A 72,089-nucleotide genomic window follows, 5' to 3' on the forward strand; every position below is an offset into this window, starting at 1 on the left:
CAGATACACTGGGAAAATCAGGTTGGTACTGGACCCCAAGAAAGGGACTTTGTAGAGTACCTTTGTGATGGATTCTTTGAACAGCTTGTATTGGAGCCTACCAGGGAGAAGGCAATTCTGGATTTAGTGTTATGTAATGAACCGGATTTGATAAAGGACCTCGAGGTTAATGAGCCATTAGGAGGCAGTGACCATAACATGGTCAGGTTTAATCTACAATTGGAGAGGGAGGAGAGTAGATTGGAGGTGTCAGTGTTGCAGTTGAATAAAGGAGACTATGGGGCCATGAGGAAGGAGCTGGCCAAAGTTGACTGGAAAGATACACTAGCAGGGATGACAGTGGAATATAAATGGCAGGTGTTTCTAGGAACAATACAGAAGGTGCTGGATCAGTTCATTCCGAGGAGGAAGAAAGATTCCAAGGGGAGAAAGCAACGACCATGGCTGACAAGGGACGTCAGGGACAGTATAAAAATTAAAGTGAAGAAGTACAACGTAGCAAAGATGAGTGGGAAGCAAGAGGATTGGATAATGTTTAAAGAACAACAGAAGATAACCAAAAAGACAATAAGGGGAGAAAATATGAGGTACGAAGGTAAGCTTGCCAAGAATATAAAGCAGGATAGTAAAAGCTTCTTTAGGTATGTGAAGAGGAAATAATTAGTTAAGACCAAAGTTGGACCCTTGAAGACCGAAAAAGGTGAATTTATTATGGGGAACAAGTTAAAATGGCAGATGAGTTGAACAGGTACTTTGGATCTGTCTTCACTAAGGAGGACACAAACAATCTTCCTGATATAGTAGTGGCCAGAGGATCTGGGGTGACAGAGGAACTGAAGGGAATCCACATTAGGCAGGAAATGGTGTTGGATAGACTGATGGGATTGAAGGCTGATAAATCCCCAGGGCCTGATGATCTGCATCCCAGGGTACTTAAGGAAGTGGCTCTAGAAATCGTGGATGCATTGATGATAATTTTCCAATGTTCTATAGACTCAGGATCAGTTCCTGTGGATTGGAGGGTAGCTAATGTTATCCCACTTTTTAAGAAAGGCGGGAGAGAGAAAACGGAAGTATAGACCAGTTAGCCTGACATCGGTGGTGGGGAAGATGCTGGAGTCAATTATAAAAGATGAGATAGCCGCACATTTGGATAGCAGTAACAGGATCTGTCTGAGTCATGCTTGACTAATCTTCTGGAATTTTTTGAAGATGTAACTAGGAAAATGGACAATAGCGAGCCAGTGGATGTAGTGTACCTGGACTTTCAGAAAGCATTTGATAAGGTCCCACATAGCAGATTGGTGGGCAAAATTAGGGCACATGGTATTGGGGTTAGAGTGCTGACATGGATAGAGAAGTGGTTGGCAGATAGGAAACAAAGAGTAGGGATTAACGGGTCCCTTTCAGAATGGCAGACAGTGACGAGTGGGCTTGGTGCTGGGACCACAGCTATTTACAATATACATCAATGATTTTGATGAAGGGGTTCAAAGTAACATTAGCAAATTTGCAGATGACACAATGCTGGGTGGCAGTGTGAACTGTGAAGAGGATGCTATGAGAATGCAGGGTGACTTGGACAGGTTGGGGAAGTGGGCAGATGCATGGCAGATGAAGTTTAATGCGGATAAATGTGAGGTTATCCACTTTGGCAGCAAAAACAGGAAGGCAGATTACTATCTAAATGGCGTCAAGTTGGGAAAAGGGGAAGAACAACGGGATCTGGGGGTCCTTGTACATCAGTCTATGAAAGTAAGCATGCAGGTACAGCAGGCAGAGAAGAAAGCGAATGGCATGTTGGCCTTTATAACAAAATAATCGAATATAGGAGCAAAGAGGTCATAGAAACATAGAAACATAGAAATTAGGTGCAGGAGTAGGCCATTCGGCCCTTCGAGCCTGCACCGCCATTCAATATGATCATGGCTGATCATCCAACTCAGTATCCCGTACCTGCCTTCTCTCCATGCCCCCTGATCCCCTTAGCCACAAGGGCCACATCTAACTCCCTCTTAAATATAGCCAATGAACTGGCCTCAACTACCCTCTGTAGGTCCTTCTGCAGAAGGTCCTTCTGTAGTTGTACAGAGCCCTAGTGAGACCACACCTGGAATATTGTGTGCAGTTTTGGTCCCCTAATATGAGGAAGGCCATTCTTGCTATTGAGGGAGTGCAGCGTAGGTTTACAAGGTTAATTCCCGGGATGGCGGGACTGTCATATGCTGAGAGAATTGAGCAGCTGGGCTTGTACATTCTGGAGATTTGAAGGATAAGAGGGCATCTCATTGAAACATATAAGATTGTTAAGGGCTTGGACACGCTAGAGGCAGGAAACATGTTCCCGATGTTGGGGGAGTCCAGAACCAGGGGCCACAGTTTAAGAATAAGGAGTAAGCCATTTAGAACGGAGGCAAGGAAACACTTTTTCTCACAGGGAGTGGTGAGTCTGTGGAATTCTCTGCCTCAGAGGGCAGTGGAGGCGGGTTCTTTCAAGAGAGAGCTAAATAGGGCTCTTAAAAATAGCGGAGTCAGGGGATATGGGGAGAAGGCAGGATCGGGGTACTGATTGGGGATGATCAGCCATGAACACTTTGCATGGCGGTGCTGGCTCGAAGGGCCGAATGGCCTACTCCTGCATCTATTGTCTATTGTCTATTATCTGACCAATGATCCTCGTATACTAGCACCATCCTACCATTTTACGGAAACCAATTAAGCTACAAACCTGGCTGTTTCCCCAAGCCACGATGTAATGTAGATAGAGTTAATGGTGGGGCTAGTCGGTGTGATGGACTGGGCTATGTCCATAACTCTGCAATTTCTTGGTTTAGTTTAGTTAGTATTTACTTTAGAGATACAGCGTAAAAACAGGCCCATCGGCCCACTCAGTCCGCGCCGACAGGGTCACTGTACACTAACACTAACCTACATGCAGGGACCATTTACTAAATAATTTACCGAAGCCAATTAACCTACAAACTTGTACGTCTTTGTAGTGTGGGAGGAAACTGGAGCACCCGGGAAAATCCACGTGGTCACGGGAGAATGTTCAAACTCTGTACAGACATCACCCGTGGTCAGGATCAAACCTGCTGTCTGCCGCTCTAAGGCAACAATTCTACCGCTGCGCTCCATCATGCCATCTGAGCAGAGCTGTCCCAAACCAAACTGTGATTCAACCCAATTCAGTAGAAGTTAGTGAGAGTTGTTGGAGGCATGCATGCTGGCTGACTCAAAAAACTAGACCAGCGCACATGGAATGGGAACAAGCTGGAAACAATTATTTCACATAGTTGTTTCATTCCGAGACCGGCACTACTAGATGTAATGTATGCCCCAAATCAGAATCCATGTTGAAGGACAGTACCTGGAACCAATACAAACATTCATTCTATTTCTCTCGTGTCCTAAACCCAGTAAAACTGCTGAAAGATTCATTAGATTCTTAACAAACCTTCTATCCCACCCAGATACATCTTCCATTTACAATACAGATTACAGCACTGAATGATTAATTATTCAGGTCTTCCCTTCAGGTTTACTTATAGTCAAGAAACATTTAACAAATTCCAGAGTTCAGTATATTTAAAAAAAAACAAGAACAGGAAGTAGATGTTGAGTGTTTCATCCTGAAAAAAACACGAAACACACCCTTGTGAGTGTCAAATGCTATCTCAACTCTGGACAGTCAGAAATTATGTCTAATGTGATTTTCCTTATTTTTTAACCTGTGATGTTTAGTGAATGGAACCTATTTTATCTCATTGTTAAAAACATGAAGACATGGACATTTTCTTTGATTTTACATGATTTTTCCAAGGCTCCAGTGGAGCCAATGACCAAGCGGGAGAGCCAACGAGATCGAGGAAGGGACCCACGCCACCGAGAGCGAAGGCCCTTGAGAGCAACCCGACGGGGGGGCCGCCAGGAACGAAAGGGACCTGGGGGCTTGGATTGCTATTGTGAGAAGATAAGTCTGTTCATTAAATGTTTGTAACTTTGTTGGCACCAAAAACGCGGCGACTCGTGCGAAATGCCGAGGTGAGGTCTGCTGTATGATTTTACAGGGATATATTCAAAAACAAAGCATTTCACTGCATCTAGGGACATAGGGTTGCCAACTGTCCCATATTAGCCGGTACATCCCGTATATTGGGCTAAATTGGTTTGTCCCATACGGGAGAGCCCTTCTCCCGTATTTGACTGCTGCTACTCAGGTCGATGGGACTGTCGGGTCAGGGCATCGCGTCCGGCCCTGCCTCACCGTCCCAACATGGAGTGCAGCATCAGCGCTTTGCCCGTGGCCCCATCGGTCGGCAGCCCGGCCAGCTGTCCGACCTTTGGACCTTTGCTTACCGCCGACACCATCGGCAGATCATCGGTTCATGAGTTGGATGGGGTGCCAGACTTTGCGCACAACTCCTCAGCTGGCCCGCTGGCTGGGCTTTGTGTGCAGTCCAGCATCTGGGCCAACTCATCATTCATCCAGCCACGGTCGAGTCGGTCAACAAAATATTGTCGGGAATTTGTCCCGTATTTTGACCTTTTGTCCCTTATTTGGGAGTGTCCTGTAAATTAATGGTCATTTAAATCAGCTTGCGAGTGGGGTTTTCTGGAACGCGACCATTTGGAACGTTGAGGATGCGGTGATTTTAGTCCCCCATATCAGCAGCAAATACACTGCCGGTTCTTCGGGGAAAAAAATCACCGTTTCACAACTTAAAATGTGAATTAAATGCATCTTAAGAAACACTTTTATACATATAAATAAACTACTTTCTTATACCTGTCCCCTACATAAAATCCGGACCCGTTGTCGGCGTTGACGGCTTCAGAAGCTGATTTTAAAATCACTCCAGCGATTAACTTCGCGGGCGATTAAAAAAAAAAAAACACACAGAACATAATTTTGCATTCCAACAAAATATAACCCAGGACCAGGTCGGAAAAAGAACACGTTTTAACCCCGCCCCTCCTCAAACGCGCCAAAATCTCACACACGGCCAGTGGCAGAATTGCAGCGCCGCTGAAGGTAAGTATTGTAACATACCTACATTATGAGCTAGGCCCTAAATCCACTAAAATACTTGCCTGGAGGCTACACAAACAACAGGCTGACAACACCATATGTAGGGTTCTTCTAATACTGTCCTGTGTTTGTCTGCCTATTATAAAACCAGTCTGGTCTTCATCAATTAAATCTGGCATGAACCTTTTAAATCGTTTGGAGATAATTGAAGAATATAATTTATAGTCCACATTTAGAATTGATATCGGTCTGTAGTTGGGCCAATTTTCCTTGTTTTTGTTCTCTTTGGGGATTAATATTATAATTGCCTCTTTCCATGATGGGGGTGTATTGCCTTCTTTGATAATCCAATTTTGCCAAGGTTATTGTACTTGTTTCAATCTCAGCCAATAGTGGTACCATTAAAACAATTCACGGAATGGGATAAATTAATATCTAGATTTATTTGGGGGAAAGAAGACCAGAGTTCGATACACGACACTCCATTGGACAAATGTGGAACGGCACTTCCAAATTTTAGGATATATTTCTATGCAGCCCAACTTCGACCACTAGTTAATTGGTGTGAGGATAGTTATATAGTTAGGTGGAAAGAGATTGGGACATATGTCCCTGACTTCCACATCCAAACACTCTTGAAAGAAGATGGATAGCTTTGGATAGTGAATTTAAACCAGGGATGTATGACTCAACATTTAAAGAGTGGATGAAAAAAGGAATGACTGTATTTTGTACTGTTACTGAAAATGGAGACCTAAGAAGTTTTCAAGATTTGAAGGATAGATTTGCACTTCGGAACCAAGACTTGTTTAGATACCTCCAACTGAGAGATTATTACAATAAAAAAGTTAAAAGGGAGGCACTAGAAGAAAATAATTCAGTAGTAGAAGCGATAGTTAACGCGTATCATCAAAAATCATCAAGGATTATTTCTAAAAGTTACCATAGTTTAATGGAATATCAAGCTAAAACTACATTTTATGTAAAATTTAAGTGGGAAAAGGAATTGGACATCACAATCTCAGAAGAAGAATGGCATCATATGTGTGTAACATTACAGACATCCACTAATTTACAAAAATGGAGAGAATTTAATTGGAAAAATCTGATTTGTTTCTTTATTACGCCTAACATAAAAAGCAAGCAAATTCTAAGGCAGCAGACATGTTGGAGGCCAAACAGATGCAAATCATGTACATATCTTTTGGGGTGAATTCAGTATTAAAGGAGGTATTAGGATATATAGTCTCCAAGAAGTGTTCCATTTTATACCTTTGTGACATAACTACAGTGGTGCTGAAGGAAGATCATTACTTGGTTAAAATCCTACTCACAGCTGGCAGAAAGGCCATTACAAGGAACTGGTTTGCAGCTGACACACCCAGACTTAGACAATGGTTAGACATAGTACAGGAAATATTTGTGATGGAAAAAATGGCATATTCTCTAAGTGAAAGAAGACGAGTTTAACAGACAATGGGAAAAATGGATTAGGTATAGAAATAAAAACATTAACACTGTATAATTGTATTGCCAATAATGTAAGTTATTGGAACATGTTTTAATAAGAAAATAGTTCTGTATACTGCATCATTAATTGTAAACTGAACCCTGTAAACTGCACTGTTGAACGTTTCACTGCATTGTTGTATGTTTCGTTGTTATATTTGTGTTTTATCTGTGTATGCATAAAAGCAATAAAGTCTAAAGTGAAAAAAAAAGAACCAAGCCCTTCAGCCCACTGAGTCCGCGCCGATCAGCGATCACCCCGTACACTAGCTCTATCCTGCACACGAGGGCCAATTGACTATTTTTACCGAAGCCAATTAACCTACAAACCTGTACGTCTTTGGAGTGTGGGAGGAAACCAGAGAAGCCGGAGAAAACCCACGCAGTCGCAGGGAAACATCCAAACTCCGTACAGACAGCATCTGTAGTCCAGATTGAACCCGGGTTTCTGGCGCTGAAAGGCAGCAACATTACCGCTGAGCCACTGTGCCGCCCCACAGTTTTCTCTCCAGATGGTCATTGACTTGCTGAGTTCCTCGTGCATTCTGATTGTTTCTCGGGTTGCCGGCATCTGAGGTCTCTACTGCCTCCACCTAAAATTCTCACTCTTATTTTCAGATCCCTCCACAGCCATCCCTATCTGCAGCTAGTCCAACCCTGCCACTCTCTGAGACCAACTACTCTCTGAGACCAACTACTCTCTACTCTCTGAGACCCACTACTCTCTCCAATTCTGTCTGGATTTGAATCGCCATTGGCAGCTGCTACTTCAGGCTGGAATTTTAGTTTAGTTTGGTTTCCAGCAAGGAAACAGGCCCTTCGGCCCACTGAGTCCACACCGACCGGCGATCATTCCTTCACATTAGTTTCATGTTATCCAACATTCTCATCATTAGGTTCAATTAGAATTAGAATTAGAATTAGATTCCTTTATTGTCATTCAGACCTTTCGGTCTGAACAAAATTATGTTGCCTGCAGTCATACACAGAATCAATAATAACAAAACATGCAATAAACACAAATTAAACAACCACCACAGTGAGTTCACCAAGCACATCCTCACTGTGATGGAGGCAAAGTCTTAGTCTCCGTCTCTTCCCTCCTTGTTCTCCCTCTGCGCTGAGGCGATTGATCCAAGCTGAAGATGCCGTCCTCCAGTCCAGCGGACCGCCGTGGTGATGTCGCCGCCGCCAAATGCCTGAACGTCGTCTCCGCTCCGAGACGGCCCGCCGCAGCATCAGCTACAGGCCGCCGCCCCCGCTCCGGGCCCGCCGCCTCCGCTCCAGGCCGCCGCCCCCGCTCCGGGCCGCCGCCTCTGCTCCGGGTCCCGCAGTCGCCGCTCCGGGTCCAATCAATGTTACAGATGATAATTAAAATACCAACCTGCACATCTTTGGAATGTATGATGAAACCAGAGCACCCAGAGGAAACCCACGCAGTCACAAGAAGAACGTGCAAACTTCACGCAGACAGCACCGTAGGTCAGAATCGGACCTGGGTATCTGACGCGGTGAGGCAGCTAGCCACTCTACCAGCTGCAGAAGCACAGGTTTGAAAATTCAGGGTCTGAAGGAGGGTCCGACCCCGAAACGTCACCTATTCCTTTTACCCCAGAGATACTGCCTGACGCATTGAGTTACTCCAGCAGGGTTTAAGAGGGAACTGCAGATGCTGGAGAATCGAAGGTTACACAAAAAAAGCTGGAGAAACTCAGCGGGTGCAGCAGCATCTATGGAGCGAAGGAAATAGGCAACGTTTCGGGCCGAAACCCTTCTTCAGACTGATCGGGGGCGGGTGGGGACAAGAAAGGGAAAAGGAGGAGGAGCCCGAAGGCTGGGGGATGGGAGGAGACAGCAGGGGGGCTGAGGAAGGGGAGGAGACAGCAAGGACTAACAAAATTGGGAGAATTCGGAGAATTGGGAGAGTTACTCCATCAATCTTTTGATTGATACCTAGATGTAAATATTCCTTTTCGTTTAGATAAATGTCTGAGAGCGGTGCTTTCATTGTGATTTTGTACCTGTAAATAAACTTAATGATGTGTATATAATAAAATCAGATGGGCAGTGAACAACACATGTTCAAGTTGACGTGAGATGAGTAGTGCTGGTTGCTGGGACCGCGTTGACAGCGCCCTCTCTCTGCCGCACCCCATCCACCAGTCTAGCTCGGAACCCACTTAGCAAGTTTATAACCCGCTTAAATCATTGCAATATTCTTACGCTGCAAAATGCAGTTTTTAAATCTAAATTATAAAGGTTTAAGGCCAAATGGAATATAAATTCACAAGCACTACAACTAGGGTGGATCGGTGGTAAAGTTATGATACAGTGGAGTGGAGCTCCTTCTTACTTCATGATTGTCTAGGAAAATCTCCGAAGGAGTCTACAGCTGTTTTTTTTTTATATAGTGGAGAGTGGGTGGGGCTCCGGGGAGTGAGATGTGGAAGGTTTTGAGCAAAGATCCTATAGGATCTTTGGTTGTGAGCGCGGAAGCGAGGCGACGTCACGAGTTGGAAAACGCCACGAGTTGGGGGGAGGAGGGAGAGAGGGGAGGGAACAATGAGTTAGGGGGAATACACATAACACTTGGAGCCCTGCACACAGACTGCGTATCCAGCCCCCCGGTGCAACACACACAGACTCTGCTGCCAGACTATTAAATCAATCCGGAGTTTAACACTGTCACTACACAGATTATGCTAACCAGAAGACAAGTTATTGAGAGGGTAGAGTTTCAGTTCACGGAACTCTGCTACCGGAATCTCACATCTTCTGCTTTTATCTTTGCACTATATGTATTTGCACTGTTTTGTTTGTTTATTTAAACGTTTAAAATACCAACCTGTACATCTTTGGAATGTGGGACGAAACCAGAGCTGTATGTGCATGTCTGCGCGTGTATATTCATGTATATATGCATGTATGCATATATATTGTTCGTATATATATATATATATATATATATATATATATGCGTGTGGCTGTATGTGGCAGTGAATCTGTGAAATTCATTGCCACAGACCGCTGTGGAGGCCGTCAATGGATATTTTTAAGGCGCAGATTGATAGATTATTGATTAGTAAGGTGTCAGAGGTTATGGGGAGAAGGCAGGAGAATGGGGTTGAGAGGGAAAGGTAGATCAGCCACGATTGAATGGTGGAGTAGACGTGATGGGCCGAATGGCCTAATTCTGCACGAATAACGAATGAACTTACATATTCACTGAACTTTTGGTGTGTGTTTTTATGGTTTTTACAGAGTACTATGTTTACATATTTAATTGTTCCATTTCGCTGCAGATAAACACTCTTGACCGTTGACCCGCTGAGTTACTCCTGCACTTTGTGTCCTTTTCCCTAACCATTGAGATGACCCGCAGTTCAACACTATCAGTACACAGACACAAAGTTTATTCGGAATCAGTCTGAAGGATGTCCCCGACCCGCAACGTAGCTGGTCATTTCCCTCATAGATGCTGCGTGACCCGCTGAGTTATTCCAGCACTTTTTGTGATGTTCATAAATTCCAGCGTCTGCAGTTTCTTTGGGGCTGCGGGCTTTATCGAGCCTCTCTCCGGAGCCTCTCCAATTGCAGCACGGATTCCCCACAATAGGGATACCAGCCCCAGCGTTAACAACAGTCCATCTTCGACCTCTCTCGGCCGTTAACAACGTTTCCAATGGAAACGACACCCGAGGCATTGACACCGATCCTGGCGCTTCCCGCACAAGACGCTGTTCCCAGCAAAGATCCTATAGGATCTTTGGTTCCCAGCGGAGATAAACTGTCCTCGCTATAAAGGTGAACCCTCTCTGTCTTTCAGCTCACGCTTCGCACTCGTAGCTCCGGGACAGGATGTGCGCAGAGAGGGGTAAACAAACACACGAGGAATCATCTCACTGGGGAGCGTGAGGCAACTCACAGAGCGGAGAGCGAGAGGGAGAGGGTGGGAGGGAGGAAGGTAGAGGGAGCAGGCAGGGAGAGAGAGAGAGAGAGAGGGAAGAGAGGAAGCCGACAGGAGGAGGGAGAGAGAGGGAGGGGGAGGAGAGGGCGGGGAGAAAGAGGCAGGGAAGGTGAGAGGAGTGAGCGAGGAAGGGGAGAAAGGGTGGAAAGGAGAGAGGGGGACAGAGACGGGGAAGGAGAGAGGAGTGAGAAGGGGAGGGAGAGGAGAGAAGGGAGAGGGAGGGAAGAACGGACAATAGGAAGAGGCGAAGGCGGACACTGCGAGACAGAGGGGAGTGGAGAGAGGTCACGGAAGGAAAGAGTGGGGAGGAGAGCAAGGGAAAGGACGGGGTCAGAACGAGAGACAGCAAGAGAGAGGGTAGAGGGAGAGATCGGGGAGGAGAGATGGAGAGAACTGCGGGGACAAGCGGGTGAGAAGAGAGAGAGAGGGGGCCGGTGGGTCGGGAAGAGGTGGGCAGACGGAGAATGAAACAGGGAGAGATAAAGTAGCGAGAGAGAGAGAGAGAGAGGTTGTGGGGTTCCACACTAGAGGCCGAGAGGAGGGACCGTCAGAGAGGAGGGGTAGTCAGCCAGGAGGGGAGGAGACAGAGACGGGGGAGGAGAGAGCGAGAGCACACAGCTGGAGAAGGGTGGAGAACCAGGGGGAGTGGAGGAGGAGAGAAAGGGAGAGGGAGAGAGGAAGTGAAGAGGAGAGAGGCTGGAACAGAGAGAGGTAGGGGATCCGGAGCAGGGAACCAGGGCTCCGGGCGATGAGGAGAGGCTCCGGGGTTCTGCTGCCTAAGTTTACGAGCGTGGGACGGGGTGGACATTGAGAGTCCAGTGTCCGGCCACCTCCGGCGGGGCATGGCTTGCGTCGCCCCTCTTCTGCTCTTGGCCGTGTTCACCCCGAGCTGGGGCGCCGATCATGCTGTGTGGGACCGCAGCGGGGACGGCCAACCTACCGCCCACCCTCTGCTCTACTTCGAGCCGCGGGACGTGAAGAGCCTCCGGCAGAAAGCTCGGGGAAGCCACTCCTCTGTCAGCCGGGCCATCCGAGCGGCCGTGAAGACCATGTTGGCCAAGAACACCATCTACCTGCCTCCCGCCGACCACCAGGACTTCACGGCCAAGTGGAACGAGGTGTACGGCAACAATCTGGGAGTCCTGTCGCTCTACTGCCTGTTGTACCCCGAGGACGGCGACGCGCTAGAATTCGCCCTGACCTACTTGGACCGAATGGCCTCTTACCCTCGCTGGCAGGTGAGGACGGCCCCAAACGACGAGGTACCGGTGGCCCACTCTCTCAGCGGCTTCGCCACCGCTCTGGATTTTCTCTACCCCGTCCTGGACGAGGCCAGGAGAAAGACCTACCTCGAGAAGATCCACGCAGTTACCGTGGAACTCTACGAGTTCTCCAAGTACCGGGCTTGGGGCAAACACTTCCTCCACAACCATCAGGCCACCAATGTCCTAGCCCTGTTGATCGGAGCCTTGGTTCTCAGCCCTCACCAACCCCAGACCGCCTTGCTTTGCAAGCAATTCGCCATCGATATCATGGAGAAGACCATGTTCCTACTAGAACACGTCGTGGACGGCTCGCTGGACGAAGGGGTGGCTTACGGCAGCTACACTTCCAAGTCCATCACGCAGTACGTATTCCTGGCCCTTCGGCACTTCAACCTGAACCACACTGCTAGCCCGTGGTTGAGGCAACACTTCTGGTTCTACTATGCCACTCTGCTCCCCGGCTTCCAGCGTAGCGTTGGCATCGCCGACTCCAACTACAATTGGTTCTACGGGCCGGAGAGTCAGCTGGTCTTCCTGGACAGGTGAGTCAATGGTGGAGATCTTTTCTGGCCATTTCGCGGGGAGAAAGTACAGGAGCCTGAAAACTGTAACGTCCAGGTTCAGGAGCAGCTTCTTCCCTACACCTTCAGGCTATTAAACACTGCAACCTCCAAATAGATTCAGAATTATGTAGATCTGGGGGCATTATTGTTGACTTTGCGCTGCTACTGTCTATTTGTCTGTCTGTTTATATATATATATATATATATATTTAGAATATTTTAATATGTTGTATATATATATATACACAGACATATATAATATTAAAATATATTAAATGTTTATATATATAATTTATGTGGTATATTTATACACACACACACACACATACACATAAATACATGGTGGGTGAGCGGTGAGTTACTGCTCTACAGTGCCAGACACCCAGGTTCGATCCTGACTAGGGGTGCTGTCTGTACGGATTTATTCATTATGCCCATGACCTGTGTGTTTTCTCCGGGTGCTCCAGTTTCCTCCCACATTCTGAAGACGTACAGGTTTCTAGGTTGTGTACGAAGGAACTGCAGATGCTGGTTTACACCGAAGATGGACACAAAATACTGGAGTAACTCAGCAGACAATAGACAATAGGTGCAGGAGTAGGCCATTCGGCCCTTTGAGCCAGCACCGCCATTTACTGTGATCATGGGTGATCATCCACATTCAGTACCCCGATCCTGCCTTCACATCATTTCCCCTGACTCCAAAATCTTTAAGAGCTCTATCTAACTCTCTTTTGACAGCATCCAGAGAATTGGCCTCCACTGCCTTCTGAAGCAGAGAATTCCACAGATTCACAACTCTCTGGGTGAAAAAGTTTTTCCTCATCTCCGTTCTAAATGGTCTACCCCTTATTCTTAAATTGTGGCTGCTGGTTCTGGACTCCCTCATCACTGGGAACATGTTTCCTGCCTCGAGCATGTCCAATTCCTTAATAATCTTATATGGTTCAATAAGATGCCCTCTCATCTTTCTAAATTCCAGAGTATACAAGCCCAGCCGCGCAATTCTATCAACATATGACAGTCCCGCCATCCAGGGATTTAACCTTGAGAAACTACACTGCACTCCCTCAATAGCAAGAATGCCCTTCCTCAAATTTGGAGACCAAAACTGCACACAATATTCCAGGTGTGGTCTCACTAGGGCCCTGTACAATTGCAGAAATACCTCTTTGCTCCTATACTCAACTCCTCCTGTTATAAAGGCCAACATGCCATTAGCTAGTGATGCTGCCTGTCCCACTGAGTTACTCCAGCATTTTGAATCTATCTTCAGGTTTATAAGTTAATTAGCTTCAATAAAAATTGGAAGTTGTCCTTGGAATGTAGAATATTGCTGGTACATCATAAGCGATAGGAATAGAATTAGGCCATTCGGCCCATCAAGTCTACTCCATTCAATCACGGCTGATCTATCTCTCCCTCCTAACCCCCACTTTCTATGGTTTCACAACATTATTAGGCAGGACATCGGAAGGGTATATTGGGAGCAGCTGTTATTGGGCAAGTCCACATTTAACATGTGGGAGTCATTTAAAGGCCAGTTGATCAAAATTCAAGACTGGTATGTTCTAGCAAAGAGGAAGGGTAATGACGGCAAATAAAGAGAAACTTGGATGACCAAAGAGATGGTAAATTTGATCAAAATGAAAAAGGAAGTCATGCAAGGTTTAAGAGGATGAAGGGGCCTTTGAGAAATATAAAGTAAGGATGAAAAAACTCAATTGGGCAAAATTAGAAGGGCAAAATTGACATTCTTCACACATTAAATCTCTTCTCATACCAAGTGCTCACATACATCAGCGGTTTGCATTGTAAAGACAATGTGTAAATCTACAACAATCCCATAAACCAGAACCAGTTTATTTTAAGTGCTAACTACACAATGACATAAATCAAAGCCATTAATCAACACCTTTATCATATGGAGTAGAGGCTATTAAATAACACATTTTGGTTGCATAAATCGTTTAGCACAGACGGAAACATAATTAATATAGACTCGGGGATCGCTGGTCGGCGTGGCCTCGGTGGGCCAAAGGACCTAGTACTGCTCTGTATCTCTAAACCAAACTAAAACTATTTATTTACCTATCTACCTATCTACCTAACTACCTACCTACCTATTTATCTATCTTTATATATTTTTCTATCTATATTTCTATCTATCTAACATTTTTGTTGTTTATTATGGGTTTAATACAAAGTATTTTGTTTAAAAATCTGTTGTACTGCAGCAAGTAAGAATTTCATTGTTCTGTTTCGGGACATCTGACAATAAAACACTCTTGACTCTTGTCAGGGCTTGGGGAGTAATTCAGCCTTCAAGCTCAGTTTTATAGATGTTTAGCCTCCATCTAATCTTGGAGCTGGATGTGATCAATAAAGGACACAACGTGCTGGAGTAACTCAGCGGGTCACGCAGCATCACTGGAGAATATGAATAGGTGACGTTAGGGTTGGAACTCTCCTTGGATGTAATAATTATCAATGCCCAGCTCCACTGCGGTTGAGCAGAGAAAGTTGGGGTGGGGGGGGGGGGATATGAGGGGCGGTGCTTTAAGGGGGCATAGGTCAAGTTTACAGAGAGCTACTATATAGTGCCATTTTGAGAGGGTGAAGAAGAAGTTTACCAGCAGAAGGGTCCAGAATGAAACATCACCGATTCATATCCTCCAGAGATGCCGTCTGACCTACCATTGCTCCAGCATTTTTTGTTACCAGAATGCTGCCTGGATTAGAGGGTGTTTAGCTGCAGTAATTAGACACACTTGGTTTCTTATCTCTGGAGCATTAGAGGTTGAGGGGAAACCTGTTAGAAGTATATCAAAATTATGAGGCATGAATAGCAGAACCTGTATAGACAGTCAGAACCTTTTTCCCAGGGTGGAAATGTCAAAGACTAGAGGGCATATCTTTGTGCCAGAGGGGGGAAATTGAAAGGTTGTTTATACAGAGAGTGGTGGGTGCGTGGAATACTCTACTAGGTGTGGTAGTGAAGACATATACTATATACTATTCTGATCAGCACCACCGTTGTGTGTCCAAGAGCCTGTTCTTGCCTCTATGTTCCACATGCAGGTAGAGGAAATTAGTTTAACTTGCCACAATGCTCATAGGTTTGTGCATCGTAGGAGCAGAATTAAGCCATTTGGCCCATCAAGTCCACTCTGCCATTCAATCATGGCTGATCTATCTTTCCCTCTTAACCCCATTCTCCTGCCTTCTCTCCATAAACCTTGACACCCGTACTAATCAAGAATATGTCAACCTGCACTTTAGAAATATCCAACAACTTGGCCTCCACAGCCTTCTGTGGTAATGATTTCCGCAGATTCACCACCCTCTGGCTAAATAAATTCCTCCTCAGCACAGACATTGTGGGCTGAAGGGCCTGTTTCGGTCCTGTACTGTTCTGTGATCTATGTTTTGTTCAGGTTAGTTTAGTGAAAAAGCATGAAAACAGTCCGTTCGGCTCACCAAATCTTCACACCGTCCAGCGATCACCCCGTACACTAACACTATCCTACACACTAGGGACAATTTACAATTTTTAGCAAAGCCAATTAACCTGTAAAGCTTTGGAATGTGTGAGGAAACCAGAGCACCTGGGTTCGATCCTGAATAAGGGTGCTGTCTGCACGGAGTACGTACGTTCTCCCCATGACCACGTGGGTTTTCTCAGGGATCTTCGATTTTCTCCCACACTCCAAAGATGCAGATTAATTGGCAATGTATAATTGTAAATTGTCCCTCGTGTAAGTGTGCGGGGATCACTGGTCGGTGCAGACTTTCCGTGTTGTATCTCTAAACTAAACTGAACCTAAACTGTACCATTGCCCCACTGTGCTGCCCATGTACTGTATGTAGCGATTGAGGTACTCTCATTGCCACTGTTCCCTTCCTGTCTCCTTCATGATGAGACAGACCCTCTACTTCTCACCAGTCATGGGGTGAACTAAAATTAGTTGCGGATATCCCTTGAATCAAAATCTTTCTCAGCTAAAATCCAGCTGTTTGGAACATTTGCCGTTGAAGATTAATTGGTGCCTTTTTAAGATGTTTGTTAGCGTAACTTTATTGCGACTCTATAATGTGAACAGAGATGCGAAAGCACGCGCACCTGTAGGATGCGCTCATGTTGCGGAATATGAACAAAAAGATGTGTATTTTACTGGTGCCTTTCATTGGGGTTGGACAGGCTAGATGCAGGAAGATTGTTCCCGATGTTGGGGAAGTCCAGGACAAGGGGTCACAGCTTAAGGATAAGGGGGAAATCCTTTAAAACCGAGATGAGGAGAACTTTTTTTACACAGAGAGTGGTGAATCTCTGGAACTCTCTGCCACAGAGGGTAGTTGAGGCAAGTTCATTGGCTATATTTAAGAGGGAGTTAGATGTGGTCCTTCTGGCTAAGGGGATCAGAGGGTATGGAGAGAAGGCAGGTACGAGATACTGAGTTGGATGATCAGCCATGATCATATTGAATGGCGGTGCAGGCTCAAAAGGCCGAATGGCCTACTCCTGCACCTAATTTCTATGTTTCTATGTTTCTATTGTGCCTCAAAATGGTTCCAAATCAATGACATTCTGTACCATTGAGGGGAAACAAGCAAAACACCTTGACACACTGCAACCATGCAACTGTATCGGGCAGCACGGTGGTGCAGCGGTAGAGTTGCTGACCCTGACTACGGGGGCTGTCTGTATGGAGCCACAGAATATAAAGACGTACCATGAGAAAGGAGATGAGGAGGAATTTCTTCAGTCAGAGGGTGATGAATCGTTGGAATTCATGGCAGCAGGAGGCCAAGTCAATGGATATTTTTAATGCGGAGATTGATAGATTCCTGATTAGCATGGGTGGGACGAAAGCTGGAGAATGGGGTTGAGAGGGAAGGATAAATCAGTCATTATTGAATGGCAGAATGCTGAATGGCCTAATTATGCTCCTATAACTTATGAACTTAAGAACTGCAAGCTCTCACAAACAGCAATGTGGAATTGATCAGATTTGGATTACAGAGTCCTCAAGCATAGAAACATGTTCTTTGGCCCAGAAAGTCAGGACTCAGGGGCCTGAGCTATAGGGAGAGGTTGAGCAGGCTAGGACTATTCCTTGGAGTGCAGGAGGATGTGGGGTGATCTAAAAGAGATGTACAAAGTTATGAGAGGAACCGATTAAGTAGAGGCACAGAGTCTATTGCCCAGAGTAGGGGGATCGAGAACTAGAGGAGAAAGGTTTAAGGTGAAGGGGGAAAGGTTTAATAGAATCCTTAGGGGTAACGTTGTTGGGGCAGGTTCCATTGTACTATCACAATGTTTAAGTAACATTTAGACAGGTACATAGATAGGACAAATTTAGAGGGATATGGGCCAAACGCGGGTAGGTGGGACTAGTGTAGATGGGATATGTTGGTCAGTGTGGGCAGGTTGAGCTGAAGGGCCTATTTCCACACTGTATCACTCAATGACTATTATCGTACATCTTCTGGTCTGTCTCCATCTTCCTGTCACATTCCAGGAGATTTCCAGCTGCCATTGTTCCCCCACAGTTAACCTAATGTTCCTAATATTAAAAAAAGATGTGCTCATGTTTGATACCCAATTAACATCCCACACCAATTAACCCAAATAGAGTCATGGAGTCATACAGCATAAAAACAAGCCCTTCGGCCCAAATTGGCCATGTCAACCAGGATACCCCATCTATGCTAGTTCTACTTGCCTGTGTTTGGCCCATATCCCTCTAAACCTTTCCTATCCACGAAAGACATTTATTTTAAATATTGTTATAATACCTGCCCCAACTACCTCCTGTGGCAGCTCATTCCATATACCCACCACTACCTGCTGAAAAAATTGCTCCTCAGGGTTCTATTAAATCTTTCCCTCTCATCTTAAATCTATGTCCTCCGGTTCTTGATTCCTCTACTCTGGGTAAACGACTTTGTTCATTCACCCTATCTACTCCCCTCATGATTTTATATACTTCCATAAGATCACCTCACAGCCTTCTGCACTCCAAGGAATAAAGTCCTAGCCTGCCCAACCTTTCCCTGGAGCTTTGGCCCTCAAATCCTGGCAACATGCTCTCAAATTTTCTCTGCATTCCTTCCAGCTTAACAACTTATTTCTAACAGCAGAGTGACCAAAATGGAATAAAACACTCTAAATGCAGTTTCAGCAATTTCTTGTTCAATCGTAAAATAACATCCCAACTTTTATACCTAGTTATGCTTTGAAATGGGAAATGAGCTTCATTAATAGTGTATCACAGCAGGGTTCATCGGCCAGAGAATATGAATCTGGCCATTTGACCCATTAACTCTGCTCCACCATTCGATCATGGATGTTTTCTTTTTCTTTCTCGCCTCCATTCGCCTGCAACTCTACTGTTGTGCCACTGTGCCTCTCCTCTTGATTTTAAGAAAAATAAGCAATATCTGGCAAGAAGATTTAAGTGCAAGAATAGAGATATCTTCCAGAGCTCTGGGGAAAGCCCATCTGTTATAATGTTTCTCTACTAAAAGAAGGATGTATTTACGAACAAAAAATAAACAACGTGCTTGGAATATCTTAGTGAGTCAGGCAGCGTCTCTGGAGAACATGGATAGGCGATGTTTCAGTTTGGAACCCTTCTTCTGAAACACTGCCTTTCCATGTCTTCCAGAGATGCTCCCTGACATATACCAGCACTTTCTGTCTTTTTTTATAAACCACCATCTGCAGTTCCTTATATTTATATTTGTGATCAAATGGATGTGAAGGGATATAGATTATTTGGGGGTGGCACGGTGGCGCAGCAGTAGAGTTGCTGTCTTACAGCGCCAGAGACCAGGGTTCGATCCCGACTACGGATGCTGTCTGTACACTCTCCCTATGACCGCGTGGGTTTTTTCCAGGTTCTCCGGTTTCCTCCTGCACTCCAAAGATGTATAGGTTTGTAGGTTCCGTCCCAGGGAGCTGCACGTGTGGCGGTGGTGCCCTGGGAAGCTGCGCGGGCCCGAACATCCGCGGCGCCGAGCAGAACGTGCCCCGGTAGGCTCGACATGCCCCACTGGCCTCCCAGGGGACTGCAGTGAAGCCAGGTGGCAAGGCCTGCCTGGGCCGAAGGAGCCTCAGCAGTGGTGGTGATGGGAACCTAGGTGGCGGCAGCAGGAACCTCGGCAGTAGCATGAGTCTTGGCGGTGGTGAGGCCTCGGCGGCAACGGAAGCCGAGGCCTCATGTGTCACAATGGCAGAGGGAACCTCGGTGGCAGTGGGGTCTCACAATCGTTCTGATCAGCGGTGGTCGATGAGTGTGAAGGGGGAGGGGAGGACAATGGGGATCTGGCCTGGGGTGACCTTTGTGAGGGAGAACAAGAGAGACTCAGTGTGGGGGATGAGGGGGACGACACTAGTTTAAAATCCTCTGGCCAGGGGATAAGTCTGTTTGTTTGTTCATTTGTTCCGTTGAAGGCGCTATGCACATGGCAGCCAGATAACAGTCGCTTTTCTTTTCTTTTTGTTTTCACTTTTGATTTCAAGTTTTCATGACTGTGTGTTATGACTGTCGATAGACCAATTTCCCTCCAGGGATGAATAAAGTTTTATCGTATAGTATCGTGGGTTAATTGGCTTCTGTAAATTGTCCCTAGTGTGTAGGATAGTTCTGGAGTATGGGTTATTGCTGGTCTGCGTGGACTCGGTGGGCTGATGGGCCTGCTCCAAGTTATGTTTGTAAAGTAAGTCATGTGCAGATAGTTGGAGGCAAATACGATGGTGGTATTTAAGGTATTTTTGGGGAGACACATGAATAGTGAATGGAATGAATGGAGTGAATGGAGGGATGTAGATCACATGCAGACTGATGAGCTTAGTTTTTCTTGGCATCATGTTTAGCACAGACTTTGTGGGCCAAAGGACCTGTTTCTATGCTGTATTGTTCAATGTTTTGTGTGCAGGGCTGCAGCAAAGGTTCACTAGACTTATTTCTGGATTAGAGTTTTCATTTGTGGAGGGATTAAATATACTCAGCCCGATTTATCTCGACTTTAGCAGAACGTGACATGATTTCATTGAAATGTATTACGTTCTCTGAGGCTTGGCAAGACAAATGTTTCCTTTGGCTGAGGTCTGGAATCCAAGGTCATACAGACCATCCCTGGTTAACGAATTGATATTTTTTTTAAAAGACGTCCATGTCAGTTTTAGACATAAATTAAAAAATACACAAATATCACTCGGTAGCACCATTGCAATAAATGGCATCAAAAGCATATGAGATTATGAAGAGCGATTATTAAAAGTAGCGAAGGAAAGGAAAATAATAGAAACAAGGAACTGCAGATGCTGGTTTGCACAAAAGGACACGGGTGCTGGAGTAACTTAATAAGTCAGGCAACATCCCATCAGAACATGGATAGGTAACGTTTTGGGTCCAGAGCCTTCTTTAGATCTCCCAAACGGAATCATCTCCTATCCATGTGTGCAAATGCACATTGCCAGAATCTTGCACAGTTTCTTCCCACCTGTTATCAGACAACTGAACCATCCGATTACCAACTAGAGAGTGGTCCTGAGCTACAAAAAAACTTCATTGGAGGCCCTCGGACTATCTTTGGCTGGACTTTATCTTGCACTAAACGCTATTCACACTATTCCCTTTATCATGTATCTGTACACTGTGGATGGCTCGATTGTAACTATGCATAGTTTTTCCGCTGACTAGATAGCACGCAACACTGTACCTTGGCACAAGTGATAATAAATTTTACTTCAGAGTCACGTGAGTGATTCCGTGAAGAACCCGTTCAGCACGCATTACGTCCAGCAGAGCAACAGCGGCACTGCGGGAGTCGGGCTCTCCCGGTATGGAGGTGAAAGAACGGACCGTCAGGTAAGCTGACGTCGGTTTCCTTCACAGGGAGCCTTCTGCTGTCCGGCAGAGAAGAAAGGCTCTGCAACAAACCTGTCCCCCGCTCGACTCCATGGAGGAGCATTCCTTCAGGGGGGGCATCAATGGAACAGACCTGTCCCCCGCTCGACTCCACGGAGGAGCATTCCTTCAGGGGGGCAGCAATGGAACGGACCTGTCCCCCGCTCGACTCCACGGAGGAGCGTTTCCATCGTGGGGGCAGCAACAAGGCGGTAGGACCGCTTATCCGGCGCTCCGCTATCCCGACACCGCGCCGAGCCCAGCCCCGCTAGCGCCTAAGCAGCGGGCTGGAAGTAACGCCACAGAGGCGTCCGGCCGGTGGCTCCGACTTATCGGACGGGACGTCTTTCCACCCGCACGGGAGGAAAGACAGCCGCCTGCACAGAACTGCCCCCGCTTGACTCCACGGAGGAGCGTTTCATCTCGCGGGGGCAGCAACAAGGCGGTAGGACCGCTTACCGGGCGGTCCGCTACCTCGACACCACGACCGAGCCCAGCCCCGCTAGCGCCTGAGCAGCGGGCTGGATGTAAAAGCCAAGGAAGAGGCTTTCCGGCCGGTGGCTCCGACAGGGACGTCTCTCCACCCAGGCGGGGGAGAGACAGCCGCCTGAGCCGCTTGGAGCGGCTCTTGGAGCAGGAGCTCCAGCGAGGTGCACCCCAGGAGGGGCGCTCTCGCAGAGGGGGTTAGGCTCTCCCTCCACAGTGCCTTGTGCACTGTCCATTGCTTCCTCCTTTCCAGAGGATAGCTTTGGTGACCAGGACTGGGCTGGTCAAGAACAGGGCCAATGGCTGAAGATCTCGTGAGTATGCAAGGGGTGCAGGAACAGGAAGAGCTGCTAGGTGTGGTGTGTGGTGGACAGCTACGTGGAAACCCCACGTGCAGGAGGCGTTAAAAGCCTGACGACAGCCATCACTTTGTTTTTCCTCGTTCCATGGACAAATACGGAGATGACCACAACCTTCGTAAACAAGTCATAAGACCCCAGCCACTGAGCCAGACCAACTGCTCTGTGGCAAAAACCTCACAAAGCATATGAAGGACATGCAAGAGGTTTTACAAAACGTTCGGCTCATGAGGGCAGGGCCGGGACGAGTAACCAAATACAGCAATTCCTATGCAGCAGCACCCCACCGCATCCATCTGTCAACGTCTACCATATCGGGCTGATGAAAGCTCACGGTCCGCATCTATCACCGAAAGTCTTATTTAGACCAGGGCCCAGAGCGGACCCCATGGAAAATGTGCCACCCCCCAACATCACCGCCACGTCAGACGACATGCAACACTCGTTGGACTGGCAGGAAACAGAAGAATACCCATAACCATGGAGGTAGGTGGGTCTGGTTCCTACCAGTATATAGAGCATACTAACACATGGGAGTCTATCAAGATTGATCAGTATATACTCAATGGCATTAGTGAATATAATTCATACTAGAAAAATTGCCACCAGGTCAACATTCACCCCAGAGGGTATTTTTCCGCTCTCCTTTAAAGAAACACGAGGGACAAGCTGAACTGGTGAGAATAATTACAAAGGGTGTCATGGGGAAACCTGAACCCTTGCAATTCATATCAAATATATTCACTAAACCCTAAAAAGATGGCGGATGTCCCATCATCATTGGCTTAATTTCACTAAATATGTTTGTTAAGTATATACATTTCAAAATGGAACCGGTTGTTACTGCCAAACAATTAAATTCCAAAGGATACTCCATGGCAAGCATTCATCTTAAAGATGTTTACCATTTAGTACCATTCACAAGGATCATCGCGGATACCTGAAATTTAACTGGATGGGGCAGCTATAGCAGTTTAAAGCGTTACCCAATGGGCTCACATCAGCCCAAGAGTTCAAAGTTCAAAGTTCAAGTTCAAAGTAAACTTTATTGTCAATTCAAATCAATTGGATTGAAATTGCGTTTCCCCATACTCCAAATGTGCAAGTAATATTTATAACACAGACAGACATATACCAATAAGATAGAATATACATTATTTAAAATACACAGTGTGCCAGACTGTAGTAAAATTTTGAGGTAAAATTAAAGGTGCAATAATTAAGGTGCTGAAATATAGAAAAGTGCAAATAGCATACTTGCAGCTGACAATTACAAAGGGTGTCATGGGAGAACACTAACCATTCGTATCAAATTACCCTAAAAAGATGGCGGATGTCCCATCATCATTGGCTTAACTTCACTAAATATGTTTGTTAAGTATATATTTCAAAATGGAACCTTGTTACTTAGACATTAAATTCCAAAGGATACTTCATGGCAAGCATTCATCTTAAAGATGTTTACCATTTAGTACCATTCACAAGGATCATCGCAGATACCTGAAATTTAACTGGATGGGGCAGCTATAGCAGTTTAAAGCGTTACCCAATGGGCTCACAACATTGCCAAGAGACAACATAGTTGAATTGGCACAGTCGTACAACAATTTAATGGTCAACAAACTACCAACTACTCGACAAGTAACAGAGTAATTGGGATAATGGTAGCAGCATTTCCAGCTACATAATTCGGACCTTTGAACCAAAAACGACATACAGGTCATTGTGATCGTTTCATGAAGTTACCCACTGAAGTAATATCAGAACTACAGTGGTGGGCAAAAAACGTTTGACATAGTTTCAGCCTATTATCATCACTAACCCTACGTCAGTTATCCAAACAGATGTCAGTGCTCAAGATTGGGGAGCACCTAACTCTATATCCAGCACAAGTAGTAGATGGACTAACTCAGAATCATTGTTACCACTTACACTGGGCATTAATTATCTAGAGATGTTTGGGTGATTTTTTATGGTTTAAAAGCATATGCATAAATATGCATCACTTGCATGTACGGTTATAAATAGATAATACTACGGTGGTGGCCTACATTAACCATATGGGCGGCATAAAATCGGTTCATGCGACAAGTTGGTCAATACAATTTGGCAATGGTGTGTCCAAAGACATATTTGGCTATCAGTAACTTACCTACCAGGTAAGCTAAATACTGTGGCAAACACCAGATCATGTAAATTTAATGACAACATCGAATGGATGTTAAAACCCCCAAAATATTTTTTTTTCACAAAGGTTATCAAGCAATATGGCACGCTAGATATCGATTTATTTGCATTTAGACTAAATCACCAGGTACCTATGTATTTTGCTTGGGTACCAGACCCTGAGGCAGCAGCGGTAGATGCGTTCATGCTGAATTGGGAAAAAATTTCTTCTATTCATTTCCTCCCTTCTGCCTCATCAGTCGGGGGCTACGCACAGTACAAATGGACTCTGCTTCAGGTATTTTGATAGTACCCGACTGGCCTACACAGCCATGGTTCCCAATACTCCATGACATGGTTGTTGGAACTCCGATGGTATTCCCCAGTGACCCAGAGTTATTAACACCCAGTGTTGGGCACAAGCCACCCGTGCCATGAGAAAATCAAACTTCTGGGTTGCAGATGCTGCACAAACCACTTCTGGGACTGGGATTATCATAACAAACCGTCTACACCATGTCAGCATCCCTCTGAACATCCACTAAAAAACAGCACTTGTCCAGCATCAAAAAATGGGAGAATTACTGCTTGGATACAGGAACCACCTACTCAACCGCTACAGTTACCAACGTGCTGGAATTCCTGGCGAACCTTCACCAAGATGAAGGACTTCAGCTACAGAGCCATCAACACAGCTAGAATTGCCCTGCCTGTCTATTTAAAACCAGCTCCAGGACAACAGGCCATGGGGTCCCACCAGCTGGTGGTCAAACTAATGAAGGGTATTTACAACTCTAACCCCCTAGACCAAGGTACACCCATATATGGGATATCAGTGTGGTCCTGACATACCTCAGGGGATGCCCACCAGCCAGATCCCTCAACCTAAAACCATCTATGCTCAAAACACTCATGTTGATGGCACTTGTATCTGCACAGAGGGTCCAGTCACTACACCTATTGCGACTGGACACCATGCTCACAGCTCCAGATCTCTGTCGTTATCCAGGGAATGATCAAACAGAGCAGACCAGGACCACCTAATCCAGTCGTGGAATTCCGGGCTTACCCGCCAGAAACACGGTAATGTGCCATGACCCTATTATCCTACATAGACACAACCAAAATATTCGAGGGAGATGAAAAGCCTTGTGGGTCAGTCATAAAAAACCTTATGGTCGGGTGATGAGCCATTTCGAGATGGCTCAAGCAGGTGCTAAAAGCTGCTGGGATAAAAACTAACATGTACAAAGTTCATTCCACCAGGGCAGCATCCACGTCGACGGCTAAAAGAATGGACATGCCTATATACCACATCCTGGCTACAGCAGGATGGTGGGGGGTAAGTCCGTTCAGACATTTGATAATATGCCATTGGCAAAACCTGTTTTATTTGCAGGAAGGATTTTACAGACTGCAAATATTTAATTTAAGCCCAGGGGAGCAATTTAATTTCTTTGTTGTTATTGTTAAAAAATAACATTGTGTTTTTCTACAAACAGATTCATTGGTTGATTATGATAACACACTTCCTCCCTCAAAGACTTCGGCAGTGATGTAGCAATAACTGTTACACGGTTTGAAATCACAGAGCTTTGAAATCTTCACGGAATCACTCACGTGACTACGAAGTAAAATAGTAAGATTAAAAGAGAACTTACCAGTTTGAAGTTTGATCTGTATTTTATGAGGAGTTATGATGAGGGATTACGTGCCCTCCACTCCCACCCTCAATATTATGGGTCAAATTCATAAACTGATGTCTCCTTGTCTTTACTATGTTTACTTCAATAACTGTGTCTATCTGTGATTCCACACCGCTGCTTTGAAGTATGCCGCTCATGCGTGCTGAACGGGTTCATCACGTAATCCCTCACCGTAACTCCTCATAAAATAAAGATCAAACTTCAAACTGGTCGTTTAATCTTACTATTAAAAACCAAACTAAACTAAACTTAAGTGGGATGCTGCCTGACCCGCTGAGTCACTCCAAAACTTTGTGTCCGTTAGAGAGCAAACTAGTTTTGCTTTTAGAAGCAATGACCATATGTAAGTATGCTTCATCTGGAACATCAGAGGTTAAGGAGAGACCAGATGAAGTGGTAAAATTATAAGATGCATAGATAGGGTAGACACTCAGAATCTTTTCTCTCCTAGGTAGAAAGGCCAATTACTAGAGGGCATAGTTTTTAATGTAAGAAGGGCAAAACTTATAGATATTGTCTGGGGTAATTTATTTACACAGGGTGATGGGTGTGTGGAATGCACTCCCAGGGGTAGAGGTGGAGGAGGAGATAGGGTGGTGGCTTAGAAACATGATGGAGGTGGTGTCTTTCTAAAGGATGCCTTCCGATTCGTAGTGTGAGGACCAGAGGGCACATCCGGCAGAATAACAGGCCTGTTTACCTTTGGAATGGAGATGATGAGGACTTTTTATTTTGCCAGAGTGGTGGTAAATCATGCAGGTATAATTAGATTTATCCCCAGATGACGGTATTGTGCCTGTCATTGGGTCTGGAGTAACTCAGTGGGTTCTCCGGGAAACAGCAGAGATGTTCGGGACTCTTCTCGACTCATCGTTAAGGTGGTGTCAAGGGTTATGGGGAAAGGGCAAGAGAATAGAGTTTAATAGGAACAGTGCATCAGCCACGATTTAATGAGTCTGAAGAAGGGTCTCGACCCGAAACGGCACCCATTCCTTCTCTCCATTGATGCTGCCTGCCTTGCTGTGTTACTCCAGCATTTTGTGTCTATCTTTGATTTTAACCAGCACCAGCAGTTCTTTCCTACACAGCCATGATTGAATGGTAGAGCAGACTCGTTGGGCCGAATTGCCTAATTCTGTTCCTATATCATATATAATACTGTGATATTGGTCACCTAATTATAGGAAGGATGTCAACAAAATAGAGAGAGTACAGAGGAGATTTACTAGAATGTTGCCTGGGTTTCAGCAACTAAGTTACAGAGAAAGATTGAACAAGTTAGGGCTTTATTCTTTGGAGTGCAGAAGGTTAAGGGGGGACTTGATAGAGGTCTTTAAAATGATGAGAGGGATAGACAGAGTTGACGTGGATAAGCTTTTCCCACTGAGAGGAGGGAAGATGCAAACAAGGGGACATGACTTGAGAATTAAGGGACAGAAGTTTAGGGGTAACATGAAGGGGAACTTCTTTACTCAGAGAGTGGTGGCTGTGTGGAATGAGCTTCCAGTGAAGGTGGTGGAGGCAGGTTCGTTTTTATCATTTAAAAATAAATTGGATAGTTATATGGACGAGAAAGGAATGGAGGGTTATGGTCTGAGCGCAGGTATATGGGACTAGGGGAGAATACGTGTTCGGCACGGACTAGAAGGGTCGAGATGGCCTGTTTCCGTGCTGTAATTGTTATATGGTTATATGATATGAGAGACTTTTGGATAGTCACATGGATATGCTGGGAATGGATGGATATGGATTACATGCAGGTATAAGTAGATTACTGTATCTCGGTATCATGTCTGGCATGGATATTGTGGGTTGAAGGGCCAGTTACTGTGCTGTAAAGTGCTGGAGTAACTCAGTGGGTCAGGCAGCATCTCCGGAGAACACAGGTAGGTGACATTTTGAGTCGGGACTCTTCTTCAGACTCATTGTTGGGGGAGGTGGAAGAGGAAGAAAGCTGGAAGAGAGGAGGGGTTCATCAATGCCCAGCAGGTAATAGGTAGATAGAGGTGAGGGGGGAGGGTTGGTTATTAGGCAGATGGTGCACGAAGGCCAGAAATGAAGGATTCCTCCAGAAATTTAAGGTTGTGCTGGATGGTTCACTAAGGGAGGATATACTTGATATAAGAGGGAGTCGCAATGAAATTTACTGAATAATGAATGCACTGCAAATTTATAATGCAGTTTCAGTAGGGTAATGATTACGGTTTTTTTAATTGTTTAAGAAGGAACTGCAGATGCTGGAAAATCGAAGGTAGACAAAAGTGCTGGAGAAACTCAGCGGGTGCAGCAGCATCTATGGAGCGAAGGAAATAGGCAACGTTTCGGGCCAAAACCCTTCTTCAGTCTGAGTTTCTCCAGCACTTTTGGCTACCTAGGGTTTTTTAATTTATTGCCAAAGAGGTACACCAATGAACGCATTCTAGAGAAGTGTTCAAATAGACATAAAGCCTTGAAGTATATGTGAACGAGCACCTGGACTCTTTCCAGAGACCAAAACCTTGTTGAACCCTTGCTGTCTCCTCCCCCTCCTCAGCCCCCCTGCTGTCTCCTCCCATCCCCCAGCCTTCGGGCTCCTCCTCCTCCTTTTCCCTTTCTTGTCCCCGCCCACCCCCGTCCCCGATCAGTCTGAAGAAGGGTTTCGGCCCGAAACGTTGCCTATTTCCTTCGCTCCATAGATGCTGCTGCACCCGCTGAGTTTCTCCAGCTTTTTTGTGTAACCTTCGATTCTCCAGCATCTGCAGTTCCCTCTTAAAACCTGTTGAACTAATCTGCCTTCCTTCATAAAGCTATGAAAACGTAACAGCCTCCAGCACAGCAATATTAGGTTAACACCCGTCTGGGTCTGGCAGTGGAAATAAAAGCATGCGGTTATGTAACACCTACCACAACTTTGACGCTGCTTCAGTTGATTACCCATGGGATAGCATGGTTGTAGGAAACAATGCAAAGCAATATCCCACAATCAGAGCCAGCACGATGACAAGAAATGCATTTACTGGTGGCAAATCTTGATTAGTGTGGGTATCAGGTGTTATGGGGAGAAGGCAGGAGCATGGGGTTAAGGAAAGATAGATCAACCATGATTGAATGGTGTAGATGATGGGCCGAATTGCTTAATTCTGCTCCTATTACTTATGAACATAAAAATTGACCAAATCTAACAGGAAGAATTTTACTTTATGCACTGGCACAGTGACTGAGTTACTGTATCACAGCACCAGAGAACCAGGTTCATCCTGACCTTTGGTGCTGTGCAGAGTTTGCACGTTCTCCCTGTGACCGTATGGATTTTTTCCAGGTGTTCCGGTTTCCTCCTTCATCCTAAAGACATGCAGGTTAATTGGTTACCCCAGTGTGTAGAATGTGAAAGTGGGATAACATAGAACTAGTGTGAACTGGTGATCGATGGTCGGCTTGGACTCTTCAGGACATACAGCGCTGAAACAGTGTCTTTTACCCACCAAGTCCATGCTGAACAGCGATCCCTGTACATGTAGTAACCTACACACTAGGGACAATTTTACCAAAACCAATTAACATACAAACCTGTACGTCTTTGGAGCCCAACGAGCCTTTGAACCAGAACACCCGGAGAAAAGCCACGTGGTCACAGGGAGAATGTACAAACTCCGTGCAGGTAGCACCCATAGTCAGGATGGAACCCAGGTCTCTGGGGCTGGGAATCAGTAAAACTCTACTGCTGTGCCACCATACCGTCCCAATGCCAAGTCTGATTCAGAGATAATTTTTAGATAACTAGAAGAGAGGTTTGTCGGCATGGACTTGGTGGGCCTACTTCCGCAGTGCATCTCTAAACAAAAGTTTAAAACTAGGACGAAAATTCGGACATGTCTCAACGCATCCTCGGACGTGTCTCAACGCATCCAAGATATCCTTAAATCAGAGGGAGAGGAGCCTGAGGTCGTGGTACATATAGGTACCAATGACATAGGTAAAAAAAGGGAAGAGGTCCTGAAAGGAGGATTTAGGGAGTTGGGAGGAGAGTTAAGAAAAAGGACCAAAAAGGTAACAATCTCAAGATTACTGCCTGTGCCACGCGACAGTGAGAGTAGGAATGGAGCGAGGTGGAGGATAAATGCGTGGCTGAAAGACTGGTGCAGAGGGCAGGGATTCAAGTTCCTGGATCATTGGGACTTCTTTTGGGGAAGGTGGGACCTGTACAGAAAGGATGGGTTGCACTTGAACCCGAGGGGGACCAATATCCTAGCGGGGAAATTTGCAAAGGCAGCTGGGGAGACTTTAAACTAGAATGGTTGGGGCGAGGGACTCAAATAGCGAAAGGTAGTAGACAGAATGGGAGGCAGGAAGCAGAAATGGGAAGCACTCGGACATAAGAGGAGAAAGAAAAAAAAGGAAAAAAACAGAGAATAAGAGACGGGGGTTTTCTTAAATGTGCATATTTTAATGCTAGGAGCATTGTAAGAAAGGTGGATGAGCTTAGAGTCTGGATAGACATCTGGAAGTATGATGTTGTGGCGATCAGTGAAACGTGGTTGCAGGAGGGCTGCGATTGGAAACTAAATATTCCAGGATTTCGCTGCTTCAGGTGTGATAGAATTGGAGGGGCAAGAGGTGGAGGTGTTGCATTGCTAGTCAGGGAAGATATTACAGCAGTGCTTTGGCAGGATAGATTGGAGGGCTCATCTAGGGAGGCTATTTGGGTGGAATTGAGAAGTGGGCAAGGTGTAGCAACTCTTTTAGGGGTGTATTATAGACCGCCAAACGGGGAACGAGAATTGGAAGAGCAAATATGTAAGGAGATAGCAGAGATTAGTAGTAAGCACAAGGTAGTGATTGTGGGAGATTTCAACTTTCCACACATAGACTGGGAAACACATTCTGTAAATGGGCTGGATGGGTTGGAGTTTGCAAAATGTGTGCAGGATAGTTTTTTGCAGCAATACATAGAGGTACCTACTAGAGGAGGGGCAGTGCTGGACCTCCTGTTAGGAAATGAGATGGGACAGGTGGCGGAGGTATGCGTTGGGGAGCACTTCGGGTCCAGTGATCACAATACCATTAGTTTCAATATAATTATGGAGAGGGTCAGAACTGGACCTAGGGTTGAGATTTTTGATTGGAGAAAGGCTAACTTTGATGCGATGCGAGATGATTTAAAAGGAGTGAACTGGGACATTTTGTTTTATGGGAAAGATGTAGAAGAGAAATGGAGGACATTTAAAGGGGAAATTTTAAGAGTACAGAATCTTTATGTTCCTGTTCGGTTGACAACAGTAAAAATTGGAAAGAGCCATGGTTTTCAAGGGAAATTGGGCATCTTGTTCGGAAAAAGAGGGAGATCTACAATAATTATAGGCAGCATGAAGTAAATGAGGTGCTTGAGGAGTATAAGGAATGTAAAAAGAATCTTAAGAAAGAAATTAGAATAGCTAAAAGAAGATATGAGGTTGCTTTGGCAAGTAAGGTGAAAGTCAATCCAAAGGGTTTCTACAGCTATATTAATAGCAAAAGGATAACGAGGGATAAAATTGGTCCATTGGAGAGACAGAGTGGACAGCTATCTGCAGAGCCAAAAGAGATGGGGGAGATATTGAACTTTTTTTTTTCTTTGGTATTCACCAAGGAGAAGGATATTGAATTATGTGAGGTAAGGGAAACTAGTAGAGTAGCTATGGATACTATGAGGTTCAAAGTAAAAGAAGTACTGACACTTTTGAAAAATATAAAAGTGGATAAGTCTCCAGGTCCTGACAGGATATTCCCTAGGACATTGAGGGAAGTTAGTGTAGAAATAGCCGGGGCTATGACAGAAATATTTCAAATGTCATTAGAAACGGGAATAGTCCCCGAGGATTGGTGTACTGCGCATGTTGTTCCATTGTTTAAAAAGGGTTCTAAGAGTAAACCTAGCAATGATAGACCTGTTAGTTTGACTTCAGTGGTGGGCAAATTAATGGAAAAGATACTTAGAGATAATATATATAAGCATCTAGATAAACAGGGTCTGATTAGGAACAGTCAACATGGATTTGTGCCTGGAAGGTCATGTTTGACTAATCTTCTTGAATTTTTTGAAGAGGTTACTAGGGAAATTGACGAGGGTAAAGCAGTGGATGTTGTCTATATGGACTTTAGTAAGGCCTTTGACAAGGTTCCTCATGGAAGGTTGGTTAAGAAGGTTCAACTGTTGGGTATAAATGCAGGAATAGCAAGATGGATTCAACAGTGGCTGAATGGGAGAAGCCAGAGGGTAATGGTGGATGGCTGTTTATCGGGTTGGAGGCAGGTGACTAGTGGGGTGCCTCAGGGATCTGTGTTGGGTCCTTTGTTGTTTGTCATGTACATCAATGATCTGGATGAATGTGTGGTAAATTGGATAAGTAAGTATGCAGATGATACCAAGATAGGGGGTGTTGTGGATAATGAAGAGGATTTCCAAAGTCTACAGAGTGATTTATGCCAGTTGGAAGAGTGGGCTGAAAGATGGCAGATGGAGTTTAATGCTGATAAATGTGAGGTGCTACACCTTGGCAGAACAAATGAAAATAGGACGTACATGGTAAATGGTAGGGAATTGAAGAATACAGTTGAACAGAGGGATCTGGGTATAACCGTGCATAGTTCCTTGAAGGTGGAATCTCATATAGATAGGGTGGTAAAGAAAGCTTTTGGTATGCTAGCCTTTATAAATCAGAGCATGGAGTATAGAAGCTGGGATGTAATGTTAAAATTGTACAAGGCATTGGTGAGACCAAATCTGGAGTATGGTGTACAATTTTGGTCGCCCAATTATAGGAAGGATGTCAACAAAATAGAGAGAGTACAGAGGAGATTTACTAGAATGTTGCCTGGGTTTCAACAACTAAGTTACAGAGATAGGTTGAATAAGTTAGGTCTTTATTCTCTGGAGCGCAGAAGGTTAAGGGGGGACCTGATAGAGGTCTTTAAAATGATGAGAGGGATAGACAGAGTTGATGTGGACAAGCTTTTCCCTTTGAGAATAGGGAAGATTCAAACAAGAGGACATGACTTCAGAATTAAGGGACAGAAGTTTAGGGGTAACATGAGGGGGAACTTCTTTACTCAGAGAGTGGTAGCGGTGTGGAATGAGCTTCCAGTGGAAGTGGTGTCGGCAGGTTCATTGGTATTATTTAAATATAAATTGGATAGGCATATGGATGAGAAGGGAATGGAGGGTTATGGTATGAGTGCAGGCAGGTGGGACTAAGGGGAAAAAAATTTGTTCTGCACGGACTTGTAGGGCCGAGATGGCCTGTTTCCGTGCTGTAACTGTTATATGGTTATATGGAAAATCTTGTTCAAACAGCAAAAAATGTAACCGAAAGATAACTGTTATTGTGTTTAATATACAGCGGACAGTGTTTATGTTTTAAATAAATAAATTGTTGAAGGCAAAGGAGCGAAGGTGCTGGGCAGGATACAAAGGCTCTCTCTCTCTGTCCAGCTGTGGAAGCTCATCTCTTTATGGGAAAACAATTCCAAGAGAGAAAAGGGCAGAGAGGAAAGTTGGACGGAGGAGATGTTGGCAGGGAATGGGAAGATGGCTGATCCCTGAGACTGCCAAGATGCATTCTGGCTGTGTGAGGTATTGAGTCAAATGGAACAGTGCGTCCCAGGCTCAAGAGGGTGTTCATAGGTTCCTGGAGCAGAATTAAGCCATTCGGCCCATCAAGTTCATTTGGCCATTCAATCATGGCTAATCTATCTTTCCCTCTCAACTCCGTTCTCCTGCCTAAGGGGCAATATGGAGAGCATGGCAAAAGTGAGATTGTTCATTAATTCATTCATTTGGTGACATGGTGACATGGGATTGACTGACAAACCCAATCTTTATTATACAATCCAAATTACCACTTAACAAAAATACAGATTGCTGGAGTTACTCAGTGGGTCAGGCAGCATCCCTGGAGAGCATGGATAGGTGACGTTTCAGGTCGGGATCCTTCTTCAGACTGGAAATGTCACCTATCAATGTTCTCCAGAGATGCTGCCTGACCCGCTGATTTATTCCAACACTTTGTGTCCATTTCTGTATTAACCAGCATCTACAGTTTAGTTTAGTTTAGCTTCGAGATACAGCGCAAACTGGCCCTTCGGCCCACCTGGTCCGCGCCGACCAGCGATCCCCGCACTATTAACACAATCCAACACCCACTTGGGACTAAAGTTTTACATTTATCAAACCAATTAACCTACAAACCTGTACGTCTTTGAAGTGTGAGAGGAAATCTAAGATCTCGGGAGAAAACCCACGCAGGTCACAGGGAGAAAGTACAAACTCCATACTGACAGCACCCGTAATCGGGATCGAACCCGGGTCCCCGGCGCTGCATTCGCTGTAAGGCAGCAACGCTGCGCCTCCACGGCTGTAGTTCTTTGTTTCTACAGTAAGTGTACACTAACTGTGCATTAACTACAGATAGAATACATTACAAGTACAGTAATACTACTTACTGGTTGGAGAGAGACCGCAACCAAAACTATGGTTCTTCCCAAAATGAGGTTATCCTCTTGTGTTTCAGGTGTGCTGATGCCTGCAAACTGGTTCAATGGTTGAACGGTGGTTTATTTGTCACATGTGCAACTGCGCAATGAAATTTGTTCACTGAATTTCAGTGGGGCAATGTTTTGGCGTCATTTCTAAATTCCGAAGCCCGGCCCCCTAATGCGGGAAACTCGACTGAAAATATTTGGTTGTGGGGGAATATGCCTGCTGAAATGTTTCATCAAAAGCTATTTGAACAGGTGCATGGATAGGAAAGGTTTAGAGGGATATGTGCCAAACGCAGGTAAATGGGACTAAATGGTGCATCTTGGTCACCTCAGCAGGAGGATGAGGAGTGATCGTATAGAGATGTATAAAATCATGAGAGGATTATATCGGATAGACCAGTGGTTCTTAACCTGTGGATCGGGACCCCCATGAGGGATCGTTTGGGGCTTTACCGGGGGACATGAAGGGTTCATAAATAACATATCCATTTGTTGAGCCCATTTTAGGAACCTCACAAAGGTAAATACCACATACAGTATTTTGTTTGCGTATGCACGTACGTATGCCCAAAAGGTTTAGAACCACTGGGGTAGACGCACAGAATTTCTTGCCGAGAGTAGGGGAATTGAGGTCCAGAGGAAAAAAAGGGTAGTTTGTAAAACAACCTTCAAACAAACTACCATGACTATTTTAATAAACATTGGACTATAAGGCCATTTGTCTGATGTCTTTATAATGTGCGGTGCATTATCTGGGCTTTTGTATTATCCAAGGAGGTGCTCTCTTCTATTACCCTGGATAATCAATGGTCCACTGTAGAAAGAATATACTTGCAGCCAATTAAGATGAAAGGGTTGATAGAATAGATGTTTAATCTTGTCCTTTTTTCCTTATTGATCCAATGCTTAATTTAACAAAGCTTCATTGATGTTCATTAAGGGCAATTAACATTGAGCCCAAGAAAGCACTGAATATATCATGATGCACAGCGCATGTGAAATTTCTTGAATTAATTCACAGTGATTAGACATGTGGTTTGTCCTTTGATTTTAGTTTAGTTTAGAGATGCAGTGCGGAAACAGGCCCTTTGGCCCACCGAGTCCATGCCGACCAACGATCATCCCGTGCACAAAACACTACCCTACACACGAGAAACAGTTTACAGTTGTACCGAAGCCAATTAACTTACAAACCAGTACGTCTTTGGAATGTGGGAGGAAACTGGAGCACCCGGGGAAAACGCACGCGGTCACAGGGAGAATGTACAAACTCCGTACAGGCTGCCCCCACAGTCGGGTTTGAACCCGGGTCTCTATAGCTGTAAGGCAGCAACTCTTACCGCTAGGTACATTTGGACAGGTACGAATAGGATAATTTTAGAGGTCTATGGGCCAAACGCAAGTCGGCAGGGCTATTGCAGATAGGGCATTGTGGTCGGCGTGGGCAAGTTGGGTCGAATAGCTTGTTTCCACGCTGTATGTCTCTGCGACTCGGACTCCGACTCTTCATGAAGCCGTGAGCAATTTGGAAACTATTATTATGCAATTAATTAAAACATATGGTCAAAGCATTTTCAATTATTTTTTTTCTGCATCTCTCTCCAAACCTGCATGTCTTTGGACCGTGGGAGGAAACTGGAGCACCCAGCGAAATCTGGGCAGATCACCGGGAAAACGTACAAATTCTGTACACACAGCACCCACAGTCAGGATGGTACCCAGGACTCTACCGCTGCGCAACTGTGCCACCCCTGTTCTGTCATTGTGTTCTAGAGCTTGTGGAGGTGCAGCAAGTAAGAATGTCATTGTCCCCGTCCTGGTGTAAATGGTAATGAAACGCTCTTGACTGTGTTGCAGGTACGTGCTGAGGGACGGCAGTGGAAATTGGTTGGCCAAGCAGATCCGGAAGCATCGTCCCAAGGATGGACCCATGGAGCCCTCGAGCGCCCATCGGTGGTGCACCCTGCACACCGAGTTCATCTGGTTCGACCCCCAGCTGGTCCCTCGGCCCCCGGACCACCACGGCACCCCGAGTCTCCACGTCTTCTCCAACTGGGGGGTAGTCACCTATGGAGGTGGCTTGCCCAACGGGCCGGGCAACACCTTTGTCTCCTTCAAGTCGGGGAAGCTGGGCGGCCGGGCGATCTACGAGATAGTCCACGGGTCTCCCTACTCCTGGATCGATGGGTGGAGGAACTTCAACCCAGGCCACGAGCACCCGGATCAGAACTCCTTCACCTTCGCCCCCAACGGGCAGGTGTTTGTATCCGAGGCGCTCTACGGACCCAAGTACAGCTACCTCAACAACGTGCTGGTCTTTGGTCCCTCGCCCAGCAGCCAGTGCAACCAGCCCTGGGAAGGCCAGCTCGGAGAATGCGGACAATGGCTCAACTGGCTGGCCGAGGAGTCCGGGAGCTCTGGGGGGGAGCTAGTGACCGCAGATCAACACGGGGGCATGGTCTTCACCAGTGGCGAGGCAGCCAGGGCTTACTCCTCCTCCATGGGCCTGCGTAGTGTCTACCGGGCACTCCTGCTCCTCAACTCCCAGACCTTGCTGGTGGTGGACCATGTGGAGCGAAGTGTTGACTCTCCCTTGGAGCAGGCCAGCTCCTTCTTCCACAATCTGGACATCGACTTCAAGTACGTGCCCTACTCTACTCCGGGGGGGCTGAACGGGGCCATGATGGATGTGTGGGACGCCCAGTACAAGATGTTCTGGTTTGACCCCGGCGGTTCCAGCCCCGAGCCCCGCCTGCAGGACACCGAGCAGGCTGCAGAGTTCAAGAAACGTTGGACCCAGTACGTCAACGTGACCTTCTCCCTGAGCGGTCCCGTCAGCCGCATGGCCTACCTCTTCCATGGCCCCTATGTCCGCGTCTCCGACTGCAGGTTCCTGGACGATGGCGGGCACGGCCTCAAGGTCGGGTTGACAGTCAACGGCACGCCGGTGGTGGTGTCCCTGGCCACGCGCCACTCCGACCCCAGCGCCCGCTTCTCCTACCTGGGCTTTGGAGGGTACGCCATGGTGGAGGAACCTCACCAAGTCACCAGGTTCGGGCTGGGGATCACCGCAGTCCAGGGGCGGCACTCGGTGGGGGCCGTCTTCTTTCACTTCGGCATGACGGTGAAGGCGACGGTGGCAGTAGGCTTGTGTCTGGGCTTGGGCTTGGTGGCCACCCGTTGCCGGTTCCACCTCTCCTTCGGCAAGCTGCTGCGCCTGGCCATGTTGATCGCGGTCACCCTCTGGCTGGTGGAATTGGCCGTGCTGTGGACCACCTGCAGGCAGCCCCTCTGCGGTGCCAACTGGACAGGGGGAGAGCCTGGACCCGTCCCCTCTCAGTGGGACCCTGTACTGGGCAAGATGTCCCCTCTGGTGGTGGCCTCCTTGCCCGGTTCCGGGTCCGAAATCCTCGAGCATCTCTTCGCCAACTCCACCGACTTCCTGTATGTCAGGCTGCCCATGGAAGAGACGGGAGCTGCTGAAATGGACCCCTTCCTCGATGCCTGTGAGTGGAAGGGATCGGACGCTCAGCAGGGCCGTTACCGCCTGGTCCAGGGCTGGCTTCAGTCTCTGGTGCACGGCACCAAACTCCACCTGCAGAATGTCCCCATGCACCCTGGAACCAGGGGCGATACAACCGGGGATAATCCTGGAGGATCCCCTGACAAGAAGAGGAAGACCAGGAGGAAGGTCTCCTCTGCCGACCGGAGGTACAGGGAGAACGTGGAGAGGAACGCAGATGAGGTCCACCAGTTGAGGAGACACCTGGCTTCCTATCCCAACGCCCGGGTGGTCCTCAGTTTAAGTAGCGGGGCATGGACCCTCAAGCTGCCCTTCATCCAGGGAGTTCTAGGGGCTTCCACTAGGACCATGCTAGTGGTTAGGGACCCTCGGGCCTGGGTCCACTCCTTGCTCTTCAACAGCAAACCCAGCCTCTACTCCCTGAGCAACATGCCTCGGCGCCTCGCCTCCCTCTTCCAGCGGGACGCCGCCGAGGCGTGCTCTCCTCCCTCCGCCTACGCCGTAGAGTTCGAGCGTCACAGGAGGTATTTCTCCTCCTCTTCCAAGAACGTGGTGGCCCTCCTGGCTCACCTGTGGCTCGCCAACACCGAGGCAGCAATGAGGGTCAACAGGAGGCTCTCGGCCGCAACCTACTTGCTGCTGAAGTTTGAAGACATCATCAATCGTCCCGAGGAAGCAGCCGAGAAGGTCTACACGTTCCTGGGGTTCCCGCTGCCCCCGGCTGTGCTGAACAGGATACTCTTCACCACCTCCACCAACTTGTTCCACCTCCCGTTCGAGGGGGAGGTCTCTCCCAGCAACCTCCATGTCTGGAGGGACAGGATGTCCCAGCAGGACATTAGCACTATCGAGGACATCTGCTGGTCAGTGATGGCCCAGTTAGGCTACTCCAGGGTAACCAGTTGAACACCGCACTCCCAGGGGTTTCAACACCATTGAGATGGGACGGAGTGCACAGCGGGGTCCCTGGACCTATTCAGACGAGGTTTCACCAGAAGAGTTTGCACAGGAGATGGAAGATGAAACATAGGAGATAGAAGGAAACCACAACATTTCACTGTAGCCCGGTGCACGTGACAATAAACCAAGACTAAACTAAACATGCGGTGCTCACTCCAAGCAGTGGTGATTCCCACTCAAGTTCCCTTTCACACAGGTAGTTGTGGAGCCATTAATGGGGATGATGCATGTGTGAGGGGCCCACTCATCCTCGTTTTAATCATTTCTGTTCAACAGTAAGCCCAGTCTGCTCAGCAACACTCCGCAGTATTTAGCTGCATCCTGGACAGTAAAACTCTCAAGTATTCCATGTGAAGAGACTGAGCCAAAAAAATTGAAAGGTACCCAAGCGGAATATGAGGAGCTGTTCCTCCAGTTTGCATGTGGCCTCACCCTAGTAGTGGAGGAGACCTAGGACAGAGGGGTCAGCGTGGGAATGGGAAAGCAACCGGGAGATCCAGCATGCTTTGGTGGACCGAGTGCAAATATTCAGTGAAACGGTCGGCAAGTCTACGCTTGGTTTTGCCGATGAACACGAGCCCACATCGGAAACGCCGGATGCAGTTGATGAGGTTAGAGGAGGTGCACGTGAACCTCTGTCTCACCTACAACTTCTGAAAACTTTTGGTCCTAGGAGTATTGTAGGATTTTGCAGAGAAGCACATCAACAATGAAGAGCGGTTCATGGTGGGAAATCGATCGATGGATGCGAACCATGTGGAATCAGGATGATTGGAGGGGAAATCAATGTAATCTTGTTACCATGTTACACCTTGTTGGTTTTTTTATCATCTACATTAGCTTTGGAGCCCAGCGAGACAGGCATGGGTCACCTCAGACCATTATGGTGATCGCTATCTGCAGATGATTTTTCCTGGTACTTTGCTTGTTATAGACATTTCGGATACAGCTGCCACTGTAAAGCACCCCCTCTCAGCCTCTCCAGAGGTATAAGAGTCAAACATACAGTATACAGGCTGACTGGTTTGTGTAGGAAGGAACTGCAGATGCTGGTTTATACCGAAGAATAACACAAAATGCTGGAGTAACTGAACGGGTCGGACAGCATCGCTGGAGTAAAGGAATAGCTGACATTTCAGGTCGGAATCTTTTTTCAGAGTCAAGTCTTGAGACTAACCAAAAATTATCCCGTACATTAACCTACACACACTCGGATCAATTTTACAGCTCACTGAACCTACTTATCCTACAAGCCTATTGGTCTTTGGAGTGTGGGAGCAAACCGGAGCACCCGGAGGAAACCAGCATGATCACAGGGAGAATGTGTAAAGTCCATACAGACAGTACCCATAGTCAGGATCGAATGAGGGATTCTGGCACTAAGTCAGCAACTCTACCATCTCTTTTTCTCCAGAGATGCTGCCGAATGTGCTGATTTACTCCAGCATTTTGTGTCTATCTACAGGTTCTTGCTTGGCAAGCATTTTTACTATCCTGCACTGTGGTTAACATTTATCACCGTAAGAATGGCGTATCCAAAAATGTACCATGCAGAAGTACTTTAGAAATGTTATGAACTTGTAAATGTGGGTATCAATGGGAATGAACACAGGGGCGGTGCCATTGTAAAGGGTCCAACCCGAAACTTCACCTATTCAGCGATGATGCCTAACCTGCTAAGTTACTCCAACACTTTGTGTCTTTTTGTTTATAAAGCAGCATTTGCAGTTCCTTGTTTCTACTTTGGGTCTTGTTCTGCCAATGTTATATGCCTTGCCCGAACTTTGGTCAAGTATCCGTACATGTTAACACAGCTTCTGTCATAGTCATAGTCATACAGCATTGGCCAGCTCGTTCATGCTGACCAAGATCTCCTATTAGGGACGGCAAAGTGTCGCAGTGGTAGAGTTGCTGCCTTACAGCACCAGAGACCCGGATTTAATGCTGATTACAGGTGCTTGGCTGTGTGGAGTTTTCACGTTCTCCCTGTGACCTGTATGTGTTTTCTCCAGGGTATCCCATTTCTTCCTATAAAGGGAATAACGTGAATAACGTTTAGTGCGAGATAAAGTCCAGTGAAGTTCGATCAAAGATAGTCTAAGGGTCTCCAATGACATAGCTAGTAGCTCATGACTGGTCGCTAACTGTTGGTAGATGGTTCAGTTGCCTGATAACAACTGGGAAGAAACGGTCCCTGAATCTGGATTTACAGAACTTTTTGGGACGTTTTGGAATGACAATTGTTTCTTGCCTGCTCCACTTCTATTTGCTTTGTGAAGTAAAATGATTAATGAGATGTATCCTAGCTGTTGGAGATGATTGAGTGCACCTGGAGGCAGGATGAGATTACTTAATGTTCCCCTTTCTTCCCCATCTCAACTCAACGATTTGAAGGAAATTAATGTGGCATTTGATAGATCAATGAATCAAGATTAGAACAGGTTGCTCTGGCAAGGAAACTGATACAGGACAGAATGGCCAAATGGCTTCTTTCCATATCATTTCTTCTGGATAAAAGCCCATCATATTAATATGAAGATATCAGTTGGAGCAACCACAGGTTGAAATTGGTTAACTGATGCTACTTTATCTGAATTATTTTACCGAAGCCAATTAACCTACAAACCTGGAGTGTGGGAGGAAACTGGAGCACCTGGAGAAAACCCACGCAGGTCACAGTGAGAACATACAAGTTCCATACGAACCCGAGTCTCCGATGCAGTGAGGCAACAACTCTACCACTGTGATGTTGTGCCGCCTTGTAGACATGACAGGATCTCTTGAGTTTGCCAAAGGTGCTAGCAAAATACAATTATTTGGTTTTAGATCTCTCTGCCTTTTGTAAGCCAGAACAAATCCATCATGAAATCTGCTTATTAATCCCTTTGCTGTTTTGCTCTTCACTTTCAAAGGATACCAAGGCTGATTAAGTTTGACTGACATGTTTGAATGGCCCCTGGGGACTGGGTTTTATCGATTCTGTCACAATTTAGTTAGCAGAAATAGAGTGAGATTGTTGTCATCAGTGGATGGCTCAAGGATCAGGAGGCATTGTTGCAAAATATTGTGTGAATATTTCAAGAGAAAATCCATGTCTTTTTAATCCATGAGAGTGGTTTAGTTTATGTTAGTGATACAGCATGGAAACAGGACCTTCGGCTCACTGAGGCCACACCGACCAGCGATCGCCCCGTACACTAGCACTATCCTACACACTGGGGACAATTTACAATCTTTAACGAAGTCAATTAAACTATAAACCTGTACATCTTTGGAGTGTGGGAGGAAACCAGAGTACCCGGGGAAAACGTACAAACTCCATATAGACAGCACCCATGGTCAGGATCGGTCCCGGGTCTCTGGCACTGTCAAGCAGCAAATCTACCGCTGTGCCACTGTGCAACCCTGGTTATGATCAGAGGTTCACTGTGAAGTTAATGGAAATGAAATGAGACCCAAACTTGAACCTTATCGGGTGTATCTTCCATGCCAGGCATCAGGGGTTCAGCTTGGGCTTGCACCCCTTTTGAACTTTATAAATAAAATTCTTGCCCACATGGTTGAAGATTCCATCTTCCACAGTGATAGTTCTTTATGAAAAATAAATGTAATCAAGAGGAGGTGGTGGCACTGCTGCAGTAGAGTTGCTGCCTTACAGCGCCAGAGACCAGGCCTGCTTCCACACTGTATCTCTAAAACAAGAAAAAAAGAAAATGGGGTAAAAATCTACAAAGCTATTTGGACAGGTACATGGATAGGAGAGGTTTAAAGAGATATGGACAAGAAACAGGCAAGTGGGACAAGTGGGTGGGGCATCTTTGTCGGCATGGGCAAGTTGCGCCGAAAGGCCTGTTTCCGTGCTGTACGACTCGATGACTCTTTTTCTATAAAGAATCGCTTTGATATGAATAAGATCAAGAGAGGAATAGATAGTATAAATGCACAGTCTTTTACCCGGAATAAAGGCATCAAGAACCAGAGGACTTAGGTTTAAGATGAGAGGGGAAAGATTTAATATGCACCTGAGGGTCAACTTTTTCACTCAGAGGGCGGTAGGTTTATGGAACGAATTGCCTGAGGAGGTAGCTGAGGCAAGATTTAAAAAAACATTTGGAGAGGTATATGGGTAGGACAGGTTTAGAGGGATATGGACCAAACACAGGCAGGTGGGAATAGTGTGGATGGGACATGTTAGTAGGCATGGGCAAGTTGGGCCGAAGTGCCTGTTTCCATGCTGTATGACTCTATGACTCTTAAATCCCTTAAGAGTAGTGGAGATGGATGGACATGAAATAAGTCTCCATGTTGGGCTTGGATTGGGTTTGTGGTACGGATGATCCAGCTAATCACGAGTTTCAGAGTAAAGTTGGATGAGAAATGGCAGGAATATTATTTTTCATGACCATGGGGAGGAAGAAAACTGCATTGAGTGGGACTGATCGGAATACTCCATTAAGGGCCAGCATCACTTTGATGGGCCAAACGGTTTCATCCCAAATTCTTAAAACTGTAATAAATAATCATGAGCTTCAAAACGGTAAGCTGTCTGATTAAGGCACAGAGTGTTGGAGAAACTCAAAAGGTTCAGGCAGCATCTCTGGAGGGCATGGGTAGGTGAGGTTTTAGGTCAGGAGCCTTCAGACTGATTCAGAAGAAAGCTAGAGGAGAAGAATTGTAGGAGAAAGCCTGGCAAGTGATAGGTGGATTGATTGATACGACACATGGCATGTCGCAGTGAAATTCTGTGTTTTGCATGCCATATACAAACATAGAAACATAGAAATTAGGTGCAGGAGTAGGCCATTCGGCCCTTCGAGCCTGCACCGCCATTCAATATGATCATGGCTGATCATCCAACTCAGTATCCCGTACCTGCCTTCTCTCCATACCCCCTGATCCCCTTAGCCACAAGGGCCACATCTAACTCCCTCTTAAATATAGCCAATGAACTGGCCTCAACTACAAGTATGCAAAGTGTCACCACATATCGGGCGCTGACAAAGGTATGGAAGGAACTGCAGATGCTGGTTTACACAGAAGATAGACACAAAATGCTGGAGTAACTCAGCGGGTCAGGTGGTATCTTTGGAGAAAAGGAAAAGGTGGCGTTTTGGGTCAAGACCCTTCTTCAGGCTGAGAGTCTCAGGTCTTAAGAGTACTAGCGATGGGTGGCCATGGGAGTAGTGTCCAGGTTGGGTTCAGACTGAGTGTCACAGTTTGAGTCAAGGGTCTCAACCCAAAATGCCACCTATTCCTTTTCTTAAGTAATAGCTGAATACAAGTGATGAGGAGGGGTTTCAAGGTTTGCTTTTCTTAGTTCAGACTTTTAATTTTTGTACACCAGCATTATTGGCAAGGGGCAATGCAATTAATCTGGCATTGTAAACTGCACTGGCTGGTTACTGGTTTAGCAAAGAATGTGGCAGACTTGGATGCAGAGAAATGTGTATTTAAAAGGGGAATAGATCGGGTCGACGCCCAACATTTTGTGCCCAGAATAAGGGAGTCAGGAAACAGATGAAGAGGTTTAAGATGAGGGGAACCTGAGGGGTAACCTTTTTTAAACAAATGGTGGTGGGTGTATGGAATGAGCTGCCGGAGGAGGTAGTTGAGGCAGGGTGTTTAACGAAAAGTTTAACGCCGGCAGGGGGGATTAGTGTAGATGGAACATGTTGGTCGGTTTGGGAAAGTTGGGCCGAAGGGCCTGTTTCCATACTGTATGACTATGACTATAAAATAAAGCTCCCTGATTTTGCAACTCAGCATGAGACTTGCCAAGTGAAGCCAGACTGGTTGATAATTGATTTACCTCTGTCAGAGGAAGCCTGCATTTCATATCTAAATAGCTCTCGTGGAGCTGAGTAATGGTGGTGCATATTGCATAAGAATGTTTTAACAAAGGAAATGGTACTGAACAATATGCTTCTTGCTTCTTTTGAACATAATGATAGATTTCAAGCATCTGTGCCCTAATGTGTTGGCCACTGTGATCTGATTTGATTTTTATGTCAGAAATTGTACTGGGGTGCTGTTTTGTTTCATTGTGATGTACAGGGCCGTGTTTCTCCCCACATCTTGAGGATTATATTAATGCATATCAATAAAAAAATCGCTTGAACCCTTTCGCCATTACTCATTGTGTAAAGGTAACATCTTTCTAATCTGCTTCCACAGTGGTGCTAGGATGGCACAGTGGTAGAGCTGCTGCTCCACGGCATCAGAGACCAGGGTTCGATCCTGACCTCAGGTACTGTGTGTGTGGTGTATGCACGTTCTCCCTGGGACCGTGTGAGTTTACTCCGGGAACTCAGGTTTCATGTTCCTTTAAACATTTCCTATCCATGTACCTTTCCACATGTATTTTAAATGTTGTAATAACACTTGATTAATTTACCAAGGAATTATTTACGGGCGGCCTGGTGGCTTTTAGAGTTGCTGCCTTACAGCGCCAGAGACCCGGGTTCCATCCTGATCTCGGGTGCTGTCTGTACGGAGTTTGTACGTTCATCCGTGTGGCTTTTCTCCGGTTGCTCCAGCTTCCTCCCACATCCTAAAGACTTGCGGATTTCTAGGTTAATTGACTTCAATAAAAATTGTAAAATAGTTTCTAGTGTGTAGGACAGAGCTAGTGTACAGTGATCGCTGGTCGGCAGAGACTCAGTGGGCTGAAGGGCCTGTTTATCTCTAAAGTCTAAAGTTAGCATGGAAACAGCCCTCAGGCCATTGAGCCAGCACCAACTATCAAACACTCGTTTAAGCCCATTTTCCATCACCACACCCGCCCCCACATCACTCGCCTGTACTCGGGGTACCACTTTTGCACATTGACAGAGTGCAGAGATATGCACTTTTATGAGGATGTTGCCAGGACTCACAGGCCTGAGCTATAGGGAGAGGTCGAGCAGGCAAGGACTCATGGAGCGCAGGAGGATGAGGTGTGATTTTATAGAGGTGTACAAAATCATGAGGAATAGATCGGGTAGACGTACGGCATCTCTTGCCTGGAGTAGGTTGAATCGAGAACCAGGGGGCATAGGTTTAAAGTGAGGTGGGGGAAGATTTATTAAGAACCCGAGGGGCAACTTTTTTACACAAAAGGTGGTTGGTATATGGAACGAGCTGCCGGAGAGGTAGTTGAGACAGGTCCTATAAATAAATGTTTAAATAACATTTAGATTGGTACATGGATGGGACAGGTTTAAAGGGATATGGGCCAATCCTGACAGGTGGGACTGGTGTAGATGGGACGTTGGTCGATGTAGGAGGGTTGGGCTGAGGAGCCTGTTTCCACACTGTAAGACTCTATGACTCTCACTCTGTGACTATGACTCTGTGTATAGTTGGTGCTGCCTAGCCCGGGCACGTACAGTTTCAGATGAATATAAATTTAAATCTGTTACGTTGTGAATCTTCAGCCGAGCATTCACAGAGCATTCGTTAATGTAGAGTTTAGAGATCCAGCGTGGAAATAGGCCCTTTGGCCCACCGAGTCCGCACCGACCAGCGATCACCCTGTGCACTAGCACTATCCTACACATGAGGAACAGTTTACAGTTATACCAAAGCTAATTAACCTACTGTATAAACTTGTAGACCTTTGGAGTGTGACAGGAAACTGGAGCACCCGAAGAAAACCCACAAGGTCATGGAGAATGTACAAATTCCGTATGACAGCATCCGTAGTCAGGATCAAACCCAGGTCTCGACCGCTGTGCCACTGTGCTGCCTATTTGGCCTTTATCTTACTTTACATTCCTTTAAAAACATCTTGTTGGTTTCTCAGAGTCCATCATCAAAACTTGCAGTTGCTAGTAGTTTACTTATTTACAGAGATAAGTGGTGAGAGGGGATAATTTTACAACCCCCCATCTGCATCAGGAAAATGGAATTCCTGTTGTTTTCCGGGACATTGGGAGTAATTTTTCAAGGAGAGTTGTCTTGCTTTAATTCTTCACACAATCCCATCATGTCCTCTGCATCTTGGGTCTATTAAGACTGATCCAACACCATCCAAAGTCATTTCACTGAACATTATCCTATCTTACGACCATAGAACCCAACACAGAATTCAACAGTCTCAGATAACCCGCTTATCCAGTTTAGTTTAGGGATACTGCATGGAAACAGGCCCATCGGCGCACTGAGTCCATGCCTGATCAACCATTCGCACCAGTTCTATGTTATCTCACTTTCGCTTCCGCTCCCTACACAAGAGGGGCAGTTTTACAGAGGTCAATTAACCTGAAAACCTCCTTATGGAAACCTGAGCACCCAACGAAAACATGTAGGGAGAACATGCAAACTCCACACACAGACGTCAGCCGAGGTCAGGATCGAACCGAGGTCTCTGGCGCTGTGAGGCAACAACTCTACCGATGCACCACTTGCTCATGGCACCTACAGCCTACAACCTCCACGGCTCCCCTGCCTGAATGTGACTAGTTTATTCAGATGTAAATGAATGGATCGCTTTATACAATGCATTTCTTGGCATTTTTATCTTATCTATTCTAAGCAGAGAAAAGCAACATTTCAGGGACATGTATTGCAAAACAAGATAAGCAAAAGAGACATGAAATTGCAGATTGAAACCTTCAGAATAACCCGCAGAGGTCCAGTCAGGGTCGACGAAGACCCCTTCAGTGACCGGTCTCATGGTGTAACCTTACAACAAAAGGGCGGCACGGTAGCACAACGGTAGAGTTGCTGCCTTAAGCCCCTGTCCCACTTACGTGTCCTTGGCACGCTAATTACGCGAACTCGTGGTCGTGTTGAGGCGAAACGGCCCGCGAAGGTCCCATGCAATTTCATGCTCCCGCACAGCTGTCCGGAGTGCATAACGTAGGTATGTTACAAAACCTACCTGAATCGCCATTGGGAATCTGCCCTCAGCCATGTCGGCGATTTTGGCGCTGTTTGGAGGGGGCGGGTTTAAAACGCGATTTTTACTAGGCTGTACTAATCGCAGATGTTCAGCCTAGTAAATCATTAACGAACAATCGCTGCAAGACCCGGTCGCAAAAGGTATTATTAGTTTTATAGGCCTCGATAATATAGTTATGGTAATTTTAAAATTACTATCTGATTCCGCAACCTCTCGCAGCCCCAGGGTTTTATAAAGCAAACAATTAAAGGTATGTACCTTATTTTTACATTAAATGGGCCATATATATAACCCTATATATCAAGTTATCTATAGCGAGTGGTTCATTTTGGGCTTTTTATATCCCGCAGTATTTTTCTCGGCATTTGAGGGCACTAATCCAGCGCGCTGTCAACATTCTAAACCAGCGCGTTCACAGAAACCCACTAGAAAGCCGATTTAAATGGGCATTTATTTACAGCAATTGAACACTAAATTCCTTCCATTTGGCCTATAAATTAATGTAAATTAGATATAAAAATCATGTTATATTGTGAATTATTTGTGAATAATCTTTGGACACTTAGGCTATTTAAAAATGTTAATCTTTCCTTAAGAAATGGCCTGTTGACTATCCAAGATCACAGCTTTTTTGTAATGTCCATTGAAAATCAATAGGGAACAAGATGCTAATTTCCGAGTATGAAAATGGCCATAACTTTTTTAATACGAGATATGAAAGTGAATTTGGTGTCAAATTAAACTTATTGTTATGCTTTATCTGATGGGATAAATTGCAGACTTGATTTTTAAAATCTCAAAATTTTGTAACATTGCTACATAACGTCATTTGAAGATGGACACACAATGCCAGAGTAACTCAGCGGAACAGGCAGCATCTCTGGAGAGAAGCAATGGGTGATGTTTCGTGTCAAGACTCTTCTTCAGTCTGAAAGAAGGGTCTTGACCCGAAACGTCACCCATTGCTTCTCTCCAGAGATGCTGCCGGTCCCGTTGAGTTACCCCAGCATTTTGTGTCTATTTTCAATTTTCCTGGCACTGGGAGTAGAATTGGGGGCGGATCCAGACCGCAACGACCTTGAGCCCCAGTCTGAGCTCGACGATCGTTTTCCTGCTCTTTCTGCTGTTGAAGGTGAGACGTTGCGTCGCGTCAGGGTCTGGGCCCTGTCCCACTTTGGCCGTCACTTCTGCGACAGGCCGTTGGCACGGGAAGAATTTGTTTGCTACAAAAATTTCGGAGCCCCGCGCGATGTCGCTCACAACTCCATACCCCTTCGCGCTTCTCAATGGGACCTGCCACGCGCGGCCATACAATGCCCGTGCGCCTCAACGCAATGACGAGGTCGCGTAATTTGCATGCCAAGGACACGTAAGTGGGACAGGCCCTTTACAGCGCAAGAAATCTGGGTTCAATTCTGACTACGGGTGCTGTTTGTATGGAGTTTGTACGTTCTTCCCGTGACCACGTGGTTTTTCTCTGTTTTCCTCTGACACTCCAAAGACTTACAGGTTAGTCAGTTAAATGGTTTGGTATAATTGTAAATTGTCCCTAGTGTGTGTAGGATAGTGTTAGTGTGCAGAGATCATTGGTCGGTCCGGAGTCAGTGGGCCGAAGGGCCTGTTTCAACAATGTATCTCCAAACTAAACTAAACTTAACTTAACAATGTATCTCCAAACTAAACTAAACTCAACTAAACAACTAACCAAAATTAGCCTAAATTAAATAAACATATGTTTATTAGGCACCTTGGACCTGTTCATTTCCACAAGTTCATTCACCACCCTGGATAGCTGGCACAGCCTCCTCCAACAGAAGGCAGGATTATGGTGAGGATGGCACTATTTTCCATGTCAACGGAGACTGCATGGTTCAGGCTAAGGTTTATATATATTATTGTCATGCGGGGCGCACAGGGCAACACGGTGGCGCAGTGGTAGAGCTGCTGCCTTACAGCGCCAAAGACAAAGGTCCAATCCTGACTTAGGTGCTGTTTGTATGGAGTTTGTACGTTGTCCCTGCAGCTGCGTGAGTTGTCTCCGGATGCTCCGGTTTCCTCCCACACTCCAAAGATGTGCAAGTTTATAGGTTAATTGGCTTTGGTAAATTGTCCCTAGTGTGTAGGATAGCGCTAGTGTACGGGGATCATTGGTCGGTGTGGACTCAGTGGGCCGAAGGGCCTGTTTCTGCGTTGTATCACTAAACTAAAACTAAAACTAAAGAGCAGACATACCAGACATACATACAATCAATCTATTGCAAGTACAATAGATAGAGCAAAGCCTACAGTTTATTATTGTCACTTGTATCAAGATGGAAAAGCTTTTTGTTGCATGCTATCCTGTCAGCGGAAAGACTATACATGATTACGATCATGCCATCCACCGTGGACAGATACAGGATAAAGGGAATAACATTTAGTGCAAGATAAGGTCCGGGAAGTCTGTATAAAGGCGGTCCGAGGGTCTCCAATGAAGTAGCTGGTATGTCAGGACCACTCTAGTTGATGATGGGATGGTTCAATTACCCGATGACAGCTTGGAAGAAACTGTCCCTGAATCTGGAGGTGTGCACTTTCAGACTTCTGTGCCTCTTGCCTTAATGGGGAGGGGAGAAGAGGGAGTTACCGGGGTGAGACTGGTCCTTGATTATGCTGGAGGCCTTGCTGAAGTAGCGAGAAGTGTAGATGGAGTCAATGGATGGGAAGTTGTTTTGCGTGATGATCAGGGCTATATCCATAATCCTCTGCAATTTCTTGTGGTCTTGGATGGAGCAGTTCCAATACCATGCTGTGATCATCCTAATAGAATGATACTACTTTCCATGTCAAAGGAGACTGCATGGTTCAGGTCCATGTTTAGGTTTATCATTTTAAGGATAGACAAGTTTACTATTTTAAAGATAGATCTGAAGAAGGATCTCGACCTGATGCTACCTGTCCCATTGAGTTACTGCAGCATTTTGTGTCTGTCTTCGGTGTAAATCAGCATCTGCAGTTCCTTCCTACACATTATTATTTTAAAGCTTTTGCATACTATCCAAATGAATCAGAAACACCACACATAAATAGAACCAATCAAACTCGTACAATATATAGATCAAAGGGGAAGATATAGATTGCAGTATTTAGTTCTCAGTTCCATAGACGGTTCAATGTCCACAATGGGGTAGAGGTTAATTGGACAGTACTCTTATGGTAGGACCATTCAGAAGCCTGATAACAAAGAAGCTGTTCCAGAGTCTGGTTGTGCATGCTTTCCAGCTTTTGTACTTCCTGCTGGACGGGAATGGGGAGAAGACGAACTGGGGATAGCACTGGAGACAATTTACAATTTTTACCAAAGCCAATTAACCTTTGGAGTGTGGGAGGAAACTGGAGCACTCAGAGAAAACCCACACGATAACGGAGAATATACAAACTCTGTAAGGCAGCATCTCTCCCACTGCTGGACACTAAATGCTGGAGTAACTCAGCAGGTCAGGCAGCATCTCTGGAGAAAAGGAATAGGTAACATTTCAGATCAAGACCCTTCTACAAGCCAAAGCCTCACCTATTCCTTTTCTCCATGGACGCTGCCTGACCTGCTGAATTACTCCAACACATTGTTTTCATCTTCAGTGTAAACCAGCATCTGCAGCTCCTTCATACACAACTCTACCACTGTGGCACTGTGCTGCCCAGCTTTGAGCAAAGTCTACCCTTTTAAATGGTGGTAAAGGCCACGTTGCCATACTGGTTTTGGGTTTTATGTCAATTATTTTTCTTCTTTATCCAAGTACACATCATGCTGAAAAGAACACTTAAGCAGTTCCCTCCCTATATTTGCGATCACATTGCCAGCTAGTTACTGCCACTCCACAATGGAGGCTTTAAGTTTTTTCCATGAGTTTAATGGGATTTGCCACATCAATCTTCACCTGATGGGTTTGCCACACTTACTGCCGGGCTGTGAGGAATCAAGAATTCCATGAAGTGTGTGCACATCTGTTAGTGTGTGTAAATTATACTCATTATAGAATTGGCTGTATCACCAATACTCCTGGAGTAATTGCAAGCAGATTGCATGCACTGACTGGAGAAATAAGTAACGTGACATTTGATAGATGACATTTCATTGGTACACATTGCTTTGTGACACAAAAGCACTCAAAGAGTGCTCTCTAAATCAAGTGGTCTGCAAAACCAACTAGAGAACGGTCCTGACAGACACAAAATGCTGGAGTAACTCAGCGGGTCAGACAGCACCTCTGGAGAAAAGGAATACATAAGGAATTGGGTGAGACCCTTCCTCAGTCTTTTCCTTTTCTCCAGAGATGCTGCCTGATCCGCTGAGTTATTCCAGCATTTTGTGCCTAGCCTCGGTGTAAACTAGCATCTGCAGTTCCTTCCTACTGTCTACCATCTACCACCATGTAAAGTCTTTCTGCTGACTGATTAGCATGCAACAGCTTTTTACTGTACCTCGGTACATGTGACACTAAATTGAATCAAACTAAACTAAACTACCTCACTGGAGACTCCTGGTCTATTTTTAATTGCATTCTACTGGACTTCATCTTGCATTAAATGTTATTCCCATTATCCTTTGATTGTAATCATGTATAGTCTTCCCGCTGACGGGATAGCATGCAACAAAAAGTGTTTCACTGTGGCTTGGTACATGTTACAATAAACTCACCTAAATAAACTAAACTACATTTCTTTGAAGTCAGATTCAAACCCATACTGAGATCTTCTCAAATTTAGTTTTACTCAATGATAGAATTCATAGTCATAGAGCACGGAAACAGGCCATTTGGTCCAACTCATCCATGCCGACCATCCAAACTAGTTCCATTTGCCTGCATTTAGCCTATATTCCTCTAAACCCTTCCTCTCGGTATAATGTACAAAATGTCTTTTAAAGGTTGTTATCATACTCGCCTCAACTACTTAATCAGTCCTAGACAGGAAGGAAGGTATTTCATTAAAGATTCATAAATACCAAGGATCAGAAATGACAAAGAATGCACATGAAATAATTGTACTTTATATATAAACAGCTGCAATGGGAGTTAGGAGCTGGAAGGTATTGCCGGTGATATTTGTAGACTGAGCCTCTTTCCCTGCATTTGGGGTGACATGGTGGTGCAGCAGTAGAGCTACTACCTTACAGTACCAGAGACATGGGTTTGATCCTGACTACGGGTGTTGTTTGTGTGGAGGCTGTACATTCTTCCCATGACCTTGTGGGTTTCCACCGGGTGTTCCGGTTTCCTCTCATATTCCAAAGGCGTACTGGTTTGTAAACTAATTCTTCTGTAAAAATTGTATATTGGCCCTAGTGTGCAGGATAGTGTTAGTGTGCGGGATGATCGCATATTATCTAAACGGTGGCCGATTGGGAAAGGGGGAGATGCAGCGAGACCTGGGTGTCATGGTACACCAGTCATTGAAGGTAGGCATGCAGGTGCAGCAGGCAGTAAAGAAAGCGAATGGTATGTTAGCTTTCATTGCAAAAGGATTTGAGTATAGGAGCAGGGAGGTCTCTACTGCAGTTGTACAGGGTCTTGGTGAGACCACACCTGGAGTATTGCGTACAGTTTTGGTCTCCAAATCTGAGGAAGGACATTATTGCCATAGAGGGAGTGCAGAGACGGTTCACCAGACTGATTCCTGGGATGTCAGGACTGTCTTATGAAGAAAGACTGGATAGACTTGGTTTATACTCTCTAGAATTTAGCAGATTGAGAGGGGATCTTATAGAAACTTACAAAATTCTTAAGGGGTTGGACAGGCTAGATGCAGGAAGATTGTTCCCGATGTTAGGGAAGTCCAGGACAAGGGGTCACAGCTTAAGGATAAGGGGGAAATCCTTTAAAACCGAGATGAGAAGAACTTTTTTTTCACACAGAGAGTGGTGAATCTCTGGAACTCTCTGCCACAGAGGGTAGTTGAGGCCAGTTCATTGGCTATATTTAAGAGGGAGTTAGATGTGGCCCTTGTGGCTAAAGGGATCAGGGGGCATGGAGAGAAGGCAGGTACGGGATACTGAGTTGGATGATCAGCCATGATCATATTGAATGGCGGTGCAGGCTCGAAGGGCCGAATGGCCTACTCCTGCACCTAATTTCTATGTCTATCATATGCGCATAAGTGATAAGATCAGAACTAGGCCACTCAGTCCATCAAGTCTATTCCACCATTCAATCATGGTTGATTTATCTTTCCCGCTCAATCCCATTCTCCTGCCTTCTCCCCATAATCCCTGACACTCGTACTAATGAAGAATCTGTCAATCTCCGCATTAAAAATATTCATTGACCTGCCTTCACAGTATTTGGTGCCAATGAATTTCACAGTTTCACCACCCTCTGACTAAAGAAATTCCTTCTTATATCCTTTCTAAAGCTACGTCCTTTTATTCTGAGGCTGTGGCTTCTGATCCTAGACTCTCCCACATCACATCCGCTCTATCCAGGCTTTTCCCTATTTGCTAGGTCGGCTCAGGCCCGATGGGCCGAAGGGCCTATTTCCATGCTGTATCTCTAAATTCTAAAGTCTAAAGATCCGAATCCTAATCCTGTCCCGCAACAACATGGCTGGAGTGTTGCAGATTTCCCGCTGAACATAGAAGTTTGGAAGATGAAGACCTTGGTGCCACAGTCCATTAATTCAGCAGAAACCCAAACAATAGGTTAATTCACATCAACTTTATTTTGCTTTAGAAAATGTGCTGCCATTTCCAACTGCTCCTTTGGCAACTGGCGTTGTTGGACTTAAGGTTTGGATCTCCATGTAACTGCTTTTCATTTCAATAAAGAATTCAGTCCACTGAAATGAACTGAAATTCCAAACTTGTGACAAAACTAGGCTTGATTGCTTGCAGGAAAGCTTGACTTTACCTCCTTCATCCTGAAGTCAGCCAGCACTCTATTACTTACGCTCTACAGAAGAATGAAAGGACGTAATAAATAGGAACAGCATGGGCTATACGGCACCTAGAGCCAAGAGGATTACGACTGATTTGATCTTGGCCTCAGTTCCAATTCCCTGCTTAGAGTCACAGAGTCATACAGCGTGGAAACAGTCCCTTCAGCCCAATTTGCCCACATTGACTAACATGTCCCATCTACACTAGTCACGTGCCTACATTTGGCCCATATTCCTCTGAACCTGTCCTATTCATGTACCTGTCTAAATATTTCTTAAATATTGCGTCAACTACCTCCTCTGGCAGCTTGTTCCATAAACCCACCACCCTTTGAGTGAAAAGGTTATCCCTCAGGTTCCTATTAAATATTTTCCTCCACACTATAAGCCTATGTCCTCTGGTTCTTGATTCTCCTACTCTGGGCATGAGAATCTGTGCATCTACCCAATCTACTCCTCACATGATTTTGTACACCTCTATCCTTCTGCACTCCCACAAATAGAGTCCTAGCCTGCTCAACTTCGCCCCACAGCTCATGCCCTCAAGTTCCAGCAACATTCTCATGAATCTTTTCTGCACCCTTTCCAGCCTGACAACATCTTTCTAATAGCAAGGTGCCCAAAACTAAACACAATACTCTAAATGCGGCCTCAACACTTGTTTCCAGAATCCTTGTTTCCCCTTAGGCCAAAGCTCTATCACTACCTTCAAAGATATTGAATGAGTGCACAGCCCTAAGTGGAAGGATTTTTAACATGTCTAGAGTGCGATGAGCGTTACTTTACTGGGCCTGTATTGAAATTTACCAATTAGTGAAAAGCCTGAATGGAGTGGATGTGGAGAAGATGTTTCCAGTAGTGGGAAAGACTAGTACCTGAGGTGCAGCCTCAGAATAAAAGGACGTACCTTTAGAAAGGAGATGAGGAGGAATTTTGTACAGCTCTATAAGATATCCTCTCATCCTTCTGCACCGGAGGAGGTGCTGTCCTGAACGGCTGCCTGTCCTGCAGCTGTCCGTTTTTTTCCCTTCTTTTTTAATTATTTTTAGTACGTTGAGTGTGCAGTCAGGGGGGCCGAACCTTTTTATGTGTGGAGGGTGGTGGGGGGGAAGGGGGAAACTGTTTTTCAAGTCCCTACCTGGTCAGAGGGGTTGCCTTCCTCCGAGCAGCGTCTTCGACCTGTCCTTGCGGCCTACCAGCGGGTCCTGGAGCGACGTTTCCCTGAGGGGACCTGACCAGAACATCGGCTTTGGCGGCGGCGCAGAACATCGGCTTTGGCGGCGGCGCAGCGCTGGAGCGCTGTCGCGGAGCGGGCGATGCTTTTCCTGGGTCGCCGCGCTGGAACTCCAGTATGCTGGGACCGCCGATAAGAACATTGTGGAGCCGCGGTTCTGCGGAGCGGCCAGCTGCGACGCTGCACTTTACATCCCGGAGCCTGGGATCTCTCGTCGAGATCGCCAGTGTGTGGAGCTCCGTCCGGCGCGGTCTGTTGGCTTGGAAGCCGCGGTCTCCGGTGAGAAGGCGGACGTTCCTGGCACCCCAAGCCGCTGGGGGTTCTCCCCCGACGCCGGAGCACCCTCACCCGGCGAGAACATCGGGCGCCGTGGCGGCGACTATGGAGGCCTCAATAGGCCCGACTTTGGGTGGACAAGAGGATGGGGACTGGACTTTGTGCCTACCCCACAGTGGTTCCCATGTTTTTGTGTTTTGGTGTTGAATTTCTTCTTGAATGCTATGTTGTATTTTTATTAGTATGCTGCAAGGACATCTCAATTTCCCCTGAATAAGGGGGTTAATAAAGTCTAATCTAATCTAATCTAATCTAATCTAATCTAATCTAATTTCTTTAGTTTGAGGGTGGTAAATCTGTGGGATTTATTGTAAGTAATTTGTGTATTTTTAAGGCAGACATTGATAGATACCTGATTGGTAAGGTTGAAGGGTCCTATTCTGTGCTGTGCAACTCAGTGACTATAGCTCAGGGATACAAAACTCAAAAGATCCGTGATCCACTAAGTACTCTTCCCGCTCTTCCCCTCCTCCCCTCAGTATTCGCACATTCCCTTTCTGGCACACAATCTCTCTCTCTCTCTCTCTCTCTCTCTCTCTATCTCTCTCTCTCTCTCTCTCTCTCCATCTCTCCTCAATTATATGAGTCCTTACATGACACATTCCTCTCTCTGACATACTATCTCTGACAATTTCTCTCTCCTCAGAAATTACCATCCCCCGCATCAAACATTCCTCCCTTTCACAATTCCTCCCTTTCACAATTCCCCATTTACTGGTGCCCTCCCCTAAGTCCCGATTTACTGCTGCATCAAACTTACGCTCTCTAGTTCTTGATTCCCCCACCTTATGAAAGAATTCGTCCTATAAAAGTCGCAATGCGAACCCGAAATGATAACAGTCTCTGTGGAATTTGCTTAGTCTGCTGAATATTTCTGCATAATATTTCCCGTGGTATATTTTACTTCTGAAACAGTTTCACACTCTTGTTACATTGGACCCTTTGTGTTTCATAACCTTGGGAACTAAAGGAAACTCAGCAAATAGCAAAATAAATTGTTGGACTTATTTTAGATCCTTTAGCTGGAGAATTGTGACTCTGATACCAGATCGAAGCTACGAGGTGTCTCAAACCCCATCAGGCCTTAGGAATAGATCTTGCGCTCCCATAATAATGTATTTTGAGGTCTTTTCCGAGGAGCTAATTATTTATTTTAGGATTGGTGCACCTGTGGCAGTTTTCCAAATCTTTTTCATGAATTACAAGCTTCATCTCTGAATGTCACCTTTCCTTCAAGCAGTTCAAGTGCTGCTGATTATAGAAGAGACCGCCCATTCGGCACAACTTGCCCATGCTGACCAACACGCTCTGTTTACACTATTTCCACCTCACTTTTGGCCCATATCCCTCCAAACCCACCCCTTTCCATGAACCCGACTGTTTCTCAAACGTTGTGATAGTACTTGCCTCAACTACTTCCTCCAGCAACTTGTTCCGTACACCTAACACCCTTTGTCATGAACATTTCCCCTCAGGTTTATATCAAATCTTTCTTCCCTCTTTAAACCTGTCCTCTGGTTCTTGATTCCCCTACTCTGGGCAAGAGATGCTTGCGTCTACCTGATCGATCCCTCTCATGATTTTATATACGTCTATAAGATCACCGTATCTGGTGCTCACCCTTAATTCCCTATTGCTTCGAGGGAGCGCCTTGCAAGTAGGATGATAGTGCTCAGAGTCTTCACCATCACCTTCTCAAGGGCAGTTAGGGATGGGCGGGGAAACAGTGTCTTTACCAACAATGGCCAAATAGCAAAAATAAGCAATGCAAACATTTGTATGAGTTCTCTCCACATTCATATTTGAAGGTGAGAGGGGTGAAGTTTAAAGGAGATGTGCGGGGCAATCACACAGAAGATGGGGAGTGAGTGGAATAGACTCTGGTGGTTTGGTTTAGCTTAGTTCAGTTTTGCACTTGTTCTATGATCTTCCACTTTCGCATCCACTAAGGGCAGTTTACGGAAGCAAATTAACTTACAACCTCGCACGTCTTTGGAATGTGGGGGGAAACCGGAGCACCTGGAGAAAATGTAAAAAATCCACCCAGACAGCACCAAAGGGCAGAATCAAAACCGGTCTCTGGCGCTATGAAGCTGCAGTTCTACTGTTGCGCAATTGTGCTGCCAATGTGTGGCGGTGGAGGCAGATAGGAAAGTGATATTTATGAGGCTCTGGGATAGGCATATGGATATGCAGGGAATGGAGGGATTATTTACAGGCAAATAATAATTGGTCTCGGCATCATGTTGGGCACAGACATTGTGCGCTGAAGAGCCTCTTCCTGTGCTTCAATGGTTCAACGGTGCTTTAGTGGTCAGATGTAATCCGCATAGTGAATTTTCTTTGCATATTAACATATGTCGGCGTCACCATGTTTTGCCGCCATTTATTCAAATTCCAAAGTCCAGTCCACACGTGCTCGATGTACTGGAGCAGTTCCTGTGAACAGACGTCCCTTTCCTCTCTTCGCCCAGCCATCTTTGTGTCCGGGGGGTGCCTCCTGCAAGTGACCTTGAAGGCGCTGGAGGCATTACCCCGATTCACCCTCCTATCATCGCCCAACGAGCTTTCGTCCGAAGTTCCGCCGACCACCGAGTTTCGTCCAGGCGCCGCGGCATCGTCACGTGGGGCAGCATCTCGGGCTGTACTGTCCTTTGTTCTATGTTCTAATCTATCACAAAAGAATTGCTCTTTGCTCTGTTCCTTGTGTAACAAGAGGCAGAACGCTCTGTGAAAGTACCAGCATTTTCTGGAAATTGAAGGATGCACTTGTCCAAAACAACAGAATCCGGCGAAAATCATTGCCCACAAGGGAATTCTTTTTATTTTACTCGTCTGTCAGAGATTGTTGTGGTTTCACTATTGACGTTGTGACCTTTTAAGCTAATGGAAAGCCCAGACTTCAGGTTGCGATGCAGGCATTTTGCTTGCCTGTCTGCCGAAGTTAAGGGGTTGGACAGGCTAGATGCAGGAAGTTTGCTCCCGATGTTGGGGAAGTCCAGGGTCCAGGACAAGGGGTCACAGCTTAAGGATAAGGGGGAAATCCTTTAAAACTGAGATGAGAAGAACTTTTTTCACACAGAGAGTGGTGAATCTCTGGAACTCTCTGCCACAGAGGGTAGTCGAGGCCAGTTCATTGGCTATATTTAAGAGGGAGTTAGATGTGGCCCTTGTGGCTAAGGGGATCAGAGGGTATGGAGAGAAGACAGGTACGGGATACTGAGTTGGATGATCAGCCATGATCATATTGAATGGCGGTGCAGGCTCGAAGGGCCGAATGGCCTACTCCTGCACCTAATTTCTATGTTTCTATGTTTCTATGAAACAGAAAACAGGCACAATTAAGGGAGAGGTCAAGCCATTGAATATCAAATGATGAGGAGGCCCCTTTAAGGGTGTTATAAGTCTGAACCTAAACAACATAATGGGCCTGTCCCACTTAGGCGTCTTTTTAGGCGACTGCAGGAGACTATGCAGTCGCCACATGGTCGCCACATGTTCGCGGGTGGTAGCCGGGCAGTCACCTTCATGGTCGTGAGGAGTTCCCGCATTTTAGGAACTAGTCGCGGCCTCATTATGGTTGCTGCAAATTTTTCGCCATGGAGATTAGCGAGAATTCTCGTGCCGTAAGTGGGTTACTAGGAGGTCCTAGTGGGTTGCCAGGAGGTCGAAGGTTCTCGTAGGTTGTAGCCGGTACTGACCGTGAATTTCATTTAGACAGCGCTTCCCCCCTTGCCCTGTCCCCTGCCTGCATAACTGGCTGGTGAAGGAAGCGATGTGTGTGAGTCTCCGTTCCAGTCGCCGGTTTTTCAGATGCCTGAAAAATCGCATGTGGGACAGGCCCATCAGGAACATATGCTAGAGCTGAACATTCTGACAAATGTAGAAACAAGGAACTGCATATGCTGCTTTATAAATAGACACAAAATGCTGGAGTAACTCAGTGGGTCAGGCAGTGTTTAAAGAAAGCACCTCAGGAGGATGAGGGGGGATTTTATAGAGATGTACAAATTTATGAAAGGAATAGATCAGGTAAGATGGACAGATACACTTGCTCAGAGTAGGGGCATCATGAACCAGGGGATATGGGTTTAGGATGAGGGGTGAAAGACTTAATAGGAACATGAGGGGTAACATTTTCAGGCAAAGGGTGGTAGATGTATGGAACGAGCTGCCAGAGGAGGTAGCTTCACAATCACACAATCACATAAAGTGCAAGTGAAATGCATTTGCCAGCAGTGGTACAATGAAAAAGAACACACAAAAACACAATAAAAATTTAACAAAATTTGGCCAGTACTCCTCCATTTCCCCCCGTGGTCGGGACCTCAACCCTACGCAGCCACTGCTGCAGGTGTCCAGATGAGTAGACAAGGTAAAAGTTCAGGTAAGTCCGGAATCAGTGCCTCCCCCACCGGAGACCGCGGCTTCAGGTTGGTGTAGGCCGCAGGCCGGCGGTCGAAGATTTAAAGTTCCCGCCGCACCACAGCTGGAAGCACCACAGACCGCAGAGCCGGCAGTCGGAGCTCCCCTCCAGGAGTCCCCGGCGAGGGACCCTGCTCCTGATGGTAAGTCCCCGCGGCGCCCACGGTAGAAGTCGGCTGCGGGCTGGCGGTCGGAGCTCTTCTCCTCCCGGGTACCTAACGAGGGATCCCAGTCCCAGGACGCCACGCCGGCTGGAGCTCTTCAGACCCCAGCTTCAGGCTGCTGCGGGCCAGCGAACGGAACGTTCTCCTTCGGCAAGCCCCGGCGAGGGCTCGCCCACTCCGCGACGAAAGTCTAAGCTGCGCCTGCAGCTGAAGCCCCGGGTGCATCTCTGGGAAAGGCCGCACCGATCCTCGATGTTAGGCCACGGGGGAGGCGACATTGAAAAAGTCGCCTCTCCGTGGGGGAGGCGAACAAAGCGGTTTCCCCCGCCAATCCCCCCCCCCCCCCCCCCCCCCCCCCCCCCCCCCGTTCCAGCTGCTACGGTCAGGCAAACGCCTCCGTTGCCATGCGGAGAGAACGGAGAGGTTGAGAAGGAGTTTCTTCCCAGAGGCCATTCGGACTGTAAACGCCTAACCAGGGACTAACTCTACTGAACGTTTTTCCTTCCATTATTTATTATGTAAAAGAATATGTGTGTTATGATTGTGTTTATAGTTTGTTTGGTTGTTTGGTTGTTTGTTTTTTGCACAAAAGTCCGCGAGCATTGCCACTTTCATTTCACTGCACATCTCGTATGTGTATGTGACAAATAAACTTGACTAAAAAAAACAAAAAAAGTAGAAAAAACTAACACGCTGGATAGGGCAGGTTTAGATGGATATAGGCCAAATGCTGGCAGGTGGGATTAGTGTAGATGGGACACCTTGGGAAATTTGGGCCGAATGGCCTATTTCCATGCTGTAAGACTCTATAACCCAACTGTAGCATGATCTTACTTCGGAGTCACATGAGTGATTCCGTGAAGAACCCGCTCAGCACGCATGCGCGGCATTACGTTTCAGCAGGCAACAGCGGCAGGCGGGAGTCAGGCGCTCCCGCTACAAGCCTGAAAGAGGAAGCTTTAGGTAAGTACTTACCTTCAGTTTAACCAGCGACTCACGTCTGTTTGTTGCTCCAGGTGGAGCAAAGCAGCAGACGCAAGCGACCCCCGTTGGACTCCGGGCAAGGAGCGTTCCGTTCACGGAAGGGGGAGAGACGCCACCAGGAACGCACTTGCTGCGGTCCACAGACAGGGTGCTGCGCCGGTGCCAGTCCAGACGCAAGCGGCCCCCCCCTTGGACTCCGGTGGAGTCAGGCGCTCCTGCTATGGGTTGAAAGAAACAGACCGTCAGGTAAGCTCTGAGGTCGGGTTTTTCTTTCACAGGAGGAGCCTTCTGCTTTCAGGCAGAGAAGAAAGGCTCTAGAACAAACCTGTTCCCCAAGCCACGGAAGAGTGGGGGGGGGGGCAGCAACAAGGCGGTAAGACTGCTTACCCGGTCTCCGTTATTCCCCGACACCGCGTCCGAGCCCAGCCCGCTAGCGACTGAGCAGCGGGCTGGAAGTAAAGCCACGGAAGAGGCGTCCGGACGGTGGCTTCCGACTTGTCAGACGGGGACGTCTCTCCACCCGCCCGGGGGAGAGACAGCCGCCTGAGCCGCTGGAGCGGCTCCTGGAGCAGGAGCTCCAGCGAGACGCGCTTCGTGAGGGGCGCTCTCGCATTTGGGGAGTTCAGGCACTCCCTCCATAGTGCCTTCTGCACTGTCCATTGCTTCCTCCTTACCCGAGGGTAGCTTTGGTGACCAGGACTGGGCTGGTCAAGAAGAGGGGACGATGGCTGAAGATCTCGGGAGTATTCAAGGGGAGCAGAAACAGGAAGAGCTGCTAGGTGTGGTGGACCGCTATTTGGCAACCCCACGTGCAGGAGGCCGTTCAAGGCCCTACAGGAGAGGTGGTCAATGAGGTATACAGCGCCAGAGAACTGTGAGTCCCTTAAAATGCCGGCTGTAAACAGCCAAAAGTGGGGGCACGTTGGGGCAAACATTCAGAACCAGGAGCTAAAACTGCAGCGGTTCCTCAGGCTCCTGACGTCCGCCATCACATTGTCTGCTCGTTCCGTGGACCAATATGGAGATGACCACAACCTTCGTAAACAAATCATAAGACCTGCCATAAAATGCTAAATTTGCGGGGTTGTGCAAAACCCCAGCCACTGAGCCAGACCCACTGCTCTCTGGCAAAAACCTCACAAAGCATATGAAGGATATGGAGAGGCCTTAACAAGCTTTCGGTCTCATGAGGGCAGGCCTCGGGATGAGCAAAACCAAAAACAATAAGCAGCAGCACCTCATCGCGTCCATCAGTCAACATCTACATATGGGACTGATGAAAGCTCAGGGCCCACATTCTATCACCGAAAGTCTTCTTTAGCCCAGGGCCCAGAGCGGACCCCATGGAAAATGTGCCACCCCCCAATGTCACCGCCCACGTCAGACGACGTGCAAGACTCGTTGGACCGGCAGGCAACAGAAGAATACCCATAACCATGTGGTAGGTGGGTCTGGTTCCTACCAGCATATAGAGCATACTATCACACAGGAGTCTATCATGAGCGATCAGTATATAATGGCATTAGTGGATACAAATACAATTCATACTAGAAAAATTGCCACCAGGTCAACATTCACCCCAGAGGGTAATTTCCCCTCTCCGTTAAAGAAACGAGAGGGACAAGCTGAACTGGTGAGACTAATTACAGAGGGTATCATGGGAAAACCTGAACCCTTGCAATATATTCACTAAACCCAAATAAGATGGTGGATGTCGCATCATCATTGACTTAACTTCACTAAATATGTTTGTTAAGTATATACATTTCAAAATGGAAACAGTTGTTACTGCCAAACAACTACATTCCAAAGGATACTTTATGGCAAGCATTGATCTTAAAGATGTTTACTATTTAGTACCATTCACAAGGATCATCGCAGATACCTGAAATTTACCTGGATGGGGCAGCTATAGCAGTATAAAGTGATGTCTTAAATGGTAGGCAAGACCATGGAATTGACTATGTTAGCTGCGTCAGCTACAAAACAGTTATTCGAAACCCTGGGATTGTCCTACATCCAGATAAATCTAAGTTTAAGCATCCACAATCATGGACTACTTGGGCTTCACAATTAATTCAGTCTACGTGACTGTAACATTGCCAAGAGACAAAATAGTTGAATTGGCACAATCATGCAACAATTTAATGGTCAACAAACTACCAACTACTCAACAATTAACAGAGTAATTGGAAAAATGGTAGCAGCATTTTCCGGCTACATAATTCGGACCTTTGCACCAAAAACAACATACAGGTCATTATGATCGTGTCATGAAGTTACCCACTGAAGCAATATCAGAACTACAGTGGTGGGCAAAAAACATTTGGCATAGTTTACAGCCCTATTGTCATCACTATCCCTATGTTAGTTATCCAAACAGATGCCAGTGCTCAAGGCTGGGGAGCAACTAACTCTATATCTAGCACAGGTAATAGATGGACTAACCCAGAGTCATCATTATCACTTACACTGGGCATTAATTATCTAGAGATGGGTGACTTTTATGGTTTAAAACATATGCACAAATATGCATCACTTGCATGTACGGTTACAAATAGATAAATACTACGGTGGTGGCTTACATTAATCATATGGGCGGCATAAAATCGGTATCATGCGACAAGTTGGTCAACACAATTTGGCAATGGTGTGTCGAAAGACATATTTGGCTATCAGCAACTTACCTGCCAGGTAAGCTAAATGCAATGGCAGACACCAGGCCATGTAAATTTAATGACAACATCGAATGGATGTTAAACCCCCCCCCCCAAAATAAAAATAAAAAGTTATGAAGCAATATGGCACGCCAGATATCGATTTATTTGCATCAAGGCTAAATCACCAGGTAGCTATGTATGTCGCTTGGGAACCAGACCTGAGGCAGCAGCGGCAGATGTGTTCGAGATGGATTGGGGCAATTCTTCTTCTATGCATTTCCTCCCTTCTGCCTCATCAGTCGGGGACTACGCACAATACAAATGGACTCTGCTTCAGGTATTTTGATAGTACCCGACTGGCCTACGCAGCCATGGTTCCCAATACTCCATGACATGGTTGTTGAAACTCCGATGGTATTCCCCAGTTATTAACACCCAGTGTCGGGCACAAGCCTCACGTGCCATGAAAAAATCAAACTCCTGGGTTGCGGATTCTGCACAAACCACTTCTGGGACTGGGATTATCAGAACAAACCATCGACCAAAAAACAGCACTTGTCCAGCATCAAAAAATGGGAGAAGTACTGCTTGGGTACAGGGACCACCTACTCAACCGCTACAGTTACCAACGTACTGGAATTCCTGGCGAACCTTCACCATGATGAAGGACTCAGCTACAGAGCCATCAACACAGCTAGAACTGCCCTGTCTGTCTATTTAAAACCAGCTCCAGGACAACAGGCCATGGGGTCCCACCCACTGGTGGTCAAACTAATCAAGGGTATTTACAACTCTAACCCCCTAGACCAAGGTACACCCATACATGAGATGTCAGTGTGGTCCTGACATACCTCAGGGGATGGCCACCAGCCAGATCCCTCAACCTGGAACAATCTATGCTCAAAACACTCATGTTGATGGCACTTGTATCTGCACAGAGGGTCCAGTCACTACACCTATTGCGACTGGACATCATGCTCACAGCTCCAGACCAGACCTCTGTCGTTATCCAGGGAATGATCAAGCAGAGCTGACCAGGAACACCTAATCCAGTCGTGGAATTCCAGGCTTACCCGCCAGAAACATGGTTATGTGCCATGAGCCTACTATCCTACATAGACACAACCAAAATATTCGAGGGAGATGAAAAGCCTTGTGGGTCAGTCATAAAAAACCTTATGGTCGGGTGATGAGCCAAACCATTTCGAGATGGCTCTAGCAGGTTCTAAAAGCTGCTGGGATAAAAACTAACATGTACAAATTTCATTCCACCAGGGCAGCATCCACGTCGACGGCTAAAAGAATGGACGTGCCTATAGACCACCTCCTGGCTACAGCAGGATGGTGGGGGGAAAAGACCGTTATAATAAGCCGTTGGCAAAACCTGTTTTAGTTGCAGAAAAGATTTTACATACTGCAAATATTTAATTTAAGCCCTGGGGAGCAATTTAATTTCTTTGTTGTTATTGTTAAAAAATACCATTGTGTTTTTCTACAAACAGATTCATTGGTTGATTACGATAACACACTTCCTCCCTCAAAGACTTCGGCAGTGATGTAGTAATAACTGTTACACAGTTTGAAATCACAGAGCTTTGAAATCTTCATGGAATCACTCACGTGACTCCGAGGTAAAATAGTAAGATTAAACGAGAACTTACCAGTTTGAAGTTTGATCTGCATTTTATGAGGAGTTACGATGAGGGATTACGTGCCCTCCGCTCCCACCCTCAATAATATGGGTCAAATTCATAAACTGATGTCTCCTTGTCTTTACTATGTTTACTTCAATAACTGTGTCTATCTGTGATTCCACACCGCTGCTTTGAAGTATGCCGCGCATGCGTGCTGAGCAGGTTCTTCACGTAATCCCTCATCGTAACTCCTCATAAAATACAGATCAAACTTCAAACTGGTAAGTTCTCGTTTAATCTTACTATTATTACCCACAGCTCAGGTTGACTGGAGTAAGTAACGCCCAAAAGCTATGTTTACAATAGGTTAGAATTTCCAATACCCCTTACATGTTGAGTAGTTACCGATTTAATGGCTGAATGAGCAGTATCTGATCTTTAGTCTCTGCCCGCTTAATCTCAGACAGCCCAACCAGTGGAAAAAGACTCTCTCCAGCTAGAGCAGTAGAGCAGCTGCCTCACAGCACCGGAGACCCGGGTTCAATCCTGACCTCGGGTGCTGTCTGTATGGAGTTTGCACGTTCTCCATGTGACCACGTGGGATTCCTCCCACCTGCACATTTTTGGAATGTTGGAGGAAACTGGAGCACCCGGAGAAAACCCACATGGCCCCAGGGAGAACGTATAAACTTCATACAGACAGCACAGTGGCACAGTGATAGGGCTGCTGCCTTACAACGCCAGAGACCCGGGTTCGATCCTGACTATGGGCGCTGTCTGTAAGGAGTTTGTACGTTCTCCCTGTGACCACGTGGGTTTTGCTCCGGGTGATCTGCTTTCCTCACACATTCCAACGACGTTCAGGTTTGCAGGCTAATTAGCTTTGGTAAAATTGTACATTGTCCTTAGTGTGTGCGTAGGGTAGTGCTAGTGTATGGGGATCGCTGGTCTTCATGGACTCGGTGGGCCAAAGGGCCTGTTTCCACGCTGTATCTCTATATTAAACTAACCAAACTAAACAAGAACAAAGATTTTTCTTTCTTTCTGAGACTTGCTTTGATGCAGCTCATTCTTAAAATTATAGTTTGAAGAGCTGTATCTTTCTTTGAACAACCTCTTGCATTTATTATTGAACAAGACCCAGAGGGACCTTAACAGTTAATTACGGGCATGTCTGTCCCTCATAATTGCACCACAGGAGAGAGGCACCAAATTTCTTTAGCCTTGATTACGTGATCTTTTCCAACTACCTTCTGATCTCACCATCCTGAAGGAATACGAATTAATGAATTATTCAAAAGCTTCTTGTAAACTTTTGTGTGAATAGAATTACAAGCTATTTCTAAATTACTTCTGGTCGATGCTGTATCTTTACAATTTTGTTGAACATACAATCACGCAAGGCTGATGCTTTCTATGCCGATGAGATGTTGGATCAACTTGTAGAAACAAGGAAGTGTAGAAGCTGTTTTATTTAAAATAGGCACAATGTGCTGGAGTAATTCAATGGTCAGGCAGCATTACAAGGATATAGTAGACAGTCGGAACCTTTTTCCTTTTATAGAAAGACTGAAGGACATTGCTTTAAGGTGAGTGGGGCAAAGTTTAAAGGAGATGTGAGGGGCAAGTGTCTTTAAACAGAGAGTGGTGGGTGCCTGGAACACACTGCGGGGGTGGAATTGGAGGGCAGATATGATAGTAGCATTAAATAATAATAATAAATTATATATATGGGCGCCTTTCAAGAGTCTCAAGGACACCTTACAAAAATTCAGCAGGTAGAGGAAAAACAGGTAAGGGGAATGAAATAAAGAGTAGAGACATGACTAGTACACAAATTAAAGACAGAATTCAATTCAAAATACAATATGAGGCAATTAATGCACAGATGAAAAGGGAGGGGGACGTGGGGCTAAGGATAGGCAGAGGTGAAGAGATGGGTCTTGAGGCGGGACTGGAAGATGGTGAGGGACACGGAATTGTGGATCAGATGGGGGAGGGAGTTCCAGAGCCTGGGAGCTGCCCTGGAGAAGGCTCTGTCCCCAAAACTGCGGAGGTTGGACTTGTGGATGGAGAGGAGACCGGCTGATGTAGATCTGAGGGACCGTGAGGGTTGGTAGGGGGAGAGGAGGTCAGTGAGATATGGGGGGGCCAGATGGTGGAGGGCTTTGTAGATGAGGACCAGGATTTTGTAGGTGATCTGGTGGGAGATGGGAAGCCAGTGAAGTTGTTTGAGGACTGGAGTGATGTGATGCCAGGATTTGGTGTGGGTGATGAGTCTGGCGGCTGCGTTCTGGACCAGTTGGAGTCGGTTGATGTAGGTGGAGCTGATGCCAAGGAGAAGTGAGTTGCAATAGTTCAATTAAAGATGCCTTTGGATAGGTACATTGATATATAGGGAATGGAGGAATATGGATCACATGCAGGGAGATTAGATTACTTTATCTTGACAAGATGTTAGGCTTTGTGGACTGAAGGGTCTGTTCCTGTGCTGTACTGTTCTGTGTTCTATACCTTCTCCCCTGAGTGAAATGAGAGTGTGGCCAGGGTGTTGTATGTCTCTGATGATGCTCTTCATTCATTTATTTATTTATCTATCTACCTATTATTTATTTATTTATTTAACAATTGTTTTTAGAGATACAGCTCGGAAACAGGCATTTCGGCCCACCGAGTCTGCACCAACCAGCGATCCCCGCACACTAACGCTACCCTACGCACACTAGGGACAATTTACACTTACACCAAGCCAATTAACCTATGTCTTTGGAGTGTGGGAGGAAACTGAAACATAGAAACAGAAAATAGGTGCAGGAGTAGGCCATTCGGCCCTTCGAGCCTGTACCGCCATTCAATATGATCATGGCTGATCATCCAGCTCAGTATCCTGTACCTGCCTTCTCTCCATACCTCCTGATCCCTTATGCCACAACTCCCTCTTAAATATAACAATATCAACAAGATTTCGGAGAAAACCTACGTAGTCACGGGGAGAACATACAAACACTGTACCTGTATTGTCTTTCCCCAGACTGGTTAGCACGCAACAAGTTTTTCGCTGCACCTCCGCACACCAGATAATAAACCAAATTGAACTCAACCATCAAAGGGATCTACAAAGGTCGTTGCCTCAAAAAGGCGGCCACAGTGGTGGGGCGGTAGAGTTGCTGCTTTACAGCACTTGCAGTGACTGGGACCCGGGTTCGATCCCGGCTACGGGTGCAGTCTGCTTTTGTTGCGTGCTAACCAGTTAGCGGAAAAACAATACATGTTTATAATCGAGCAATCAACAATTTACAGATACATGATAAAGGGAATAACATGAATAACAATTAGTGCAAAATAAAGCTAGCAAAGTCCGATCAAAGATAGTCCGAGGGTCTCCAACGATGTAGATAGTAGTTTAGCACTGCTCTCTAATTGTTGGTAGAATGGTTCAATTACCTGATAACCGCTGGGAAGAAATTGTAGATAGACACAAAAAGCTGGAGTTACTCAGCGGGTCTGCCAGCTTTTCTAGAAGAAAACGTTTCGGGTCGAGACCCTTCTTCAGAAGAAATTGTCCCTGAATCCGAAGGTGTGTGTTTTCACACTTCTTCACCTTTTGCCCGATGGGAGAGAGAAGAGGAAGGTGTGACTCATCCTTGATTATGGTGGGGAGGCAGTGTTCATCACTTTTTGCAATATTCTTCATTCCTGGGCATTCGAGTTGCTGACTCAGGCCGAGATGCAAGGTCAATGCTTTCTATTGTGCACCTGTTGAAGTTCAAGACAGTATTCGTTGACATGCTGAACCTCCTCAATCTCCCCAGGGAGTAGAGACATTGATGGATTTCCTTTATGATTGCAGCCTTCCAGTTTTAGAATACTTTCTCCCTGGCTCACTTCAAGTTATTTCTTTGGACTGAAAACAAGGGAGAATAATTCATGTTCATACCCAGACAGCAAGTGTCAGCCTAGGGTTTAACAAATGGTCTGCCCCTCTGTAGTGTACTAGCTATCCAGCCTTATCTGAACACTAAATTTCAGATCAACACCTGTTGTGCTAGTATGGGTGTTGTGGGCTGAAGGTACTGGTTTCAAGAGGGCTAGTATAAACATTGTGGGCCGAATGGATTCTTGGGCTTAAATTGTTGGGCATTTTAGATCAGTCACTGAGGCCTGGCAGTACAGTCACTCGGACGTGGCAGGCTGGCAGCTGAGAAACTGCCAGAAATTCTGCAGATGACAGACTGTGAGAGAGAAGGGGGAGAGGGTGGACTGAATGTAAAGTCTAACACACCAACCTCTCACTCTTGCTTATTCAAGATGGAGCAGTGTTCAGACGTTGTACTGGAGATGTGTAAGACATGGCATGGACTTTTCTGACAAGGGTAGGTGGACCGAGCGTAGATGGGTCATCTCGGTCTGCATGGACAAGTTGGGCTGAATGGCGTGTTTATGTGCCGTATGGTTCTATGCCTCTATCTCCATTGAAATTACATTTAAAACATTCCCCCTTCCACAGCCTGCGACAATAAAGCACTTTTGACTCTGAACTAAAATATCACCATGTCGGCACAGTGGTGCAGTGGTAGAGCTACTGCCTTACAGTGCCAGAGTTTGATCCTGACTACGGGTGCTGTCTGTACAAAGTTTGCACGTTGTCCCCATGACTTGCGTGTGTTTTTTCCAAGAGCTTTGGTTTCCTCCCACACTACAACTATGCACAGGTTTGTAGGTTAATTGGCTTGGTGTACATGTAAACCCTGTCCCTGGTGTGTGTAAGAGAGTGTTAACATGCGGGGATCGCTGCTCGGTGTGGACTTGGTGGACCGAGGAGCCTGCTTCCGTGCTGTATCTCAAAAATAAACTAAACTAAACTAAAGTAAAGATAGACACAAAATGCTGGAGTAACTCACTGGGACTGGCAGTATCGCTGGAGAGAAGGAATGGGTGACATTTCTTCTCTCCAGAGCTGCTGCCTATCTTGCCTAGTTACTCCAGCATTTTGTGTCTATCTTCATTTTAAACCTACATCTGCAGTTCCTTCCTAAACTGAACTAAATGTCCATGATCGCGGCAGATGCTGCCTGACCCATTGAGTTACTCCAACACTTAGCATTCTATGCAAAATGCCAGCATCTGCAGTTCCTGTGCTGTCTCTATATCTCTTCCTTCCTACCTACCCGACTGCACCTGCATGTTAATGTTCTGTGACTTGTATACAAGGACACCTGCTTCCCTTTGAATACATTTCCCAAACTTTCTTCATGGTAAAATAGTCAGCATTCACTTTTTTCGCACCTTTTTTCTCAAACTTCATCTCCGTTGATTTTGCCAACTCCCTCAGCTGGAAGTTTCTTTCTTCATTATTTTTTTTTGATTGAAAGGCACAGCGTGGGAACAGGCCCTTCGACCCACTGAGTTTGAGATTAGTTTATTGTCAAGTGTACTGAGGTACAGTGAAAAGCTTTTGTTGAGTGCCAACCAGTCAGCCGAAAGACAACACATGATTACAATCGAGCCATCCACAGTGTACAGATACATGTTAAAGGGAATAACATGAATAATGTTTACAAAATAATGTCCAAGATAAAAATGACCATCAATCACCCATTCATAGAAACCAGAATTAAAGTAGGCCACGAGCTGCACCGCCATTCATCATGGCTGATCATCCCCAGTATCCCGTACCTGCCTTCTCTCCATACCCCCTGATCCCCTTAGCCACAAGGGCCACATCTAACTCCCTCTTAAATATAGCCAATGAAGTGGCCTCAACTACCCTCTGTGGCAGAGAGTTCCAGAGATTCACCACTCTCTACTCTAGGGGGGGTTCACTCTAGTTACATCCACTCCCTACTCATGGGGGGTAATTTACAGAGGCCAATAAACTTGCATGTCTTTGGGATGTGGTAAGAAAC

General features: G+C 46.1%; 1 protein-coding gene across 1 annotated transcript; it reads left to right on the top strand.

Annotated features, from left to right (window-relative positions):
- Nucleotides 1-10,679: 10,679 nt before the first annotated feature.
- On the top strand, nucleotides 10,680-45,068 carry LOC129696444 (dermatan-sulfate epimerase-like protein). The gene is made up of 2 exons (XM_055634340.1): nucleotides 10,680-12,315; nucleotides 36,325-45,068. The coding sequence occupies exons 1-2, from the start codon at nucleotides 11,351-11,353 to the stop codon at nucleotides 38,894-38,896; spliced, it is 3,537 nt and encodes a 1,178-aa protein (XP_055490315.1). The 5' UTR covers nucleotides 10,680-11,350; the 3' UTR covers nucleotides 38,897-45,068.
- The last annotated feature ends 27,021 nt before the right edge of the window (nucleotides 45,069-72,089 follow it).

The sequence above is a fragment of the Leucoraja erinacea genome, chromosome 4 (assembly GCF_028641065.1).
Source record: "Leucoraja erinacea ecotype New England chromosome 4, Leri_hhj_1, whole genome shotgun sequence".
Lineage (NCBI taxonomy): Eukaryota > Metazoa > Chordata > Chondrichthyes > Rajiformes > Rajidae > Leucoraja > Leucoraja erinaceus.

Bases quoted from the DNA above. Each gene is read 5' to 3' on its own strand.
- LOC129696444 (XM_055634340.1), top strand. From the start codon at position 11,351: ATGGCTTGCGTCGCCCCTCTTCTGCTCTTGGCCGTGTTCACCCCGAGC. The intron at 12,316-36,324 runs GTGAGTCAATGG...ACTGTGTTGCAG, and splicing joins CAGCTGGTCTTCCTGGACAG to GTACGTGCTGAGGGACGGCA.